Below are 57,299 nucleotides of genomic sequence, written 5' to 3'. Positions count from 1 at the left end.
TGTCGTTGGTACCTATGTGGACCATGACTTGGGGCTGCTCCCCCTCCCCCTTAAGGATCCCGAAAACACGATCTAGACATCGCGGACCCTGGCACCTGGGAGGCAACACACCAACCGCGAGTTGTTTGCAAGTAAACTGGGTTTTGTAAGGTAATATGTCTATATTTCCACATTGTTGTTTACCCACAGCACAAGAAACACCTGGAGATCCATGTAAAATGAAACTTGTATAGCGTTCATGTGATTTGGGTTCTCACATTTATCCAGTGCAGAATCCTATGGGAACAGGTATGGAATTAATTCCTGTTTATTTTGTCTAGGTTCTCTTTTCAAATCTTCTTTCCTACCAATATTCATGTCTGTGTAATTCCCAGGGATGACTGAAATCAGGAATCTTAAAATATGTTAGTGGATAACTAAAATTGTACATGACACTATACAAGTTTTTACAAAAAACCTTTTCTTAAGCTTGTTCCTGCTTATAAATTGCTACAAAACACCCATAAATTTCAAGCCACAAGTGTAGACTACTCTGTCAACCTTGCATCATCGTGAAGTTCAAAGTATACTCGGTTCATTTTTTCCAAAATATTTTTGTTCAAAAATTAATAAGGTGCTGATAGAAGGCTGCATGATGTGCAAAAAGCATTTCTATTCAGTACACTTTATTAGCCTTATGGAAATTTGCTGAGAGTACAATTAATTATGCATAACTAACAAAGGCAGACAAAGAGTTACATAGCAATAGAACAACCAATGTTGCTACACTGCAGCACCAATATCACAGCTAAAGAAAGAAAATTGGTCTTCATGCTCCCTCCCCAACCAAACCAGACCACCCCAACTTGACTGACCGCTATACTGGGACTCCATTCTCCCTTCCTTATCAAAATACAGCCTTCTTTCAAACTGCCATCATCTTGTTGGTAGCTATATCTGTCGGGAAAGCTAACAGGCTTTAAGCTACAACCATTTTCGACAATAGAACAAATACAGTCCAATGCAAAAGTAAGACTGACACTTGAGTTTCTTATCTAGTTTTGGTTTCCATGGATGTTGAAAATGTTAGCACTGCTGCCTCAGTGCCAGGGACCTGGATTTGATTCAGTAATTGAGTGAGGATGTGGAGCTTATACATCACCCCATGTCTGCATGGGTTTCCTCCGGGTGCTCTGGTTTCCTCCCACAGTTCAAAGATGGTGCAGGTTAGATGGATTAGCTATGCTAAAATTGCCCCATAATGTCCAAAAGATCAGGTGGGGGGGGGGGGGGGGGGTGTTATAGGGATAGGAGGCCCTTTTGTAGGTTCGGTACAGACTAGATGGGCTGAATGGCCTCCTGCACTGCAGGATTCTATGAAAACATGTTTGAGTAAGAACTGTTATGGTCCTTTCAGTTGTGAACATTTGGGGTCAAAATTTTGGGAAAAGTGTTAGAAGGTGGAAAGAAAGGCTGTATTTAAAAAATCTGTTTTATATTCAGTTTCTATTTTTTTTCCCCAAAAATCCTCCATCAACACCGTTGGAACATAAACTGTGAATCTCAAATGGGCCTGCCATCCTTGCCTCAAGGCTAGCATCAGTTTTATTTGTGAAGGGATCTACTTAACCTTGTGTCATTTTAGAGATAAGCATATCCACAAAAAAATTTGCAGGTGCTAGAACAAATAAAAACCAAAAATGCTGGAAATTCTTGGCACATCATCCATGAAGAGAAACAGCCACAGTTTCATCAAAACTGACAAATGTTACAGGTTTTAAGTACAGAAGCAGGAAAAGTGGGAAGGGGAGGAAAGAACAACAGAAAAGTGGTGGGAAGCATAAGAGATCCAAATGACAAAAGTGATGATAGTGCAAGAGAAGAGGGCGATAATGGGACAAGTGGGGAACAAAAATCTTTCTAGAAGAGCTGTAAATTCAAGCCACAAAAGTGTCAGACAATGACCATCTGCAAAAAGAGAGAACCTCCCCAGACATTCAATATTACCACAAATTCCCTCATCATTGACATTCTGGGGGGGGCGGAAATCATTCAGCCATTGACCACAAACTGAACTAGACCAGCCATATAAATACTATGGCCACAGAAGCAGTCGAGAGACTGGAAATTCTGCAGTAAGTAACTCACCTCCTGACTTCCCAAAGCCTGTTCGTCATCTATAAAGCGCAAGTCAGTAATATGATTGTATACTCTCTTTTGTGAGGGCCACGAAGAATCCAGCATGAGTTTTCAGGATACAAAGAAATAACATTTATTTACAATAACATATATATACAACAGCAGCAGCAACTTCCCTTGCTGCTCACTCCTCTCTCTCTGCTGGTTCCAAACTGGCCAGCTCTATTTATGCAGGGAGTCTGCTAATGATTTCTCCGCCCCCCCCCCCCCCCCTCATTGGGGAACCTCATACTCCCATAGGATTCTGGGATTGTCATTAGTCACCAGCCAGTGGTAAGCAGGCAGGTTATAACATCCCTGCCCCCCAAAGTCCAAGGAATCCACCGAAGACCCTGGCGAAGGAGGGCGTCGGACTCGTTTTGCCGTAGGCCGGACACCATTTGCATGAGGCGCTGGATCGGGTGGCGTGTAACGATGGAGACCGGCGCTTCAGTGATGAACGGTGTAATAGTTGTACATCCACTGCCCGTGGGCCCGAGGATTCCCCCTCGAAGGTGTCTTGTGAATCCATCTCGGAGTCAGAGTCTGCTGCCTCAGTCATCTCGGCGTCTTTATCTCCACGCGGTTCTGTCATGACCTGCGGAGGCTTTGAATGAGGCACCAGAGGAAGATTATGAGGAATACTTTCCATTGTGTCTGGTCTCTGTGGCTGTAGAAATGAGCTCCTGGGGCGGGGAATCTTTGGAAGGGATAGTCTCCTGGACCGAACGTGGTCTACATGTTTGCGCTGGAGATGACTCTGGGCTTGCACCTGGTAAGAGATAGGGCCCGTTTGGCGAAAGATTATGCCAGGGACCCACTGGGCACCCCCACCAAAATTCCGAACGAACACTGGGTCACCGGGTGCAAACTGCCGAATTTCCGATGCCGAGAAAAATCATGTTCCTGCCGTTCTTGTGTGCGGCGTACCTTTGCGCCAACGTCCGGGAAGACCATGCTAAGGTGGGTGCGAAGTCTCCGGCCCATTAGGAGTTCTGCGGGAGCTACCCCAGTCACCGCATGGGGGGGGTGGTCCTATATGAAAACAAAAAACGAGCCAGTCTAGTGTCCATCGACCCGGAAAACTGCTTCTTTAGGCCTCGTATGAATGTCTGCACTGCGTGCTCCGCCAACCCATTTGAAGCCAGGTGGTAAGGGGCAGTGCGGATATAGCGTATGCCGTTCGTCTTCATGAACCTTGCAAACTCCTCACTTGTGAACAGAGTGCTGTTGTCCGTGACTGTTGTCCGCGACCAGCACCTCGGGGAGGCCATGTGTACTGAAAGACAAACGCATCTTCTCAATTGTTGCGCAGGACGTTGTGCCTACCAGCTTATGCACCTCGAGCCATTTAGACTGGGCGACAATTAATAGAAGGAACATGGATCCTTGAAAAGGGCCGGCGAAATCCGCATACAAGTGCGCCCAAGGCCGCCCTGGCCATTCCCAGTGATGTAGGGGACCGGCCGGCGGAAGCTTCTGATGCTCCTGGCAAATGGAGCAGTTTTGAGCCACCTTCTCAATTTCGGTGTCGAGGCCTGGCCACCAGACATAACTCCGGGCCAACATTTTCATTTTGGTCACACCTGGATGCCCATTGTGCAAGTCTCTCAGTATCAGCTCCTGTCCTTTTTCCGGGACAATCACACGCGTCCCCCACAAAAGAATGCTGTCTTCCACGCTGAATTCGGACAGCTTTGAGGAAAATGCCCGCAACTCGCCTGGGAGCTGTCTATGCTGCCCACCATACGGGACTATGTGCCAAACCTTTGACAGGACTGGCTCCGCCTGGGACCACTCACGGATCTATGATGCCGTGACAGGCAAGGTGTCCGTAAAATTTAGGGTTGCAACCACCTCACCGGTCGTGGGGGTCGACATGAGGCCGGTCGATAAAGGCAATCGGCTCAGTGCGTCGGCATTCCCTACCTGGGTTCCTGGTTTGTACTCCAGAGAATACTCGTATGCAGCGAGCAACAAAGCCCAGCGCTGGATCCGTGCGGAAGCAATGCGCGGCATTGGCTTATCCACTCTGAAAAGTCCCAGCAGAGGCTGATGATCAGTCATGATAGTGAAGTGGCAGCCATACACGTATTGGTGGAAACGTTTCACCGCAAAGACTACTGCCAGGCCCTTCTTCTCGATCTGCACATACTTTTTTTCCGCTGCAGTCAATGTGCGGGAAGCGAAAGCTATTGGCCGCTCGGCCCCATTCTCCATCTTGTGGGACAGGACGGCCCCAATACCATACGGGGATGTATCACATGTGACGAGCAAAGGCTTTCCAGGATCATAGTGGGTTAGTAACCCAGACGACGACAATTGTTGTTTTACCAGCCGGGAAGTGGTTTCTTGCGGCTGACCCCAAACCCAGGGTGTGATTCTTCTTTGGCAGAAGGTGCAATGGGGCCAGCGTAGTTGCCAGATGGGGGAGGAACTTTCCGTAATAGTTTCCGAGGCCGAGAAACGAACGAAGATGCGAAGTGTCAGTCGGGGCGGGGGCCCGTCGCGCGCCCCTTCTCTGCGACGGGGTACAAACCTTCGCGGTCCACCCGATAACCAGGTAGACTACTTCCTTCGCCTGAAAAACGCACTTTGTGCGACGTAAACGGACTCCAGCCTCTGAAAAGCGTCTAAGGACAGCCTCCAAATTTTCCAAATGTTCCCACTCCGACGTCCCCTGTGATCAAAACGGCATCTAAGTAGACATCAACACATGGTAAACCTCTCAAAATGCCCTCCATAACGCGTTGAAAAATAGCACAGGCAGAGGATACTCCAAAGGGCAAACGTGTGTATGCCCCGGTGTGTATTAATCGTTACATATGGCCGGGAGGGAGGGTCCAGCTCCAACTGTAGGTAGGCGTGACTCATATCTAATTTTGTGAACGAGAGTCCGCCTGCAAGCTTCGCGTAGAGATCCTCTATGCGAGGCATTGGGTATCGGTCGAGTCGGGAAACCATATTCACCGAGTTTATAGTGGCCGCACAAGCAAACTGTGGCATCTGGCTTCCTTACAGGTACAATTGGTGCTGCCCAGTCAGCGAAACGGACGGGCCTGATGATACCCAAAGTCTCCAAACGAGTGAGCTCCCCTTCTACCTTCTCGAGCAAGGCGTAAGGCACCGGGCGTGCCCGTAAATACCGCAGCGTGGCTCCTGGTTCGACTTGGATACGGGCTACAGCCCCTTTTATTTTCTCCAAACCGGGCTGGAATAGATCTGGGTATCTTCCTAGCACCTCAATCAACCCTCCAGAAACTGTTTGGAGGATGTGCTGCCACTGCAGCCGCAAATGGCGCAACCAGTCCCGACCTAACAGGCTGGTCCCACGATAAACGGCGTCCATAAACAACAGGTGTCATCGTAGTTCCTGCAACGTCCAATGGTTTCCCCGTATAGGTGGCCAACCTGGCCTGTGTGTTGGTTAATGTAAGGGTCTGTATACCCTGCTTGATACGGTCGAATGTCCTCTGGCCGATCACGGAGACCGCTGCGCCAGTGTCCAACTCCATCTCAAGCGGGTGACCATTGACCCGTACTGTCACTTTAATGGGGGCCACACGGGGAGCTGCCACACAATGCAGCTGCAGGCAGTCGTCCTCCATCTCCACGTCCTCGGGAGTATTCGCCGCAGGTTCATCCAAATGAAAGGTACGGCCCCTGGGCTGGCCCCAGTTTCGGGCGGAACGACGGTGCCTCTGGCACCCCCAGGACCGGTGTCCGCGACGGGGTAGGCGCCTAGAAGTCTGACAGGAACATGGCTCCTCACCCATTGGTTCTGGAGAAGGCTCCCTTCGGGGAGGAATGTATGACGGCCACTGGCATCAATCCGGACATCGCCTCGCCCAAGGTACTGCAGGGGGACGCTTTCGGACGGAAGGGGTTGCGCCCCAAGGCATGCACCTCCATTCCCTGTAGCTCCTGCACTCCTCATTCTGCGCTCTCTCGGGACAATACTATTTGAATGGCCTGTTGAAAAGTCAATGTTGGCTCGGCTAACAACTTTCTCTGGGTGGCCGCATTAATACCGCAAACCAAACGGTCGCGTAACATTTCTGATAAGATCTCACCGTAGTCATAGTACTCCGCAATCCTGCGTAGCCTGGATAGAAAGTCAGCAAGGGATTCTCCTGGGGTCCTCTCAGCTGTATTAAACCGGTAACGTTGGACTATCGTGGATGGGGTTGGATTAAAATGTTGTCCCACTAAGTTCACAAGTTTATCAAAAGTTTTGGTGTCCGACGCATCTGGGTACGCAAGGCTCCTAATCACCCCAAATGTATGCGGGCCACAGGCGTGAGCAATATGACTACCTGCCGCTCGTTTTCGGTGATGTTGTTTGCCCGGATATAGTAACGCATCCGTTGTGCGTACTGGTTCCAGCTTTCCAGCGCAGCATCAAAAACATCCAAACGTCCATACAGAGGCATGGTGTAATAGAAAACAACTTCCAACCTGTGTCCAACAAAAATCCAGGGAGGCGGCTTCAGCAGTGGAGAAAAGCTATTCACTTTAACCCTTGTCGCCAGTTTTGTGAGGGCCACGAAGAATCCAGCACGAGTTTTCAGGATACAAAGAAATAACATTTATTTACAATATATATATAAACACACACACACACAACAGCAGCTTCCCTTGCTGCTCACTCCTCTCTCTCTGCTGGTTCCAAACTGGTCAGCTCTATTTATGCAGGGAGTCTGCTAATGATTTCTCCACCCCCCTCATTGGGGAACCTCATACTCCCATAGGATTGTGGGATTGTCATTAGTCCCCAGCCAGTGGTAAGCAGGCAGGTTATAACACACTCTATTTGCCCAGATTAATGAAGTTCCACACCATCCAGGCCAAAGCAGCCTGGTTGATTGGTACCTAATCTACCATTTTAAACCTTTGTTTTCTCCACCACTGGTGCACAGTTGCAGTTGTTTATACCATATACAAAATGCAGTGCAGCAACTCGTCAAACCAGTGACAGCAGCATCCAAACCCACAACCTCTACCACCCAGGTGGACGAATGGAAACATCAGCACCTGCAAGTTCCTCTCCAAGTCACACGCCATCCTCACTTGGAAGCATATCAGTGATCCTTCACTGTCATTGGGTCAAAACCCGAGAACCCCTTTCCTAATAACACTGTGGATGTAACTACACAAGATGGACAGCAGCAGTTCAAGGCAGTTGCTCACCACCTTTAGGATAATTAAAGATGGACAAAAGGTGGCTTGGCAGCAGAACTCCCATCCCAAAGAATAATAATAGCTATGATCTGAAATTTTTGAACTTAATGTTGAATTAAAAGTCCCTGACTGAAAGAGTTCCTATTGAGCTTCCTTGCAATATTGTAGGAAGTTAGGATGGTATCGAGAAGTAAAATGGTAAGCAATTGGCGTGGCCATGGTGGCACAGTGGTTAGCACTTCTGCCTACAGCGCTGAGGACCCAGGTTCGGTCCCGGGTCACTGTCTGCACGGAGTTTGCACATTCTCCCCGTGTCTGTGTGGGTTTCATCCCCACTACCCAAAGATGTGCAGGTTATGTAGATTGGCCTCACTAAATTGGCCCTTAATTGGAAAAATTAATTATTGGGTACTCTGGATTAAAAAATAAAAATAAATGGCAAGCAATCTGTTGTTTTCATCCCATGTCTAACCTGATTCAATACTGCTTTGCCTCGTAGTCCGAGCTAACCACCCACTCCCCATCTCATCTAACTGACACCAACTGCATCCGGCAGATCACCATTTTCTGGGACGTTGAGCTAATAAAGCATTACTATTAAAATGAAGATTTTTGATAGCAGTTTAAATGAGGCAGATATAATATACCAAAATGTAAGAATCCAGAATACACAATTCCATTCATTTCGAACAAACTGGCATCAAACTCCAGAAAAAATAGATTTTGATTGACATATTAAAGCTTGCTTAGAAAGTCCTCAGAAATCCTTTTAAAATAATTTACATTTATCACTGATTCAACTTTGTTGTTTAATGCTACAGACAACGATACAAGTAAATATACTTTTCAGTAGCTCTCTCAAAGACTGTTGTTTTCAAACTGAGATATATCGGCCCTTTGGAAATTTGTGACCGATTTCCTAGAATTCTGCACAGGAAGCAGTGAAGGAAGACAACATCCAAGAAGTACCTTTGAGATGGTAGCACAAAATGCTTTGACCTACACTTTACTGTTCAGTCCACATGTAACCATTCAACAATTATCTATAAGTTTAGGTCCTGGGAGGATGCCTTTGGTTTATCATAGGTGTCCCTCAGCTGCAGATCTAAACCGTTCCTTTGTGATGTGCCCATCAGACACAATACAGTAACTTGAACTTCAGATGACAAATAAATATATAATTATGGACTGGTCCTGTTTAGCTTGAAAAGATGTGAACAGAAAAAATACACTTTTGGTATCTTCATCATTGGCAGGAAGGGGGACTGTGGTGTACTTGAACAAATCAACATTGAGAGGGAGAAGGTATCAATGGTTTTAGCAGACTTTAAAAAATGGATAAATCCCCAGGCCCAGATGAGATGTATCCCTGCTTTCTGTGGGAGGTAAGAGAGGAGATTGCAGAGCCACTGACAATAATTTTGAAATATTCTTTGGTCACAAGAGGTGCCAGGTAATATGGTATTATTCAAGAAGAGAAGTGGGCAAGTAGAGAAAACACAGGAAATTAGAGGCCAGTGAGTCTAACGTCTGTGGTAAGGAAACTATTGGAAAAAAATCGGAGTCAGAATTCATCTCTTGGAGAGGCAAGAATTAAGGATAGTCAGCATGGCTTTGTCAAAGGGAGATGAGTCTTACAAATTTGACTGAATTTTGAAAGGAGGTGACTAGGTATGGAGATGAGGGTAGTGCTGTTGATGTCGTCTACATGGATTTCAGTAAGGCTTTTGACAAGGTCTCGCATGGGAGAGTGGTCAAAAAGGTAAGAGCCCATGGGATCCAGGGCAATTTGACAAATTGGATCTAAAATTGGCTTAGTGGCAGGAGGCAGAGGGTGATTGTTGAACTTGTGACTGGAAGCCTGTGTCCAGTGGTGTTTCACAGGGATTGGTGCTGGGTTCCTTGCTGTTTGCAATGTACTGTAAGGATTTGGATGCGGAAGTATGCAGAGGACACAAAAATTGGTGATGCGGTAAATAGTGAGGAGGAAAGCCTTCGATTACAGGACGATTTAGATAGAATCATAGTATTTACAGTGCAGAAGGAGGCCATTTGGCCCATCAAGTCTGTATCAGCCCTTGGAAAGAGCCCCCTACCTAAGCCCATACCTCCACCCTAACGCCATACCTCCACTCTATCCCCGTAATCCCATCTAACCTTTTTTGGACACGAAGGGCAATTTAGCATAGTCAATCCACCTAACCTGCATATCTTTGGACTTTGGGAGGGAACCGGAGCCCCCACGCAGACGCGGGGAGAACGTGCAGACTGCACAGACAATAACCCAAGCCAGGAATCGATCCTGGGACCCTAGAGCTGCGAAGCAACTGTTCTAACCACTGTGCTGCCCAGATGGGCTGGTTAGATGGACGGAACAGTGTCAAATGGAATTCAATCCTGAAAAGTGTGAGGTAATGTATTTTCGGAGGACTAACAAGGCAAGGGAATACCCCTTGAATGGTAAGACCCTAGAAAGTACTTAGAGAACTTCCCTAAGATGATCAGAGGCACCTTGGTGTGCATGTTCATAGATCCCTGAAGTCAGCAGGACAGGTAGATAAGGTGTTTAGAGGGCATATGGGATACTTGCCTTTATTAACCAAAGCATAGAGTATAAGGGCAGGAAGGTTATGATGGAGCTGTATAAAACATTGGTTAGGCCATAGCTGGAATACTGTGTGCAGTTCTGGTCACCACACTGAGGAAGGAAGTGATTACACTACAGAGGATGCAGAGGAGATTCACCAGGATGTTGTCTGGGCTGGAGCGTATCAGCTGTCAAGAGAAACTGGATAGGCTGGGATTGTTTTCTTTGGAGCAGAGAAGGCCGAGGGGAGAACTAATTGGGGTGTATAAAATTGAGGGGCATAATGTCCAAAGATGTGCGGGTTAGGTGGATTGGCCATGCTAAATTGCCCATAGTGTAAGGTTAATGGGGGGATTGTTGGGTTACGGGTATACGGGTTACGTGGGTTTAAGTAGGGTGATCATTGCTCGGCACAACATCGAGGGCCGAAGGGCCTGTTCTGTGCTGTACTGTTCTATGTTCTATAAGTAGGGTAGATAAGAAGGAACCTTTCCCCTTAGTGGAGGGGCCAGTAAACAAGGGACATAGATTTAAGGGCAGAAAGTTTATAGGAGATGTGACAAAAAACCTTTTCACCCAGAGCTGGTGGAAATCTGGAACTCACTGCCTGAAAGGTAGAAATGGGAACACTCACAACATTTAAGTATTTAGATGAGCATTTGAAATGCCATAGCATACAAGGCTATGGGCCAAGTGGTGGGAAGTGGGACCAGAGTAAATAGGTGCTTGATGGCCAGCACCAACACGATGGGCTATAGGGCTTCTTTCTGTGCTGGAACAATTGACTATTACACAAATTTCAGTTCAGCTTTTTACATAAGCATGTTCTTAATATGAAAGTCACTCAGGGAAGCAACAAATGTGCCTGCTGATTTTTTATGAATGTTTAACAACTTATGGTTAAGATATTGCAGCAATTTTAGAATTTCTGTAGATAAATAAGAGGAGGAAAAGATAAAATACATTACAACAGATGTCAGGGCACAATTTACATCACATCTTTCTGGGTTTATGAGGAAGGGTGTAGGGGTGAATACTAGGGATCCTCCACATTGTAAATCACTATTTTTAAGGTTCTTAAAGGAGAGCTATACTATTTAAGCTACAGCAGCATGGTATTGACTTTGCAAAATACATTTAGAAACATTCTCTATATACACATTTAAAAATCAAAACTTTCTCACATATTGTACATTTGAATCGAATAACGATAGGAAGCCACAGGTGAGATGTTTCCAAATTCAAACCGATCTGCACCCAGCTGCCAGGTTCTCCAGAAAGATAGAACTCTGTTAAGAGTTGCAAGCCAGGTGCTTTGATTTATATAAAACACAATAAAGTAAAAAAAAGTCCCAAAACCTTGAGTTTAGCATAAAAGATTTAAAAAAAAAGGAATAAACAGATGGCACGGTAGGATCAAGTGGATGAAATGAAAAAATGAAATGAAAATCGCTTATTATCACAAGTAGACTTCAATTAAGTTACTATGAAAAGCCCCTAGTCGCCACATTCCGGCGCCTGTTCGGATGAAAGTACTCTTGCTGTTTTGCTAAAAATAAGGATGTCCCCCCGCAAAAGGTGCTTCTATTACATCGGCTCACATCTTCTTTACTGTCAATGTTTGACCAAGTAAAATGGTTCGAAGTTAAAATCCTTTCTTGGACGAGAGGCAGAATCAGAGATGTCAGTCTCTTGTGAGATGAAGTTACAGGGGGTTTCTCGCTCATGGGGTCCCTGGAGGTGTGACAAATCCAGAGTTCTCACTGTCGCTGGTGGATGGTGATCGTGGAGCACTCTCAATTGGGCTCTTCGTATTGCGGAATTTATTCAGCAATGTTGTATTAAAAGCAGATGCAGGAGAGCTCATTTCCCCCTCCTTTCCTCGGTGGCTCTTAGGGATTTTTGACGGAGTTCCACCTGGAGATCTACAGAGAAGCAAATTATTCTTCAGAACAAATAGCAGACTTTTGACAACTAATAAATTAAAAAAGTCATTTAAATATCATGAGATGAATAGTACATAGGCTACAGAGCTGGGCCTAGCTTTCAAGTTGAATCTGGCAAAGCTGGTGGAGGAAATGAAGGAGGACTTTACCAGGTGTGATATGTTGCCTTTGTTATTGGCCGGAAGGGTCCCGAGGGTAAAGACAACAGTGTTGCTGAAGTTTTTGGGTGTGTTTCAGAATCTCCCGATTTTCGTGCCCAGATCTGTCTTTAGTTGGGTCAATAAGATGATCTGGGGTTTGTGTGGGTGACCAGGAGTGTGTTTTTGGAAAGGGATTGGGGGGGGGGGGGGGCGCTGCCAAAATATGTTTGGGTAGCGAACATGACTATGGGTCGGAAGTGGGCAGTAGTGGTTTGTGTGAGGACGGATGAAGGAGGCTTCGGGTAAAGGGACCAGTTTGAGGGCACTATTGTTAGCACCTCTTCCATTTTCATCAGCCAGCTACTCCATGAGACTGGTGATGGTATCAGCATTGTGGGTGTGGAACCAATTGTTGGCAGCACTGTAGGGTGGAAGGCATGTTCCTGTGGGCACCCATTTGTGGCATACATAGGTTTGTCCTGGAGGGTGGGTGCGAGGTATCTGTGATGGGGGCAGTTGGGGATAAAGTATTTCTGGGATCTGTTCGTGGGGGGTAAGTTTGCAGAATTGAAAGAGCTTGAGGTGGAGTACCTGCTGCAGAAGGGGAATGTCTTCAGGTACCCGCAGTGAAGGACTTTGGGAGGAAGGAATTGGGTTTGTTCCCGCAGCTGCTACCTCCAGTGCTACAGGATAAGCTGTATGAGAATGAGATAGGCGATGGCAAGGTGTCAGATATATATGAAGGAGGAGCTGGGAGATGTGATACAAGCTGGGGGTGTGGAGTGAGGCTGTGTGGAGGATAAACCCGGCTTAGTCATGTGCAAGACTGAGCCTCATACAGTTTAGGGTGGTGCATAGGCTCACATGACGGGGTCCAGGATGAGCTTTTTTTTTTCCAGGGCTGGAATATCTGTGGGTATTGTGTAGGGGGATCGGCAAACCATGTCCATATGCTTTGGGCATGTCCGAGGTTGGAGGGTTCTGGAAAGTTTACCAACGTAATGTCGAAGATTGTGGGAGTGGAGGTGGTGCCAAACCTGTGCATGGCAGCATTTGGGACGTCGGAGGATCTGGGAGTGCAGGCTGATGTGATAGCCTGGAGGCGGATCATGCTGTGCTGGCAGATCTCGGAGCTGCCGGAAGTGGGGCATGGGTGAGCGACTTAGCAGAGTTCCTCCGTCTAGAAAAAAATCAAGTTCTCCATAAGAGGGGTGGAGGACGGGTTCTCCACAAGGTGGAGGCTGTTCATTGATTTCTTTAAGAGCTCTAACACGTCGGTGGTGGTGGGGTTATTTGTGTTTTGTTTGGGTTTTGGGGGTATACAAAGTGTGGTATGTGGGCTAGTGTTAATTATGTATTGTTTACTGGTGCTGCTGTTGCTTGCTCGTTTCTTTTCTGTATATATTTGAAAGTACCACCAATAAAACATTTTTTAAAAAAGTACATAAACAGAGTAAACAGGCATCTAATTAATTTATTGTCCAACACGTAACAAAATTACTTTATTGCTGGAGTATTTTAGACGATAAATGCAGAGCTTTGATGGTATATTGTTGCTGTGATGCAGTAGGAATTGAAGCAGTTTGAGGTGATTAATTTGAGAGTATCACAGATTGAAGAGTATTCCACATTAAAGCAAACTGGTTGAAGTGTGTTTTTTATCCATGAACCACTAAGACCAACGTTAAGCAATCCTCACAATACGATTTTTTTTAAAATCTGAAAATTAACCATTAATTTTAGATTGTGTCTCAAAGCCACACACTGCGACAATTAACCAAAACCAGTTTCAAGTTTTGTCAAAAATAATTAACGATCACAATGCGCGTTGAACAGGAAACCACTCCAAAGACTTGGAACGATCCAGCAACTGTGTGTGTGGTTTAGTTAGGTAAACAGATCAGCCATGATCTGATCAAATGGTGGAGCAGACTTAAGGTGCTGAATGGTTTCCTTCTTCTCCTATTTTGTATGTAAAAATGCACTTTTATTTCATCCAACTCCACTCATTTTCGACGTAAATAGTCAATTTTTGACTTTCCCTATCAATTCAGCTTTATTTGTCGCTCTCTAATCACACAATTGTTAATGCAGGCGGAGGCCATTTGGCCCATCATGCTTACACAGGCTCTCTGAATGAGCATTTCATAGAGTGCCTTCTCCCGTAATGCTACACTTTGATTCTTATTCAAATAATTTTTTTTTTCTTTTTAAATTTAAGAGTACCCAATTAATTTTTTCCAATTAAGCAGTAATTTAGCATGGCCAATCCACCTAGCCTGCACATCTTTGGATTGTGGGGGCGAAACCCACGCAAACACGGGAAGAATGTGCCAACGCCACACGGACAGTGACCCAGAGCAGGGATCGAACCTGGGACCTCTGCGCCGTGAGGCAACAGGGCTAACCCGCTGCACCACCGTGCTGCCCTCTTATTCAAATAATTAACTTATTTCCTTGAATACTTGCAGTGACCTTGCCTCAGCCGCAATTCTAGTGACCTCCGACTTCAGAAATGAACTCTTTCAGTTCATCTCACAAACTAAGAAAACTCTGAAATTAGCTGGAAGGTGGACACAGACAGCATGGAGATCTGTAAGGAACTTGGTCCCTTTTACATAGAAGCTCACCGAGGTAGAAGCAGCAAATATTGGGACACCAGGAATGCTCAGACTTGTTCCATATAAAATCTCCAGGGCTCTGTGTACACTGAGTAATTATTTGTTAAGCCATCAATTAAAAAGACATGGAATCGCAGAGGCAGATGTTTAAAGCCTTTGCCTCGTTGATCGCCCGAAGGCGGATCCTGTTAGGCGTGGCGCGGGGACCTGCTGGAATTCTTAATGCTTGAAAAGGTCAAATTTGAACTGAGAGGAAGGATGGAGGGGTTCTACAATTCACGTGCATTATTCACGATGCACTTTCGAGAATTGGATCACATCGAACATTCGGGGGGGGGGGGGGGGGGGAGAGAGGAGAGGGATTGTATATGTTAATGGTGACTATGGGTGACTCCCGATTCCTTTTTGTCATTTGTTTACGTTAACATGCGGGCTAGTGTCTAGTGGGAGGATGGGATTGTTATTATTGATATAGGGATTGACATTACATTCATTACTGATTATTGTTGGGTGTAAATTTGGGAGAAAATGTGAAAAAGGAGGAGAATAATAAATATTTAAAAAAAGACTTGAATGGTCAGATCTGTTTTACAGTAGACATTTAAACAGAAGCTCAGCTTTTCACATACCGGTGGATGCCTGTCGAACGCAGCCTCTTAAAATGGTTTGCAGCCAGGAGCTCAGAGTGGATACTTTGGACAGGTTGCATGTCGTGGTCTCTTTCAGGAACTCTCAGATCCCCAATACTAGAAGCAGAACATTTAGAATCAAATACATAAAGTGACTATAAACACACAGTAGTCAATTAAATTAGTATGGTATTTACAATCTAGATTGAGATCTTCTGTTTTGTGGGGGAGAGGGACCTTTCCCATTTTAGCAGCAAATATTTCCAGCTTAAGATGACACAGAATAAGGCTCCTGTATCAGCCCCAACTACCAATGGAAACATAGAAAATAGGAGCAGGAATAGGCCATTCGGCTCTGCTCCGCTAGTCAATAAGATCATGGCTGCTCATCCAACTTAATAACCTGTTCCTGCTTTCTCTCCATATCCTTAGATTGCTTTAGCCCAATAACTATATCCAATTCCTTCTTAAAAACATAGAAAGCAGTTGAGGCCAACGTGGTAGAGAATTCCACTGGCTCACGACTCTCTTGGTGAATCTCAGTCCTAAATGGTCTATCCCATATCCTCAGACTGTGACCCCTGGTTCTGGACTTCACCATCGGGAATATCCTTTCTGCATCTACTCTGTCTAGTCCTGTTAGAATTTTATAGATTTCTATCAGAGTCACTCTCACTCTTCTAAACTCCAATGGATCGACTCAATCTCTCCTCATATGTCAGTCCTGTCATCCCAGGAAACTGTTTGGTAAACCTTTGCTGCACTGCCTCCATAGCAAGAACTTATTTCCTCAGATAAGCAGACCAAAACGGCACACAATATTTCAGCTGTGGTCTCACCAAAGCCCTGTATAACTTCAGCAAGATATACAGCTCCTGTACTCAAATCCTGTCCGAGACCAACATACCATTTGCCTTCTTCACCGCCTGCTGTAACAACATGCTTACTTCCAGTGAGTGGTGTACAAGGACACCCCAGGTCTCGTTGCACATTCCCCTCTCTCAATTGCCATTCAGATGATAATTTGCCTTCCTGATTTTTGCTACCAAAGTGGATAACCTCACATTTATCCACATTTTCCTCCATTTATCATGCACTAACCCACTCACTCAACTTGTCCAAATCACACTGAAGCATCTCTGCATCCTCCTCACAGCTCACCCTAATCACTAATATACATTGTGGATAGCTGGGTTCCTTGCACAGATATCTGCGGTACCCCACTAGTCACTGCTTGCCACTGGAAAAAGATCAATTGATTCCTATCCCTCGTTCCCTTTCTGTCAATCAGTTTTCTATCCATCTCAATATTAGGGCAACACGGCAGCTCAGTTGCTTCACAGCTCCAGGGTCCCAGGTGCAATTCCCGGCTTGGGTCACTGTGCGGAATCTGCACATTCTCCTGTGTCTGCGTGGGTTTCGTCCAGGTGCTCCGGTTTCCTCCCACAGTCCAAAGATGTGCAGGTTAGGTGGATTGGCCATGCTAAATTGCCCTTAATATCCAAAAATGTTAGGTGGGGTTACTGGGATAAGTTGGAAGTATGGGCTTAAATGGGGTGCTCTTTCCAAGGGCTAGTTGAGACTCGATGGGCCAAATGGCCTCCCTTCTGCACTGTAAATTCTATGATTCAATACATCACACCCAGTCCCATGCACTTTCATTTTACACCTTAATCTCTTATGTGGGACCGTGTTGAAAGCCTTCTAAAAGTCCAAATAAACCACTGGCTTCCCCTCATCAACTCTACTAATTACATCCTTGAAGAATTCCAGATTTATCAAGCATGATTTCCTTTTCGTGAATCCATGCAGAGATGTCCGATCCTGCTACTATTTTCCAAGTACTCTGCTATTAAATATTTTATAATGGATTCTAGCATTTTCCCCACTACCGCCGTCAAGCTGACAGGCCTATAATTCAGTTTTCGCGCTGGTTTCCTTTTTAAATAGCGGAGTTACATTAGCTACGCTTCCATCTAGGGGCTGGTTTAGCACAGGGTTAAATAGCTGGCTTTCAATCTAGTTGTGCAAGGCTCCTTGGGGATGAGCGATCAAAATTATGACAGTCAAGATGGAGGGTGACGTATATGATTCTGAGACTAGAGTTCAAAATCTAAATAAAGGAAACTTGATGGCATGGGGCACAAGTTGGCTATGGATTGGGGAACGTTACTTAAAAGAATGACAGTGGATAGGCAATGGCAAACATTCAAAGAGTGCATGGGTGAACAGCAACAACTGTTCATTCCTATCTGGCACAAAAATAAAACTGGAAAGTTGGCCAAACCATGATTTACAAGGGAAATAAGAGGTAGTAAGCTTACAAATTGGCCAGAAAAAACTGCAGGTCCGAGGATTGGGAGTAGTTTAGAATTCAGCAAAGCAGGACAAAGGTACTGATTAACATGCAGGGAACATGAAAACTGACTGTAAAAGCTTCTATAGGTATGTGAAGAGAAGAGAAATCAATGAAGACAAATGTAAGTCCGTTCTAGTCAGACACAGGGGAATTTATAATGGGGAACAAAGAAATGGCAGACCAACTAAATATAGGCTTTATTTCTGTCTTCACAAGGAGGACACAAATAACATCCCAGAAATGTTGGGGATGTAAATGAGAGGCAGGAACTGAAGGAAATCAATATTAGTAGGAAATGGTGTTAGGGAAATTGATGGGATTGAAGGCCGATAAATCCCCAGGGCCTGATAATCAACATCAGGGTACTTAAGGAAGTGGCCCTAGAAACAATGGATGCATTGGTGGTTATCTTCCAAGATTCTATAGATTCTGGAAAAGATGAAAAATGAAATGAAAATTGCTTATTGTCACAAGCAGGCTTCAAATGAAGTTACTGTGAAAAGCCCCTAGTCGCCACATTCCAGCGCCTGTTCGGGGAGGCTGGCACGGGAATTGAACCGTGCTGCTGGCATGCCTGGGTGTGCTTTAAAAGTCAGCTATTTAGCCCAGTGTGCTCAACCAGCCTCTTGCCAAACCAGACTCTTTGCTAAACCAGCCTCTGCCTTGAGTTCTCAGCATTGACTCTGGGTCCTGTGAAATGTTATGGCATCAGGTAAAACATGGGCAAGGAAACCTCCTACTGATTATCACCTACTGGTGCCAATGGTAATCAGAGGGAAGACTCCATTGGGTGGCTATCAGCAAGAGCTCCAGAGTGTTTGAGATTCCTGGTTTTGGGGCTTGACTCTGCACACAATACTCCAAATGTGGTCTCACCAGGGTTATGTACAGTTGCAGCAAAACCCCGCGGCTCTTAAACTCAAGCCCCCTATTAATAAACGCTAACACACTATAGGCCTTCTTCACGGCTCTATCCACTTGAATGGCAACCTTCAGAGATCTGTGGACATGGACCCCAAGATCTCTCTATTCCTCCACATTCCTCAGAACCCTGCCGTTGACCCTGTAATCCGCATTCAAATTTTTTCTACCAAAATGAATCACCTCGCACTTATCAGGGTTAAACTCCATCTGCCATTTTTCGGCCCAGCTCTGCATCCTATCAATGTCTCTTTGCGATGGACTTCTGGTGGCGGCAATGCGGAGCTAAGCCGCACGTTCGGCAGCTCCCGCGAATAACGGACTTTGGGGCTCTTTTCAGGGCCCCCAACGGAACTTCGTCGACGAATCGCGACGTGGGAAGGGGACTGGAGTCGATCCCTACGGTCCTATGGTCCGGACCAGGAGTGGGGTAAGAAGAAAAACGGTGGAAGCACCCCTGGAAAAGCGGGGGAAGAAAAACAAAATGGCGGCCAGCAGAGGCCCGGAGGAGTGGAGGCAGTGGGTGCAGGAGCAGCAGGAGACTCTGCGACGCTGCTTCCAGGAGCTTAAGGTGGAGTTGCTGGAGTCGCTGAAGGCTACCACCAGAGAACTGATGGAGACTCAGACAGCCCAGGGGGCCGCAATCCGGGAGCTGCAGAAGCAGGCCTCCGAAAGGGAGAATCAGGCCATGGCCGTCGCGGGGAAGGTGGAGATGCACGAGGCGCTCCATAAAAGGTGGCAGGAGCTGGTCAACCGATCGAGGCGGAATAATTTGCGGATCCTGGGCCTCATGGAGGGGCTAGAGGGGTCGGACCTGGCGGCTTATGTGGTCGTTATGCCGAACTCGCTGATGGGAGCTGGGTCCTTCCAGGGGCCCCTGGAGTTGGAGGGGGCCCACAGAATTCTGGCTAGGAGGCCCAAGCCGAACGAGCCGCCGCGGGAGGTGTTGGTGCGGTTTCACTGGTTCGTGGATCGTGAGTGCGTGCTCCGGTGGGCCAAGAAGGAGCGGAGCAGCAAGTGGGAGAACACGGAGGTGCGGATCTTCCAGGACTGGAGTGCGGAGGTGACGAGGCGGAGGGCTGGGTTCAACCGGACGAAGGTGGCACTCCACAGACGGAGCGTGTAGTTTGGCATGTTGCAGCCGGCGCGTCTGTGGGTCATAAGGACCGGCACCATTATTTTGAGTCCCCGGAGGAGGTGTGGGCCTTTGTGCAGGCCGAGAAACTGGACTCAAACTGAGGGTCTAAGTTGGGGGATTTTGTATAATAATGTACTTGTGTTTGCTCTGTTTAATGCAAGATGTGGGTCGGCCTTAGGGTGGGTGGGGTGATGTCGTTATGTCTTTTTTGTATGGGTCTGGTGGATGGGCTCGGGCAGGGGGGTAAACGGGGAGGGCGGGGAGCTGGTGGGGGGGGACTGGCAATGGGAGTTGCCCTAGAGGAGGCGGGGCTGGGCAGGGCGAAAGCGCGGGCTTTTCTCTGGTTTCCCGCGCTGTGAGATGGTGGTGGCGGAGTCGGGGCTGAGAAGCGTGGGCCGTTGCTGGCTGTTTGTTTTTCACCGCGCAAGAGCGGGTGGGGGGGGGGGGGGGGGGGAGAGGACCTGCTGATGGGCACGAAGGAGGAGGGGTAGTCCCACAGTAGGGCGGGAGTCGCCGGGGTCAGCAGAAGTTAGCTGGCTCACGGGAGTGCTATGGAGGGACGGGCGTGGCTAGGAGGGGTCCTAACCTGGGGGGTACCGGGTTGCTGCTGAAACGGTCAGGAAGGAGCTGGAGGATGCAGGGGGTGCTCGGGGGGGGGGGGGGGGGGGGGGGGGAATTGGCAGAGCGGGAGACGCTGGCCAGTGGTGGGCAGGGGATCGGTTATGGCTAATCAGCAGGGGAGGGGGGCAGGGAGCCCTCTGATCCGACTGATAACCTGGAATGTGAGGGGGCTGAATGGGCCGGTCAAACGGGCCCGGGTGTTTGCGCACTTGAAGGGGCTGAAGGCGGATGTGGCCATGCTCCAAGAGACACACCTGAAAGTGGCGGACCAGGTTCGGCTGAGGAAGAGATGGGTGGGCCAAGTATTTCACTCAGGGCTGGATGAGAAGAGTCGGGAGGGGGGGGGGGGGGGGGGGGGGGGGATCCTGGTGGGAAGAAAGTGATGTTTGAGGCGTTAAATGTGGTGGCTGACAGTGGCGGGAGGTATGTGATGGTGAGTGGTAAGCTGCAGGGGGAGCGGGTGGTGTTGGTGAATGTTTACTCCCCAAATTGGGACGATGCGGGGTTTATGCGACGTATGTTGGGTCGCATTCCGGACCTGGAGGCCGGGGGGCCTGATCATTGGGGGGGGGGACTTCAACACGGTACTGGATTCCCCATTGGATCGATCCAAATCCCGGACGGGTAGGAGGCCGGCGCCGGCTAAGGAGTTGAGGGGATTTATGGACCAGATTGGGGGGGGGGGGGGGGGGGGAGGTTTGCGAGGCCAACCTCGTTTTTCTCGAGTACTCGTTTTTCTCCCACGTGCATAAGGCCTATTTGAGGATTGATTTTCTTTGTCCTGAGCAGGGGGCTAGTTTCAAGGGTGGAGGATGTTGAATACTCTACCATTGCCATTTCAGATCATGCCCCGCACTGGGTGGACCTCGGGCTGGGGGAGGAGAGGGACCAACGTCCGCTCTGACGCTTGGGGAGGTGGGACTGCTGGCAGATGAGGAGGTGGCTGAGAGGGTTCGTGGGTGTATTTGGAGGTAGCTTGAGGCCAACGACAACGGGGAGGTCCGAGTGGGGACGGTCTGGGAGGCATTGAAGGCGGTGACTAGAGGGGAGTTGATTTCCATCCAAACCCATAGGGAGAGGGGGGAGCAGAGGGAGAGGGAGAGACTGATCGGGGAGATGGTGGGGGTGGATAGGAGATATGCGGAGGCTCTGGAAGAGGGATTGCTGGGGGAGAGGGGTAGCCTTCAGGCCAGGTTCGACCTATTGACTACCAGAAAGGCGGAAGCTCAGTGGAGGAAAGCACAGGGGGCGGTGTATGAATAGGGGGAGAAGGCGAGCAGGGTGCTGGCACACCAGCTCCGAAAGCGGGACGCGGCAAGGGAGATTGGGGGAGTGACGGATAGAGTTGGGAAGGTGGTGCGGGGGGGGGGGGGGGGGGGGGGGGGGTAGATGTTAATAGGGTCTTCAGGGACTTCTATGGGGAACTGTACCAGTCTGAACCCCCGGTGGAGGGGGGTGGATGGGGCGCTTCTTGGACAAGCTGCGATTTCCGAGGGTGGAGATGGGGCAGGTGGAGGGACTGGGGGCGCCGATCGAGCTGGGGGAGTGGGTAAAGGGATAGGGAGCATGCTGTCGGCGAAGGCGCCGGGGCCGGATGGGTTTCCGGCGGAATTTTATAAAAGGTATGCGGACCTGTTGGGCCCCCTGTTGGTCCGGACCTTTAACAAGGCAAGGGAGGAGGGGGGCTTTGCCCCCAACTATGTCATGGGCGCTGATTTCCTTGATCCTGAAGCGGGACAAGGACCCTCTGCAGTGTGGGTCATATAGGCCGATCTCGCTGCTAAATGTAGACGCCAAGCTGCTGGCAAAGATCCTAGACACAAGAATAGAGGATTGTGTGCCGGGGGTCATTCATGAGGACCAGACGGGGTTTGTGAAGGGAAGGCAGTGGAATACAAATGTACGAAGGCTCCTCAACGTTATGATGATGCCGGCTGTGGAAGGGGAAGTGGAGACAGTGGTGGCATTAGATGCGGAGAAGGCCTTTGATAGGGTTGAATGGGAGTATCTGTGGGAGGTGTTGGAGAGGTTTGGGTTTGGGGAGGGGTTTGTCCTTTGGGTGAGGTTGCTCTATGAGGCCCCGATGGAGAGTGTAGCCACGAATAAGTGGAGGGCGGAGTACTTTCGGCTGTACCGGGGGATGGGACAGGGGTGTACCCTGTCCCCCTTGCTCTTTGCGTTGGCAATTGAGCCCCTGGCCATGGCGTTGAGGAAGTCAGGGAACTGGAGGCGCCTGGTGCAGGGTGGGGAGGAGCATCGAGTGTCGCTATATGCGGACGACCTGTTGCTGTATGTGGCGGACCCGGTGGGGGGGATGCCGGAGGTGATGAGGATTCTTAGTGAATTCAGGGGCTTCTCTGGGTATAAGCTGAACCTGGGCAAGAGCGAGTTGTTCGTGGTGCACCCGGGGGATCAGGAGGAGGGGATTGGTAGGCTCCCACTGAAGCAGGCAGGGAAGAGCTTCAGGTACCGAGGAGTCCAGGTGGCTGGGAGGCCCTGCACAAGCTCAACCTCACAAGGTTGGTGGAGCAGATGGAGGAGGAGTTCAAAAGGTGGGATATGTTACCGCTGTCACTGGCGGGGAGGGTGCAATCCGTTAAGATGACGGTGCTCCTGAGGTTTTTGTTCCTGTTCCAGTGCCTCCCCATGCTTATCCCGAAGGCCTTTTTTTAGGAGGGTCAACAGGAGTATTACAGGATTTGTGTGGGCGCATGGGACTCAGAGGGTGAGAAGAGTGTTCCTGGAACGGGGCAGGGATGGGGGGGGGGCTGGCGTTGCCCAACCTCTGTGGGTACTATTGGGCTGCCAACGCAGCGATGGTGCGTAAGTGGGTAATGGACGGGGAAGGGGCAGCATGGAAGAGGATGGAGGTGGCGTCCTGTGTGGGCACGAGCCTGGAGGCGCTGGTAACAGCGCCGTTGCCGCTCTCTCCAACGAGGTATACCACGAGCCGGGTGGTGGCGGCGACCCTCAAAATTTTGGGGCAATGGAAATGGCATAGGGGAGAAGTGGGGTCTCGATGGAGGCCCCTATAGGGGGAACCATCGGTTTGTCCCAGGGAGCATTGATGGCGGATTTCTGGGCTGGCACAGGGTCGGGGTTAGGAGGTTGAGGGACCTGTTTGTGGAGGGGAGGTTCGCGAGCTTGGGGGAGTTAGAGGGGAAGTTTGGGCTCCCCCCGGGGAACATGTTTAGGTACATGCTGGTTAGGGCGTTTGCCAGGCGGCAGGTGGAGGGGTTCCCCTTGCTGCCCCCACGTGGGGTACGGGACAGGGTGCTCTCGGGGGTGTGGGTTGGAGGAGGGAGGATTTCGGACACATACCGTGTAATGCAGGAGGTAGACAAGGCATCAGTGGAGGGGATACTGAAGGGGAAATGGGAAGATGAGCTGGGTGAGGAGATTGAGGGGGGGGACGTGCGTGGATGCCCCGGAGAGAGTGAATTCCTCCTCTTCCTGTGCGAGGCTTAGCCTTATACAGTTCAAGGTGCTGCATAGGGCCCACATGACTGGGACGAGGATGAGTAGGTTTTTCGGGGGCGAAGACAGGTGTGCTAGGTGCTCGGGGAGCCCAGCGAATCACGCCAATATGTTTTGGGCGTGCCCAGCGCTGGGGGAGTTTTGGACGGGGGTAGCAAGGACGGTGTCGAGGGTGGTGGGATCCAGGGTCAAGCCAGGCTGGGGACTTGCATTTTTTGGGGTTGCAGTGGAGCCAGGAGTGCAGGAGGCTGAAGAGGCCGGTGTTCTGGCCTTTGCGTCCCTAGTAGCCCGGCGGAGGATCTTGCTTCAATGGAAGGATGCGAGGCTCCCAAGCGTGGAGACCTGGATCAATGATATGGCGGGGTTCATTAAATTGGAGAAGGTGAAATTTGCCCTGAGGGGATCTGTACAAGGGTTCTTTAGGCGGTGGCAGCCTTTCCTGGACTTCCTGGCGGAACGGTAGGGAAATAGGCCGGCAGCAGCAGCAACCCGGGCGGGGGGGGGTTTGGTTCGGTGGGAGGGAAAGCTGTGTCCATGGGTTTATGGAATGTGGCGGGTGTTATCTCTTTCCCTTTTGTTGTTTGGGTGGTTTTTTTTGTTTGTTTGTTTCTTTTGTTTGCAGTTGCTTTGGAAGTTGGGTGGGTGTTGTTCTTGGGTTTGTACCGCGGTTGTTTTGTTAATATTGTGTTTATATTTTGTGAAAATCTTAATAAAAATTATTTTAAAAAAAAATCAATGTCTCTTTGCAGCAGTTTCATGTCATGAACATTTGGACTCAATACTGAGTTTTTAAAAAGATATTCCTTACTGCTGATTTATCTATCACAATTTGCCTATTTAGCAACAATGGACTCGATTCAACTAACTGGAAACAAAGTCCCATAGCGAGCGCGTTTAGCCACGTGTTGCCTGGTGCTCGAGTGCCGAGAAACATATGGCTACAACTACACGACTCGCATTGTATAAGGGGAATCAGCAGGGAACGGGTGGCCGAGGTCGCATATAGCCCCGTTTTGTACATTGGGGAGTTCCGCCCACCTGAACACCACAGTTTAGCACGAGATTGGGATGCCACGATCTGAGGCCCTCAAAACGACCCCCAACCCGCCCCCCCAGCCTGAATGCTGTTAGAGGCCTCCCCCACACAGGGCATCTCGCCCCAATCGCACACGTGCAAATAAATGCCAGCTTGGCGAGCTGCTTTTCAGGCGCAGTGTGACCACTGGATCGTGCCCAATCTGTTCAGGTACATTTTGCAGTCAATATCATCCTTTAAAATGGTAATGTTATTTTATTTTATGTATAATATATTGCAATGATGGTGTTACCTACATCTTCCTTATTTGTCCATTTGAAATATTTCTACAAATTGATTATGGGGCGGCACTGCTGACTCACTGTGCCGAGGATCTGGGTTCAATCCTGGCCCTGGGTCACCATCAGTGTGGAATTTATACATTCTTCCCGTGTCTGCGTGGGTCTCACCTCCACAACCCAAAGACGTGCAGGTTAGGTGGACTGGCCACGTTAAATTACCCCTTAATAAAAAAAAGAAAATAAATTTGTGCTGCATAACGTTGCCCAGTAATGAACCTTTGTGCAGTACTTTGACAATCTGCTCAGTCAAGGCAATTACACTCATCCTCACCATGTGAACTTACAGCTCACATATGGAAATTTCAATGGTGGCACGGACAGAACCCAGTTCCTTGGCGCCGTGAGGCAGCAGTGCTAACCACTGCGCAACCATGCTGCCCATTCTCCCAGTGTCTGCATGGGTCTCACCCCCACAACCCAAAAAGATGTGCAGGGTGGGTGGATTGGCCACGCTAAATTGCCCCTTAATAGGAAAAAAAAGAATTGGGTACTCTAATTTTTTTTAAAAAAGGAATAAAAATTTCAGTCTTTCTGTACAGCAGAATGCAACGTGATAAGTTCCTCAATTCTATTTATTAAGAAATTCTAATGAAAATTTATCACCTCACCAATAAAAAACAAGAAGCAGATTTCTGAACCTTTAAAAATAACAAAGTTAATTTCACATGGTGGCCTAGTGTCCAACTTTGAGCAATAATGGAGTAATACTGATAATGTACAGTAACTGGGTGCATAGGAACAAGAGGAACATTCAGCCCCTCGTGCCTGTCCCGTCATTCAATTAAATCATGGCTGATCTATGGCCTAATGCTCCATATACCCGCTTTGACCCATATCCCTTAATATCGTTGCGTGAAAAAAAAATCTCAGATTTAAAATTAACTGGCCTAACTTCAACTGCTGTTTGTGGACAGAGAGTTCCAAACCTCTACAATCCTTTGCGTGAAGAAGTGCTCCCTAGGGCAGCATGGTAGCACAGTTGCTTCACAGCTCCAAGGTTCCAGGTTCAATTCCCGGCTTGGGTCACTGTCTGTGTGGAGTCTGCACGTTCTCTCCGTGTCTGCGTGGGTTTCCTCCGGGTACTCCGGTTTCCTCCCACAGTCCAAAGATGTGCAGGTTGGGTGGATTGGACATGAAAAATTGCCCTTAGTGTCCAAAATTCTATGATTAACCTAGGACAAAACTTCAGCGCAACATTGTGGGCTGAAGGGCCTGTTCGGTGCTGTATTATTCTATTTCATCCAAGTCATTAACGACTGAATAACTGAGGCCCCAACAGATCCCGGTGGTACACCACTGGTTACATTCTGCCAATTAGAGTACTTACCCATGATCCCCACTCTTGTCGCCTGCCACTCAATCAATTTCCTAACCATGTCAATAATTTGCCCTCAACTCTGTGGGCTTCCACCTTAGTTAACAGTTGCTTATGTGGAACTTTATCAAATGCCTTCTGGAAGTCCATATAAATAACAAGCATAGAAATTTCCCTGTCCGCTATCTTAGTTATCTCTTCAAAAAGTGGTATACCTTTTTTTGGCAAATGTAATACAGTACATTGTTTTTATATACTTGACATCTCAATTTTCCTCCATTTTCCTTTAAAGAAAAAAAGCTAGGACACATGATGTCAACAGTTGGCATGCACATAGGTAAGTATATTCATGGAGTTTCTTCAAGGAGTTTTGTCCTTTCCTTTTCGAGGAATATTTTTTCAGAGTGTCCATAATACTTAACAAAAATTACGGAACTGAAAGAGAATTAAAATCTAATTTTTTTTCTATAATCTTCTGTAAAGCCTTTCACTGACACACAACCGCACTTATTGGTGGATGAACTCGAAATCAGAGCTCCAAGTTTTCATATTATTGGAAACTTGTGATATATGAAAAAATGCGGTGACCTTAAAATCTACACCTATACTTAAAGGCTGGATGGAACATGCTCACAAACGAAAAAAACTGAAATACCTAGTTGCTACACTATCACTGGAATGGAGCTTTCAGTCACGAGTGCTATGATGCAACAAACATCTTACCATAAGGCAGACAGAAAAAGATTGTTAGAAAGGCTAGCAAAACATACGATTAAATTCCAACTTTTAAAAAGCCTGCTTTAAATGAAATGCACCACCCTCTCACCTTTTACAACGTCGATTCAACCTGGCCAGTCCATAACTCTCCAGCAGATCTGGGGTCGCCACTGCTTCTCTCTGCAACACAGGGAATTGGTTTCAAATTTGCTATGCTCAAATTAGCTGCTGCATTTTTTTACAATAACTACACTTCAAAAGTATTTGGTTGTAAAGTGCCTCCAAAGGTTTTGAAAGATGCTACATAAATACAAGGCTTTTCTTTCAAAAGTCAAAAACACAGGGTTTCCTTGCTGCTACTGGCTATGTGTACTATCCTTCCTACTGCTTTCTGTTTGGTCATATCCTCCTTCACCACTCCCAACCCATCCCCATAAAAGCAGGCATCAAACTCATCACTCCATCCACGCCCAGTGAATTGTCTTTTGAGGCCGATCATGCTCCCATTATGTTTGCTTCATTGAGACTGATTACTTACTGCGTGAAGGTTGGACTTGTCTTTCAGAGGGGTTTTAAGCACCAGATTACTGGAAGATGGAAGGGGTGGTGGTGGTGGTGGTGGTGGAGGTGGAGGAGGAGGAGGAGGAGGGATGGTAGCAGCTGAAGATAGTGAGGAACTTGCACTGGTAGAAGCCTCCACCTGCTCCTTCTGCCTCTTTTCAGCCAGTCGCTTGGAGGTCCTTTGTGCATTACTTTTAGACTCTAGAAAGCATAAATATCACAAAGAATACTTGATATTAAACCAATGCACAAAGCAATTAACACAACTTTTGAATTTTGCATAATTTTAATGAACGTATGCAGAGATTTGAAGATGGGAATTGAGAATCCTTCTGCTGCAGATTCTTTCTAGATCATTCCATATTCATTCAGTGACTCGCCAATCGACTTGTTAATCATACCAGGGCTTGCATTCTCCGCCTTTGCGATGTGGCCGAAGACACCATTATCAGATCTTAAAATAAATAGTGAACATAATGGGATTTGAGAGCGGAGAGCCTGGGCTGAATCAACTGATTCTCATCAGCTCCACCAAGTGGCCTGTCTGGCTTTAGTGCACACCTTCAATGTCTGCAGAGTAACTTTTTTTCAAAACCCAACTGTAAGACACTCATTCCCCAAATGTTGAAAATCCCAAAATGTTAAGGAGTTCTTAAGTGCAAGATTGAGATGGCAAAATAATCTGCCACAAATCTTACAGGTGGTGAGAAGGCCAGGGTTTAGAAAGGTTTGGAAAAGTATACAGGAATGAACATTGGATTTGTTTGTCACGTGTACCGAGGTACAGTGAAAAGTATTTTTCTGCGAGCAGCTCAACAGATCATTAAGTACAATAAAATAAAAGAAAATACGTAATTGGGTAACACAAGGCCCACAATGTAACTGCATAACACCAGCATCGGATGAAGCATACAGGGGTGTAGTGTTAATGAGGTCAGTCCATAAGAGGATTGTTTAGGAGTTTGGCAACAGCAGGGAAGATGTTGTTTTTGAGTCTATTCGTGCGTGTTCTCAGACTTTTGTATCTCCTGCCCGATGGAAGAAGTTGGAAGAGTGAGTAAGCTGGGTGGGAGGTGTCTTTGATTATGCTGTCCACTTTCTCCAGGCAGTGGGAGGTGTAGATGGAGTCAACGGAGGGAGGCAGGTTCGTGTGATGGATGATATGTTGGGGGATTATCCACTGGTGGGTTTATGGACAAGGATATAGATTTTGAATTTAATGTGGTTGGAGGATAGCCAGCCAGGATAAGACACTGAGGGTGCGTAGAAGGGACAGAAGCAGACAAATTGGCGTAGTTGTTGCAGTTTCCCTAATTTAACGGGAAGTGAACCCCGAAACGAATCTCTAAACAGGACTCTCTCAGCTGAAAGGGACAGAGCCATTGCGCGATCCCAGCTGAAAGGGGGAGTCTGCGGCTCGGCAGCCTTAATTACTGGCCAGTGACTCATGCTAGGAGAGTTATCTTAATTAATAAACTACTGATAGCTGCATGAGAAGAGACTGAAAAAAACCCAAACTGAACAATCAGCAGGCTTCGAGATTCGCAAAATGACTAACACCGGTGTGCTCTCCTTGTAATATTTGTTAATAATTTCCCGAATAAAAGTAATTGAATATGAATAAGTTTTTAGATTACGTGAAAAAATGTAAATGGAATGTAAATGTAAACCTCACAGCCCATTTTTGGATAACCTCTGTATTTGAGAGATAGTTCTGGGTATCAGGGTTTGTAGAAAAACATGCGGATGATTTTGCCAGGATGGACCCACATGCCACTGTGACTGCAAGGAGAGAACAAGTACTAGAAAAGGTCTAAAGTAATAATGACCCAGATTTTAGGGTCAGTGGCAAGTTAACGGTCTTCACCACAGACCTCAAAAGAAAGCCAACCAGAAAGGTATAGTTATGTCTATGGTGTGGTTTGCCTTTTCCCAGTGGCATTTTCAACCTGGTGCCAAGTGAAGGCGATCTTTTAGCGTATGGCAGCCGCCTGTCAGCGAACACTGAAGGATTCTTGCACAGCAAACTAGGAACATAAATAACACCAGTAACATTTTATTTAAATTGTCAGATAGTGAAGTCATCATGACTGGAACAAGCTCGAAGTTAAAGTAAGGATAAACAAACTTCAAAAAGCATATTCAGTTAAAAATGTGCATTTTTTCTGTTATGGAGGAATGTGAATTTTCACAAATATAAAGTTAGCTTAATTATGACGTTGGTATACTGTTAAAAACCCAGTCACAATGCATTCAACAAGATGTAACATTTTCAAAACTTTTACAGCAAACCTGAAAGCATAGTGCAGAAGTTACAGCCAATTCATAAGATCTGCCATTGATCAGTCTATGGCGCGTGCTAACAGTGCACCCTCTGCCCTCTGAAGAAGCGTGCAGAAACAGCAACTTGTGAAATTTAATGGTATTCTGCACGTGTGGACTCCAGAAGTGCAGTCAGTTTCAGAGGAATGGTGATAGAGAACACCGGCAGTTCTGCCATCATTATCACTGAAAACTCTGTGCCAACATGCCAAGAGGTACATGCCAATAATCACACCATCTTATCAGCAGTGGTGCAATCTCACACTACTGCAAACCCTAAACACGAGTAGCAAGAATATTCACCTGTTGGCACAAACATTGTCACAACAATGATGCTGGGGTGTTCCAGTGTAAGGTCCATGGGGCAACGTTTAGGGGAGATGTACGAGGCAGATTTTATTTTATACACAGTAGGTGGGGAGTGCCTGGAACACGTTGCCAGGGGAGGTTGTGGAGGCAGATACATTAACGGTGTTCAAAAGCATCTCAACAAATGCATTGATAGGATGGAATGGGTATAGAGTCCCGGAGTTGGCAGAGGGTAGGAATTTGAAGGACGGGGGATCTATGTATAGATGGGAGCTTTCCCAGCTTGAAAGCTATGGAGGATAAATTTAAATTGCCAGCAGGGAATGGTTTTAGGTATTTCCAGGTGCGCGACTTCCTGAGAAAAGAGGTGCTGGCCTTTCCCACAGCTGCCGCCACGGGGGATACAGGATAGAGTACTTTCCAGTACCTGGGAGGGAGAGGGGAAGGTATTGGATATTTACCAGCAGCTTTCGGAGGCGGAGGAAATTCCGGTGGAGGAGCTTAAGGGCAAGTGGGAGGATGAGCTAGAAGAAGAGAGAGAGAGGCCGGTCTATGGGCGGATGCCCTAAGCAGGGTTAATACATCCTCATCATGTGCCAGGCTTAGCCTGATACAATTTAAGTTAGTCCACCGGGCACATATGACAATGGCTAGGATGAGCAAGTTTTTCGGGGTAAAGGGTAGGTGTGCGAGATGTGCGGGAAGCTCAGCAAATCATGTCCACATGTTTTGGGCATGCCCGAAGCTTAGAGGGTTTTGGCAGGGTTTTGCTGAGGCAATGTCCACGGTGCTAAAAAACACGGGTGGTGCCGAGTCTGGAGGTAGCGATCTTTGGAGTGTCGGAAGATCTGGGAGTGGAGGGGGCGAAAGAGGCCGACGTCCTGGCTTTTGCCTCCCTCGTAGCCAGGAGACGGATCTTATTATTGTGGAGGGACTCGAAGCCCCCGAGTGTAGAGACCTGGGTTAGTGACATGGTTGGGTTTCTCAGTCTTGAGAAAATAAAGTTTGCCTTAAGAGGGTCAATGTTAGGGTTCTCCTGGAGGTGGCAGCCGTTCGTCGACTTTCTCGGGGAAAATTAAAAATGTCAGCAGATGCAGTATTCCAAGGGGGGGGATTGTTGTGGTATGGTTGAGGTGTGCAAAGGTTGGGGGGGGAATGTTTATTTTACCATATTGATGTCATTGTTTATGTTACTGTTATAAAAATTTTCAAATACCGTAACAAAATATTATTTAAAAAAAGGATGTGTATAGAGGGATACGGCACTAGGAAGTGCTGACGGTTTTGACCAAGGATGGCATCATGACTGGTATTGGCTTGAAGGGCCGGTCCATCTGATCTGCACCGACCCTCCAAAAGAGCACCCCAATTAGACACAATCCCCCGATAATGCCGGCGAACTGTTGGACACTTGGGGGCAATTTAGCATGGCCAAACCTGCGCATCTTTGGACAATATAAGGCTCATCTCAAAACATTGCTAAATGTTTGGTACTGTAAGACTATCTACCATTTTGTCCTGTGTCAGACACAAGTGTAGAAAGTTATCCCCATCTCTTTTAGACGAAGATGCCATGCACACATAAGCACCACAGAAAAAAAAACAAGCATGGCAAGCAAAGCAATGAACAGCTTATTTCTGAGTGGAGACCATAACAACTCAACTTGTCAGTATTTATGGTAAGAAGTCTTATAACACCAGGTTAAAGTCCAACAGGTTTGTTGCAAACACTAGCTTTTGGAGCACTGCTCCTTCCTCAGGTCAATGGTGCTGGAGTCAGAGCAGTGCTCCGAAAGCTAGTGTTTGAAACAAACCTGTTGGACTTTAACCTGGTGTTGTAAGACTTCTTACTGTGCTCACCCCAGTCCAACGCCGGCATCTCCCCGTCATCAATATTTATAGATTCACTTCTCTATACTCAGCAATTAGTCAAAACTAATTTGTTCCACTCATTAATTATAGCTTGGGATGTTTTTAGTATACTCAAAACATGTTTGTTCCTTAGTGATTTTGGAGGTACTGAAACAAATTCCTTTTAAAAACTATAAACTACTATGAGAATTCAGATTCTGAAGACAAATCAGATTCTGACACCAATCCACTCCCTCGTACAATGCACCCACAACTTAGAGATTCATCGACAATTTTGCATCTAAAATTGTACCTGAATTTTAAGCTCTGGTACAAAGTCCAGACTCCAGCCACTTAAAAGTGATCCTTTGAGAGAACAATTCTTGTTTACAGTATCCATCCAGCCAAGTGGCTATGTTTCAAAATATGTGCTAAAGTGCAATCAAATCTATACTGGCAGCATTTTATATCAGAAAATAAGCCATTTTATTTACTAATTAATTAGCTGCTCTAGACCTATATTGTCCTTGTTAGTGTCCCAATGACATGAAATGTTTCAAGTCATCAACTCTTAAGCCAAAGTGGCAGCAGATAACTGCAATTTGTAATATGGATATTGCATGCTTGAAAAATCCCTATTTTGGAAACATGGAACAAACTAGGAACAAATAGTTTGGGTTACCAGATTTGCATAGGGTTCAAAATTATTGTTTCAGGGGGACGGCATGGTGGCACATTGGTTACCAGGCTGGGATCAAATCTGGGATCTCGGAGCCATGAGGCAGCAGTGCTAACCACCATTGTGCTGCTGTAGCATTTCAAACTTGAGTTAAACTCAAACAAAGCAACATGGCTGAACATTGGACATAGATTTCAAAGCAACTTTAACACCATAACATCCAGCTAAAAGCTAAATAAAGCATGTTCCAGCCTACTACAACTCTGCGAGATAAGTTTCTAGCCTTCCAAATTCCAGGTGCAACCAAAGATCAGGATATTCCATGTCTATTGTGTCCTAGATAGTAATTAAGTTCACAACACTTGCCCTGATTTGGAAATGTGTTTTCCTCTTGTTAGATTTTGAGTTTGACAGGGATGACAAAACAAAAATACAGTATGGCTATTTTACCTTTGTATTTTCCCACTGCTACGCCATGAAACTACACTGCGCCGTCTGACCCGAGTGATGTCACATCTGAATGTCAGAAACTGGGTCAGTATTCATACAATAGAAATATAGGGTGAAATATCCCTACAGTAACACCCGGTAAAGCCAAGTAAGGATTAACCATCTGAAGTGCATTGTTGACTGAAGATCAGCAAGCAAAAGCTACAAAAGCGAAGCACATTTTGTTATATTTGTCTGCATGCATCAATACTACCATACCTGCATCTTTCCAATTGGTCAGTTAGATATTAAAAGCAATGCATGCTGCTCATTTGATTCCAGCCCTTGCATGCTGATCCCAATCAAAGTCCCGAGTGGAGATGGAGTTTAAATTTCCCTTAGCAGCAATTAATCTTTGTGCATTAGAACTTTCCAGAATTCCGCCACGGACTTCCAAAACAATAAATCTAAGCATCAGTTTTGTCGGAACTAACCAGGGCAAGAAGGTGAAGCAGAAGAAATTAAGTCTGAGCACTCAGATATCTTGGTGAAATCGGTTAAGTGGGAGAAGCTACAAGTTTTGCTGCTCATTAGTGGTAGAGAACAGCTGTTATCACCTCAGCCCACCAACACCAAATAACCAGACGTGGGCGTATTACACTTGTAATAATCATAACCTATTGGACACTTCAGTTTCCAGTTCAAAATCCACATTAGCAATCATTTCGCACCAATTTCAAACTGGTTTGTGTCCTGTCTGGCATGCACCCAGGTGGTCATTGTCGCTGTGAATGTGTGTAGGAATGTGTATCTCATGAACACTCAGCAATTTATCTGGATGGTCTCTATACCTGAGAAAATCTATTATTGCTTATGTTTCATAGAATCACTACAGTGCAGGAGGCTGCCATTCGGCCCATCAAGTCTGCACCAACGGTCTGATAGAGCACTCTTCATAGACCAGCTCCCCTCCCCAATCCCCATCTAACCTGCACATCGTGAGACACTAAGGGACAATTTAGCATGGCCAATCCACCTAACCTGCCATCTTTAGACTATGGAATGAAACCAGAGCATCTGGAGGAAGCCCACACACACACGGGGAGAATGTGAAAACTCCACACAGCTACCCAAGGTCAGAATTGAACCTGGGTACCTGGCAGTGTGAGGCAGCAGTGCTAACCACTGTCCTACCTTGGTGGCAAAATGTAAAACGTGGTCACTGGTCTGTCAATTTTCTCAGCTACAATTAACTGGGTATGTAGCTCTGGTCATGCAAAAGGAATCTCAGGGAAGCATCATCATCATGTGATGATGATCATGGGCAGCACAGTAGCCATGTGGATAGCACAATTGCTTCACAGCTCCAGGGTCCCAGGTTCTATTCCAGCTTGGGTCACTGTCTGTGTGGAGTCTGCACATCCTCCCCGTGTGTGTGTGGGTTTCCACCGGGTGCTCCGGTTTCCTCCCACAGTCCAAAGATGTGCAGGTTAGGTGGATTGGCCATGATAAATTGCCCTTAATGTTGGGTGGGGTTACTGGGTTATGGGGACAAGGTGGAGGTGTTGACCTTGGGTAGGGTGCTCTTTCCAAGAGCTAGTGCAGACTCGATGGGCCGAATGGCCTCCTTCTGCACCGCAAATTCTATGATAATTCTATGATGTCATTGTTGAGTGGGCGGCACGGTGGCACAGTGGTTAGCACTGCTGCCTATGGCACTGAAGACCCAGGTTCGATCCTGGCTCCGGGTTACTGTCTGTGTGATGTTTGCACATTGTCTCTGTGTCTGTTTCACCCCCACAACCCAAAGATGTGCAAATTAGGTGGACTGGCCACATTAAATTGCACCAAAAAAAATTGGGTACTGTAAATTTATAAAAAGAAAAAAAACTCATCGCTGAGTATGAGATGCAACTGTAGCTCATCAAAACCACATGAACTCCACTCAAAACAACAAGCTGCACAATGTACTAAAACCAAGACTAAAAATTCATGATTGAATCCTCCAGCTTCAGGCACATCCGGTTATACAGAGGTCAGACTAGATAGACCTCACGGGTTTTTAAGTTGAGAAAAACATGTCTGTAAGGTGCATAGTTGTGTTAACTAATTATGACAAAATGATTACTGAAAAGAATTAGTATATCCAACAAACAGCTTTTAGCTCTCAGCGTGTATTTTTCAAACTGGTTTCTGTCACGATGATCTGACCTGTGCGCAAGTGAAATCAATCTGCAATTTCATCGGCTTATGGAACCTATACTGAACTGTTTGAAAAGGACATTTTTAAAGCAAGAAAATAATCTTTATTATTGTCACAAGTATGCTTACATTAACACTACAATGATGTTACTAGTCGCTACAGTGATCTGGACATACATCTGCATTTACACCAGGGTCTGCAGCACAGATGTAACAGCCACAGCATCACTAGAGGGCAGCATCAGAGACGGGTATAAAGAGTCGAGCCCAAGGCAGGATCTGCTGCTTTTAGAAGCACAGGGCTAGTAAGCAGCAGCAGACAGAGACAGCTCAGCATAAGCAGTTTACCTTAGCTTCACTGGTCATACCTCTTGACTGTATTATATCTAGTTAAGCTCTGGAAACAGAACAAACCCATTGAATAAAGTATTTGTGTTAACTGGAAGTCTACAATCTTTATTCAGACTTAGACAATAACATATGGCACCACGAGTGATTTCAGAAAGCTAGCTAGACACCAGCAGGAGAAGAAAAACTTGAACCGGATATTCGATTTGGAAGACTTCGCAGCAAATGGATCCTCGACGACTAACTGATTCGATGGAACTTGTTGGAACTCCATGGCGTCTGGAAACAACCGGTAATTTAAGTTATAACTGGAAAATGTTTGAACAGCTGTTCCAAATATTTATCACAGCTAATGATTTAAGCATTGCCTCTGATGCAATGAAAATAGCCCTACTACTCTCAACAGGAGGTCATGAAACTAGAGAAATATATAATTGCTTTAATTACTTAGAAGGTGAAGACAACACCAAAGTAGACGGTATACTCAAAAAAATTGCTAAACGCTGTAACAGTCAGGCTGGTGCGATGCTGGAAAGATTTAACTCTTAGAACATAGAACACTACAGCGCAGTACGGGCCCTTCGGCCCTCGATGTTGCGCCGACCTGTGAAACCATCTGAAGCCTATCTGACCTACACTATTCCATTTTAATCCATATGTCTATCCAGTGACCACTTAAATGCCCTCTTGTCAGAGAAACGGAGGGCCCATCTCTGATTTTATTACAAATCTCAAGTTAATACCACCAGGTTGTGATTATGCTGATTTCAGAGACAGTGTGATAATGCATCAATTAATTTCTGGACTATCTGATAAAAATTTGAGGGAAGAACTATCACAAAATAAGCATCTAACTCTAGAAATTGCGATAAAAAAATGCCTTGCTTATGAACAAAAACAAAACTGTCAGTCTTTACAAACACAGAATCAGTGTCTAGAAAAGAAAATCGGAAAAAACGGCACCAAAACTTACCACGAGGAAGAGGCAGAATTGAAGGAAGTTCTGAGTGGCAGCCATCTTGGGAAAGGAGCCGCACCTGCTCAGTTGCAAAAAGAGGGCACAGTACAGGAAACCCGGTGTGCGCATGGGCAATCGAGTCCTACTGCATGACGTCACAAGCGTCATGACGTCAGGACCAGGTCCACGCCCACTTAAAAGGGAAATGCACGAAAATGAACAAAAATAAATTTAAAGCTGCAAAACCCAATTTTCTTGCCTCAAAAAACAGAACAATGCTCGAACTTACACCAGCAGTTGAAAATAACTTTCACAACACCCTGGAACAAGTAGTTAGCACCATCCTAGAAGATGATATGATCCTTGTAGACTAGGACTCAGACGAAGATTTCATCTTGGGTGATGGCTACCCCAGTACCAAATCCGAACCGCAACTAGAGGTGTTGTACCGTGAAGACCCTGACGATGAGTTCTTCAGAATGGGGAATCTTCAGCCCAGCATATATGACATCCCGACTCGGGAGTGCAGGATTATGCTGCGGCCTGATGCCAAGAGACAGAGAGTGGTCCATGCACCATGAAGGGTCCCAGCGTCCACACAAGATGATTTGTTCATTGAACATGAAGAGAACAATCACAACTCCGAAACAGAAAGCGATGATTTGTCCACCGAACAATACACACAATACTGCTCAGACATGGCCGAGTTATTCGGAGATCCTGATCACAGCATCAGCAACACGGTTGAAAAGCTCAATACGACTCTTCTCATGGTAGATGAATCCAATACCATAGTGTCAAGGCAGATCATCGGTACATTGGATGACAGCAATACACAAGACGAAGACAGCGCCACACAGCGAGAGCACAGAACGACTCCATTGAGAGAGCACAGAACGACTCCATTGAGAGAGCACAGAACGACTCCATTGAGAGAGCACAGAACGACTCCATTGAGAGAGCACAGAACGACTCCATTGAGAGAGCACAGAACGACTCCATTGAGAGAGCACAGAACGACTCCATTGAGAGAGCACAGAACGACTCCATTGAGAGAGCACAGAACGACTCCATTGAGAGAGCACAGAACGACTCCATTGAGAGAGCACAGAACGACTCCATTGAGAGAGCACAGAACGACTCCATTGAGAGAGCACAGAACGACTCCATTGAGAGAGCACAGAACGACTCCATTGAGAGAGCACAGAACGACTCCATTGAGAGAGCACAGAACGACTCCATTGAGAGAGCACAGAACGACTCCATTGAGAGAGCACAGAACGACTCCATTGAGAGAGCACAGAACGACTCCATTGAGAGAGAACAGAACGACTCCATTGAGAGAGCACAGAACGACTCCATTGAGAGAGCACAGAACGACCCCATTGAGAGAGCACAGAACGACTCCATTGAGAGAGCACAGAACGACTCCACTGAGAGAGCACAGAACGACTCCACAGAGAGAGCGATGAGGGACTCCACAGAGAGAGCGATGAGGGACTCCACAGAGAGAGCGATGAGGGACTCCACAGAGAGAGCGATGAGGGACTCCACAGAGAGAGCGATGAGGGACTCCACAGAGAGAGCGATGAGGGACTCCACAGAGAGAGCGATGAGGGACTCCACAGAGAGAGCGATGAGGGACTCCACAGAGAGAGCGATGAGGGACTCCACAGAGAGAGCGATGAGGGACTCCACAGAGAGAACGATGAGGGACTCCACAGAGAGAACGATGAGGGACTCCACAGAGAGAGCGATGAGGGACTCCACAGAGAGAGCGATGAGGGACTCCACAGAGAGAGCGATGAGGGACTCCACAGAGAGAGCGATGAGGGACTCCACAGAGAGAGCGATGAGGGACTCCACAGAGAGAGCGATGAGGGACTCCACAGAGAGAGCGATGAGGGACTCCACAGAGAGAGCGATGAGGGACTCCACAGAGAGAGCGATGAGGGACTCCACAGAGAGAGCGATGAGGGACTCCACAGAGAGAGCGATGAGGGACTCCACAGAGAGAGCGATGAGGGACTCCACAGAGAGAGCGATGAGGGACTCCACAGAGAGAGCGATGAGGGACTCCACAGAGAGAGCGATGAGGGACTCCACAGAGAGAGCGATGAGGGACTCCACAGAGAGAGCGATGAGGGACTCCACAGAGAGAGCGATGAGGGACTCCACAGAGAGAGCGATGAGGGACTCCACAGAGAGAGCGATGAGGGACTCCACAGAGAGAGCGATGAGGGACTCCACAGAGAGAGCGATGAGGGACTCCACAGAGAGAGCGATGAGGGACTCCACAGAGAGAGCGATGAGGGACTCCACAGAGAGAGCGATGAGGGACTCCACAGAGAGAGCGATGAGGGACTCCACAGAGAGAGCGATGAGGGACTCCACAGAGAGAGCGATGAGGGACTCCACAGAGAGAGCGATGAGGGACTCCACAGAGAGAGCGATGAGGGACTCCACAGAGAGAGCGATGAGGGACTCCACAGAGAGAGCGATGAGGGACTCCACAGAGAGAGCGATGAGGGACTCCACAGAGAGAGCGATGAGGGACTCCACAGAGAGAGCGATGAGGGACTCCACAGAGAGAGCGATGAGGGACTCCACAGAGAGAGCGATGAGGGACTCCACAGAGAGAGCGATGAGGGACTCCACAGAGAGAGCGATGATGGACTCCACAGAGAGAGCGATGAGGGACTCCAGAGAGAGCGACGCAAGCCTCCACAAAGAGAGTGACGCAAGCCTCCACAGACAGCTCGGTGACAAACTCAAAAATGGAAGCAAACACTCCATAGCGAACGCCATGCATGTACAAGACTATGAAGATCTATCAAGCTTATTTGAGCCACCAGAAGGCGACACTGAATGTCTACCCATCTATTAGAGATTCGGCCTACAACGCCATTATTTCCCACACTGAACTTGACCAAGTCCATTTGTCCACAGGACGTTCCTCGCCACACAACGCCAGACAGTACTCTTGATGACATCAAACCATCATCCCAACTACCACCGTTAAGACGCTCCAGCAGAAGCCGTGAGGGACCCGACCGATAGATTTGTAACAACATTGCAACACACCCACAAGATGAATATGAACATTTCTCACGATGGACTCATAACACTGTTAATTGTTTCTATATTACTTTATCATTTTCGCAGTGTGCAGATTTGCTTATTCTCACCACTTGTTATGTAGTTTTCTTGCGGCCAATCTAGAAAACATATCAAATCAAAAGGGGGGAGGGGGGGGGGGGGGAAATGTAGTGATCTGTACATACTTCTGCACATATACCAGGGTCTGCAGCACAGATGTAACAGCCACAGCATCACTAGAGGGCAGCATCAGAGACGGGTATAAAGGGTCGAGCCCAAGGCAGGATCCGCCTCTTTTAGAAGCACAGGGGTCGTGAGCGGCAGCAGACAGAGACAGCTCAGCATAGGCAGTTTACCTTAGCTTCACTGGTCATACCTCTTGACTGTATTATATCTAGTTAAGCCCTGGAAACAGAACGAACCCATTGAATAAAGTATTTGTGTTAACTGGAAGTCTACAATCTTTATTCAGACTTATACAATAACATAGTCGCCACACTCCGGCACCTGTTCGGGTACATAGAGGGAGAACTCAGAACGTCCATCCAATTTACCCAACTTGTGGGAGGTAACCAGAGCACCTGGAGGAAACCCCTGGAGACACGGGGAGAACGTGCTGACAACACACGTTCCCCGGGGAAAGGGCAAGTATAACACAATTCGGCATGAGCTAGGGAATGTAGATTGGGAGCAACTGTTTAAGGGTAAATCCACATTTGAAATGTGGGAGTCTTTTAAGGAAAGGTTGATTAGAGTGCAGGACAGACATGTCCCTGTGAAAATGAGGGATAGAAATGGCAAGATTAGGGAACCATGTATGACAGGTGGAATTGTGAGACTAGCTAAGGTGAAAAAGGAAGCATACATAAGATCTAGGAGACTTAAAACTGATGAAGCTTTGGAGGAATATCGGGAAAGTAGGACAAATCGCAAACGCGCAATAAAGAGGGCTAAAAGGTGTCATGAAATATCCTTGGCTAAAAGGGTTAAGGAAAATCCCAAAGCCTTTTATTCGTATATAAGGAGCAAGAAAGTAACTAGAGAAAGGATTGGCCCACTCAAAGACAAGAGGGAATTTATGCGTAGAGCCAGAGGAAATGGGCGAGATTCTTAATGAGTACTTTGCATCGGTATTCACCAAGGAGAAGGACATGACGGATGTTGAGGCTAGGGATGGATGTTTAAATACTCTAGGTCAAGTCGTCATAAGGAAGAGGGAAGCTTTGGGTGTTCTAAAAGGCATTAAGGTGGACAAGACCCAGGTCCGGATGGGATCTATCCCAGGTTACTGAGGGAAGCGAGGGACGAAATAGCTGGGGCCTTAACAGATATCTTTGCAGCATCCTTGAGCACGGGTGTGGTCCCGGAGGACTGGAGAATTGCTAATGTTGTCCCTTTGTTTAAGAAGGGGAGCAGGGATAATCCAGGGAATTATAGACCTGTGAGCTTGACGTCAGTGGTAGGCAAACTGTTGGAGAAGATACTGAGGGATAGGATCTATTCACATTTGGAAGAAAATAGACTTATCAGTGATAGGCAGCATGGTTTTGCGCAGGGAAGGTCATGTCTTACAAACCTAATAGAATTCTTTGAGGAAGTGACAAAGTTAATTGATGACGGAAGGGCTGTAGATGTCATATACATGGACTTCAGTAAGGCATTTGATAAAGTTTCCCATGGCAGGTTGATGGAAAAAGTGAAGTTGTATGGGGTTCAGGGTGTACTAGCTAGATGGATAAAAAAACTGGCTTGGCAACAGGAGACAGAGAATAGTGGTGGAAGGGAGTGTCTCAAAATGGAGAAAGGCGACTAGTGGTGTTCCACAGGGATCCGTGCTTGGACCACTGTTGTTTGTGATATGCATAAATGATCTGGACGAAGGTATAGGTGGTCTGATTAGCAAGTTTGCAGATGATACTAAGATTGGTGGAGTTGCAGATAGCGAGGAGGACTGGCAGAGAATACAGCAAAATATAGATAGATTGGAGAGTTGGGCAGAGAAATGGCAGATGGAGTTCAATCCAGGCAAATGCGAGGTGATGCATTTTGGAAGATCTAATTCAAGAGCGGACTATACGGTCAATGGAAGAGTCCTGGGGAAAATTGATGTACAGAGAGATCTGGGATTTCAGGTCCATTGTACCCTGAAGGTGGCAAGAATGCATACAGCATGCTTGCCTTCACTGGACAGGGTATTGAGTGCAAGAGTCAGCAAGTCATGTTACAGTTGTATAGGACTTTGGCTAGGCCACATTTGGAATACTGTGTAGTTCTGGTCACCACATTACCAGAAGATGTGGATGCTTTAGAGAGGGTGCAGAGGAGGTTCACCAGGATGTTGCCTGTTATGGAGGGTGCTAGCTATGAAGAAAGGTTGAGTAGATTAGGATTGTTTTCGTTGGAAAGACGGAGGTTGAGGGGGGACCTGATTGAGGTCTACAAAATTATGAGAGGTATGGACAGGGTGGATAGCAACAAGCTTTTTCCAAGAGTGCGGGTGCCAATTACAAGGGGTCACGATTTCAAGGTGAGAGGGGGAAAGTTTAAGGGAGATGTACGTGGAAAGTTTTTTTTTTACGCAGAGGGTGGTGGTGCCTGGAACGCTTTGCCAGCGGAGGTGGTAGAGGCGGGCACGATAGCATCATTTAAGATGCATCTAGACAGATATATGAACGGGCACGTAACAGAGGGAAGTAGATCCTTGGAAAATAGGCGACAGGTTTAGATAAAGGATCTGGATCGGCATAGGCTGGGAGGGCCTAAGGGCCTGTTCCTGTGCTGTAATTTTCTTTGTTCTTTGTTTGACGCACAGACAGTGACCCAGCAGGGAATTGAACCTGGTACTCTGCCGCCCGCAAAGACACGGACTTCAGACAGCTGTTCCAAGCCACCTGATATTGCAAGTTGACCAGTTTCTGGAAAGTTTCAATCTGAGTTACAATTCAGACGTGTCACGACATCCTTCTATGAAATTTCACACCTATTGATGTTAAGAACCTCAAAAGATTTACTGAAACTGCACCGAAACTCACATTTGCACGACAAAATGGCGGAGACAGCAAATCCACTAGCTAACTACATGGAAAGTTGATCTTTGATTTAGACTTATAGTCATGTGTACTGAGGTACTCTGGAAAAATATTGTTCTGTGTGCAGTCCGGGGAGATCATTCCATACATGCAAAACATAGGACATACGATAAATACACAATGTAAATATAAAGACACAAGGTGAAGCATACGCCATTATCACCTGGCAAAGCGTTCCAGGCACCCACCACCCTCTCCATAAAAAACGTTCCACGCACATCTCCCTTAAACTTTCCCCCTCTCACCTTGAAATCGTGACCCCTTGTAATTGGCACCCCCACTCTTGGAAAAAGCTTGTTGCTCTCCACCCTGTCCATACCTCTCAATTTTGTAGATCTCAATCAGGTCCCCCCTCAACCTCCATATGCTTCACAGTCATGTGTGTATAGGGAGTATAGTAGGAGGCTAAATATGCAGCCTTGCAGGGCCCCAGTATTGAGGACTATCATGGAGGTGTTGTTGTTAACCTTACTAATTGTGGTCTACGGGTCAGGAAGTTGAGGATTCAGTTGCAGAGGGAGGAGCCAAGCCTCTAGGTTTTGGAGATTTGATACAAGCTTTTCTGGGATTATGGTGTTGAAGGCGGAGCTGTAGTCAATAAATGGGAGTCTGACATAACAGTCCTTGTTGTTGAGATGCTCCAGGGATGAGTGTAGGGAGATGGCACCTGTTATGGCGGTATGTAAATTGCAGTGGATCAAGACAGTCTGAAGTATGCAATTGATGTGTCCCATGACCAACCTCTCAAAGCACTTCATAATGATAAATGTCAGGGCCACTGCACGGTAGTCATTGAGGCACGTTGCCTGGTTGCTCTTTGGCACCTGTATGATGGTGGTCCTCTTGAAGCAGGTGGGAACTTCTGAACGGAATTGGGAGAGGTTGAAGATGTCCGTGAACGCACCCACCAGTTGGTCTGCGCAGGATCTGTGTGCTCCATCAGGACCTGTTGCTTTCCGTTGGTTCTCTTTCAAGAAGGCGGTTACGACTTTGGAGGCTGTGACGGTAGATATGGGTGTGTCCGAGGGTATTGGGGCAGTTGACAACGGCTTGTTGGTTTCCTGCTCAAAACAAATATAGAATGCATTGAGTTCATCGGGGAGGGGTGCTTCATTGTCAGAGATTCTATTTGGCTTTGCTTGTAGCCTGTTATATTGTTTAAGACTTGCCACAACCGATGAGAGTCCGTGTCATTACTCTGTGACTCTAGCTTAATCTGGTATTGTCTCTTGGCATACCTGATGGTTTTGCGGAGATTGTACATAGATTTTGTGTATAGGTCAAGGTCACCTGAAATGAAAATCGCTTATTGTCACAAGTAGGCTTCAAATGAAGTTACCGTGAAAAGCCCCTAGTCGCTACATTCCGGCACCTGTTCGGGGAGGCTGTTACGGGAATTGAACCGTGCTGCTGGCCTGCCTTGATCTGCTTTCACTGCAGCGATTTAGCCCTGTGCTAAACAGCCTCTGTCTTGAACGCCTCAGATCTCGCGTTCAGTAGAGTGACCCTCTCAGTTAAACAATGGTTTCCGGTTGGGGAACGCACAAACTATCTTCTTTGGCGCGCAATCTTCCATGCGCTTACTGATGAAATTTGTGACGGTGGTGGCATACTACTTTAGGTTGGCTGCTCGTTTCTCGAATATGGACCATCCACTGACTCCAAGCAGTCGCGTAGGATCTCTGGCGTTGCCTCGGACCAGCATTGCACAAACTTCTTAACCTGATTCTCCTGCATAAGTTTCTGCTTATATGCCGGGAGAAGGAGCACCGACTTATGGTCTGATTTTCCAAGGTGCGGTGGGGGATGGATCAGTGGGTGCACTTGATGTTTGTGTAGCAGTGGTCAAGGATGTTGTGGCCCCATGTGGGACAGATTTGTTTGTGGAATTTTGGCAGTACACTTGAGGTTGGCCTTGTTGAAGTCTCTGGCCACGATGAAAAAGGCCTTCATGCATTCGGTTTCGTTGTTATTTATAGCGGTATACAATTCATCAAGTGCCTTCTTCACTTCCACCTGGGGAGGGATGTCGACCGCCATGATGATGGCAGATGAACGCCTGTGGAAGGTAGTACGGGTGGCACTGCAGTCAGGCATTCCAGGTCTGGGGAGCAGTAGATCGGCATGGTCGCCACCTTTGAGCACAAGGAAGAGTTGATGAGGAGGCAAACCACTCCATCCGGTGATTTGCCCGATGACACTGTGCAGTCCATTCGGTATTTTGAGAAGTTGTCAGGCTGTATCGCATAGTCCGGTGAGGCAGGAGTGAGCCATGTCTCTGTGCAGCAGAGCACACAGCAGTCTCTTACTTGCCTCTGAGAGGCAAGTCTAGCGTTAAGCTCGGCCAGCTTGTTTTCGATCACATGGATGTTTGCCAGGTGTATGCTGGTGATAGGAGACTTGAAACGCATTGTTCTAGTCTCACCTACAGACCGGCACGCTTCCCTCGCTTCTTAGGTCGGCGGCTGGTTCTGGATGGCCCTGGGATCCGATGGGAGAAGTCTAGCCTTGTGGAAGGTAAGGGATTGCATCTGGCAGGGTCCCGGGCGCTGGTTTTGATTTCGGGGTCGCCGGGGGGGGGGGGGGGGGGGGGGGAAGAGTGGAGAGATTCATGATCCGGGGTTCCTCGAGAAAGAGTCCAACTTCTGGTGTGTTAGGGTCCTTGCGTGTCTATCTCATCAAGATGGATAATGGATTTTGAGGGGTTAAGGGCGAGAACTACAAAATCTAATTCTTCGGCGATCATTCGACAACGAACATGATTGTCCACCCAAGAAATTCCATGTTACTGGTCATGGGTTCTGCAAATTCTTGTGTGGCCGATGAGCCCGATTCTGGAGCCGCATCTCTGACCACACACTTGGCAGATGCTACCAAGAGGTGGGATAGGTCCTTGGCCTCTAAATCGCTGAGATTTTACAAAGCCCTGAACACAATGACTAACCCAGATAATGTTGGGAAAGTTGAAATCACCCTATTGTTATTTTTACACACTTCTGCAAATTGCATACATATTTGCTCCTCAATTTCCAGCTGACTACTTGGCGGGTCCATAATAAACACCTAACAATGTGGCTATCCCTTTTTTATTCCTGAACTCTACCCACAAATCTTTATTTAACACCACCCCCAAGATATCATCTCTCCTTACTGCAGTAATTTTCTCCTTAACTAATAGTGCTATGCCTCCCCCTCCCCTGTCCCTCCTGAAGATTCTGTATCCCAGGATGTTAAGCTGTCAATCCTGCCCCTCCCTCACCTACATCTTAGTGATGGCTACTATATCATAATCCGCGTGCCAACCCTTGCCCTTAACTGTAATTTTAACGTGCCATTTTATCTGTAATACCCTGGGCATTAAAGTAGAGGCCATTCAGCATTGTCTTACGCTCCTGAAACTGACTACGCTGAGTTATAAGGAGAGGCTGGATAGGCTTGGACTTTTTCCCCTGGAGTGTAGGAGGCTTAACGGCGATCTTATAGATGTATAATGAGCAGAGATAAGGTAGATAGTCAACATCTTTTCCCAAAGGTAGAAGAGTCTAGAACTAGAGGTTTAAGGTGAGAGGGGAGAGATACAAACGAGATCAGAGGGGACATTTTTTCACAGAGGGTGGTGAGCATCTGGAACGAGCTGCCAGAGGCAGTGGTGGAGGCGGGTACAATTTCTTCCTTTAAAAAACAGTTAGACAGTTACATGGGCAGGGTGGATATAGAGGGATATGCGTCAAAAGCAGGCAAGTGGGACGTGCTTAGTGATAGAAACTGGGTGGCATGGACAAGCTGGGCTGAAGCGCCTGTTTCCATCTATGACTCTTATGTAATCCCTCTGACTTAATTGCTTTTCTGTGCTATGCTGTGTCTCTATTCTGCTAACAGTCTGCACCCCCTCCACCTGTTGAGTTAGTTTAAACTCATCCCAACAGCACTAGCAAACCCACTAGCAAGGATGTTAGTCCCACTCTGGTTCAGATGTAGACAGTCCCACTTGTACAACTCCCACCTTCCCCAGAAACAGTCCCAGAGGTCCAGGAATCTAAAACCCTCCCTCCTGCACCAACTCTTTTTTTTTTTATTATAAATTTAGAGTACCCAATTATTTTTTCCAATTAAGGGGCAATTTAACATGGCCAATCCACCTATCCTGCACATCTTTTGGGTTGTGGGGGTGAAACCCACGCAGACACGGGGAGAATGTGCAAACTCCTCATGGACAGTGACCCAGGGCCGGGATTCGAACCCGGGTCCTCAGCGCCATAGGCAGCAATGCTAACCACTGTGCCACCGTGCTGCCCCTGCACCAACTCTTAAGCCACAGGTTCATGTGCGCTATTCTCCTATTTCTATACTCGCTAGCACGTGGCACTGGGAGTAATTCGGAGATTACAACCCGAGAGGTCCTGCTTTTTAGTCTACTGCCTAGCTCCCTGAATTCCTGATGCAAGACCTCATCTCTCTTTCTACCAATGCCATTGGTGCCAATATGTTCCACGACCTCTGTATTTTCACCCTCCCCCTTCAGGATGCCCTGCAGCCGTTCAGTGACATCCCGGATCCTGACACCAGGGAGACAACACACCATCCTAGAGTCACATTGACATCCACAGTAGCACCTATCTGTTCCCCTAACAATTGAACCCCCTACCACTATAGCCCTGCCATTCTTCCCCCTCCCCCATTGTGCAGCAGATCCACCCATGGTGCTATTAAGTTAGCTGCAACACTTTTCCTCTGTACAGTCATCCCCACCAACAGCATCCAAAATGGTTATCTGTAGAAAACAAGATTAATCATATGCCAAGAAAAATTGCAGCGTGCTATCTCAGCTCTGCTTGAATATTCACACATCCCTCATTACCATATAGTTGATTCATGAAATCAGTATAATAATAATCTTTATTAGTGTCACAAGTAGGCTTACATTAACACTTCAAAGAAGTTACTGTGAAAATCCCCTGGACTCCACACTCCGGTGCCTGTTCGGGTACACTGAGGGAGAATTCAGAATGTCCAAATTACCTAACAGTACATCTTTCAGGACTTGAGGGAGGAAACCGGAGCACCCGGAGGAAACCCACGTAGACACGAGGTGATCATGCAGACTCCGTACAGACAGTGACCCAAACCGGGAATCGAACCTGGGACTCTGCCACTGTGAAGCAGTGCTAACCACTGCTACCGTGCCGCCCACCCAGTATTTGTTGATTCAAAGTAAGTAATAGGTTCCAATTACCAACGTGAGGGAAACCACTCTCACTCAATCCAATCATTGCCTCACAATTGCCTGCCATCTCCTCATTCAACGAGCATGGGTTGAAAATCTGACCATGTTTTAAGGATGGTGGTCTTACCACAAGCATATGTCTGAACTTTTCTCATCTCCTCCTTCAAGTGCTGGAGTCTTTCTTGTAATTCTTCCATTTCAACAGCATTGCAGCGGTTCATCCGACCATCCACGGCTGAGAAAAATTTAGCCTGCAAAAACCAAAAAACACTCACATGTACTTGTCTTTGACCTGGTGTCACCCACAGTCAGTTCTCGAAAGACAATAGCTTGGCTTTTAGCTTTGGGAAACCAATAATAATCTTTATTAGTATCACAAGTAGGCTTACATTAACACGGCAATGAAGTTACTGTGAAAATCCCCTAGTCGCAACACGACAGTGCCTGTTCGGGTACACTGAGGGAGTATTCAGAATGTCCAGTTCACCCAACAAGCACGTCTTTCAAGCTTGTGGGAGGAAACCAGAGCACCCGGAGGAAACCCAAGCAGACCTGCACAGATAGTGACACAAGCCGGGATTCGAACCATGGGCCCTAGCGCTGTGAAGCAACTGTGCTAACCACTGTGCTACTGTGCCGCCCGCACACAAAGGGAGCAGGTAAGTTTGACACTCAACCCTCCAGGCAAACCTGGGTTTTGCAACATCTAGTTCAGAGTCCTTGTTCTTAAAATTTTCTTTCTATTACATTTGTTCATGCAACCGTCCCATTGTATTAGCTGCTGCTCCTGACGAGAGCGCCATCTAACAGTGAATAGCATAAATTGCAAGACTCAAGTGTAGAAAAGGCAGCCAAGTTTTTTCCATTTTTAGCAATTCATCACACTTCTGATGCAACCAACCCCGTTTCTACTGATCTGTGATGTTCACAGTACCTTAATAAAGGATTTCAACCCAGCCTTCTCCAGTTCAGCCTGTTTGCGTTTCCTCACCACCTTCTCACACAGTAATGGATTCTGGTCCAAAGCGTGAAATAAGTCCCGCAGTGCCTTTTCCGTGTAGGTCAGTGCTTCACAATCAAATTCTTCTTTGGTCATGCGCTTACAGAACATCTTGCTCAGTGGGTATTCTTGATCAAATTCCTCTAGAGTTTCCATCTCAGCTCTGGGTTTGGAAAAGAAAGATGAGGTATTTTATTGATCAATTCATTTCATACATGCTCAGAGACATTTTCCCCATCAGGCTCCTAAATTGCATCATGTGGGCATACGATAAAATACTGAATCATATAAAGACATTATGATTCCCACATACTGCAGGAAAACCGTCATACGGATTGAAAGGGAAAAACATTTTTGATTGTTTGCTAATAAAAAGGAAGTCTCAGAGCACTTACAAAATGGGATAGGGGCTTCTATATAATCAGTAAAGGAATAAAGGAACTTTTATTCAAGAAGTAAAGGAATTCCACAAGGTTTCCAAAGGCAGAAAGATATTATTTTGGAAGAAAATTTGAAACTGAGCATGGTAGCTGAAAGATCAGTCTCCAACAGTGGGGTGAAGTGGTAAAGGCCAAGAAGCAACTTCCAAAAGAATTGTACATTTCAACATGTGAACAGAGAAGAGCCTACAAGAAATTAAAAAGTTCCATCAGGTTTGAAGGGTGATTTGCTTCAGGAAGTTTGCAGATGTAAGCAGGTCTTTATGTGGGAAAGGACTTGGGCATCAGATTCTTGATCAGTTGGTATTTGTGACCTGCAGAGGAGGGACAGAGCGATACCGGAAAATTTGATTCAAGGTAAAGACAATATGGAAGGGTGAAGGAATGCAGTAGTGGAGAGCGTGGGCAGTCTGTATGATGTACTCTTTATGTTAATCTAATAGGTTTACAAAGTGACATGGCAATAGACGTTTGTGCCAGACTGCACAATTTGATTTACCACTGCCAAGATTAATGTCATAGATGGAATTCTCCTTGGCTTGGAACTTAGGTGAAGTTTCAGACCAAATTAAGCAAGACTGAACAATGCATGTTTGGGTGCTCACCAGCCTACTGACCATAAATCAAGGCATTAGGATAGTAGCTTTGACTTCCTACGAAAGGAGACAAGGACGTACCCACAACCGCCACGACAGACACTACTGGAAGACCTACTGGACGCAAGATTGCTAGAGAAAGGGAACTGTAGCGACATGTATGACCGACTGGTAGAAAGGGACGACACCGTACTGGACGCAACAAGAAGGAAATGGGAGGACGACTTGGGGATGGAGATAGGGTGGGGACTCTGGAGCGAAGCACTGCATAGGGTCAACTCCACCTCCACGTGCGCAAGGCTCAGCCTGACGCAACTAAAAGTGGTACATAGAGCCCACTTAACGAGAAACCGTATGAGTAGGTTCTTCCCGGAGGTGGAGGACAGATGTGAACGGTGCCAAAGAGGCCCGGCCAACCACGCCCACATGTTCTGGTCTTGCCCCAGACTTGTGGAGTACTGGACAGCCTTCTTCGAGGCTATGTCCAAAGTGGTGGGGGTGAGGGTGGAGCCATGCCCGATAGTGGCGGTCTTCGGGGTTTCAGACCAGCCAGATCTATTCCTGGGGAGGAGGGCGGACGCCCTTGCCTTTGCCTCCCTGATCGCCCGCCGTAGAATCCTGTTTGGCTGGCGGTCAGCAGCACCGCCCAGAGCTGCAGACTGGCTGTCCGACCTCTCGGATTCTCTCCAAATGGAGAAAATCAAATTCGCCATCCGAGGGTCGGATGACGGCTTCCACAGAACGTGGAAGCCATTCATGCAACTGTTCCGGGACCTGTTTGTGGCCAACGTACAAGAGGAAGAATAGTCGGGGGAAGGTAGCCGGGGGGGGGGGGGGGGGGGGGGGGGGTGGTACGGGTTTGTTACGGGGGTTTGATGGCTAGCTAAGGCCCAAAACCAAACTAAATAAATGCCAATAAACATGTTGGGGAATGTAAAATATGTATGCCGGCTAAAGGGGGGAGGCCACAGTTATTACTACGAAGATGCTTACCTGTAAATATATATGTTAATTTTTGCGTGTTCTTTTTTTTTCTCTCTCTCTAACAATTTGTAATTTGTTCAATATAAAACATGAAAACTGAATAAAAACATTTATAAAAAAAAGGATAGTAGCTTTGCAAGATGAAAAATAATGCAGCATTTTACAAAGGCGCATCAAGATTTAGATTTGTCACGTGTACAGAGGTACAGTGAAAAGTATTGTTCTGCGTACAGTCCAGGCAGATCATTCCATACATGAAAACCATAGGACGTGATAAATATACAATGCAAATACATAGACCTAGGGTGAAGCATACGGAGTGTAGTGCTACAACAGTAGAGAAGATACATCGATAGATCAGTCCATCAGAGGGCCATTCAGAAGGCTGGTAACAGTGGGGAAGAAACTGGTTTTGAATCTGTTAGCACGCATTCTCAGACTATTGTATCTTCTGCCTGCTGGAAGAGGTTGGAACAGGGAATAAACTGGGAGGGAGGGGTCTTTGATAATGCTGCCCGCTTTCCCAAGGCAACAGGAGATAGAGTCAATGGATGGGAGGCGGGTTCACGTGATGGACTGGGCTGTGTTCAGGACTCTGTAGTTTCTTACGGTTTTGGGCCAAGCAGTTGCCATATCAAGCTGTGATGCAACCAAATAGGATGCTTTTTATGGTCTATCTGTAAAAATTGGTAGGAGTCAATGTGGACATGCTGAATTTCGTTAGTTTCCTGAGAAAGTATAGGCGTTGTTGTGCTTTCTTAGTCATAGCATTTATGGGCAGCACAAGTGGATAGCACTGTGGCTTCACAGCACCAGGGTCCCAGGTTCAATTCCCCGCTGGGTCACTGTCTGTGCAGAGTCTGCACCTTCTCCCCGTGTCTGCGTGATTTTCCTCCGGGTGCTCCAGTTTCCTCCCACAGTCCAAAGATTGGCCATGTTAAATTGCCCTTAGTGTCCAAAAAAAGTTAGGAGGGGTTATTGGGTCACGGGATAAGGTGGAAGTGAGGGCTTAAGTGGGTCGGTGCAGACTCAATGGGCCAAATGGCCTCTTTCTGCACTGTATGTTCTATGTTCATTGACATACATAAATTCATGAAGTTGCAAGGTTTAATTTCAACAGAGTATGTAAAAAACAAAGATTGGATTTTAAATGCTTATTGAAGCGATAAGTATAAAAGTTTTGAAAGAATAAAAAATAATATTCTCTTGGGATAGATAACCCGGAACTGTCCTATTTATCTTGTAATGTATTTAATGATGTTTCGGTGATTAGCAGATATTTAATATTTGGCAAAGTAGCAGAATTGTAATGTCTCCAACAGAATATAGAGCACTGCAAAACTGATTTGATCCCTGATATAAATTGTAGCACAATGACAATTTTTTGTTTTCAATATAGTTTTTCCAACTATTGGAGATATTCTAGAATCTCAAAAGATCACCTTGATTTGCGCAACAGCCACAAAAATTAAAGTACCTGGTAAACAGTCGCTGACAGGGGTGACCTCTGGAGGCTGACTGTTTGGAGACATTGGAAGAATTGAGCAGAAATGTAAGGTTCAGCTGGCTGAGTGTAAACAGAGGCCAATTAATCCTGCATTTTCTCAGTCCACGTTTTTTGTCTGCAGCATATTCAGCAGAGGGGAGTCGCTGGCGCAGTGGTACTGTCATTAGACCAGTAACCCAGAGTAATAGGTTTGAATCCCACCACAGGAGATGGAGATTCAGTAAAAATTTGAACTTAAAAGCCCAAACAGACCATGAAACCATTGTTGATTGCCATTTTAAAAAATCATCTGGTTCATTAATGTCCTCCAAGGAAGGAAATCTGCCGTCCTTACCCAGTCTGATCTACAAGATGTAGGTTTGTCTCTTAAAGGCCCTTTACAAGCCACAGTTCACGAAAAAGAATAAAAAGAATCGACCACCACCAGACTCATTATCAAGTGAATCATCACTCATCTTGCTACCAATTCAGATTTCCCTTTAACGAGGAAGACAGAGGGGAAAAAGATTAATTGAAAATCCTCCAGTGTAATTTATATCCTGGATAAGGGATCAAATCAGTTTTGCAGCGCTCCATATTCTGTTGGAGACATTACAATGATGCTACGCTGCCAAATATTAAATATCTGATAATCACCGAGATTAAACATATTACAAGATGAATAGCAGTTCCGGGTTATCTATCCCTAGAGAATATTCTTTTGACCAGTTTTCTGGAGCATTTCCTCTAGGTATCGGGAATCCTGCTTTTCTCTCTTCTGCTGAAAACAACCCGCAACCGGTTCCCATCACAGCCGGACCGCTCAATGAAGCGAAGGGGCAGCAGCTTTACCCTGGCCCGGGAGACAACCGATTATCACCTCAGTAGAGAGCAGCGCTGCTTTGGGCTCTCTCTCGGACAGGCCCCGGGCTCGCTCGCTCTCTTTCTCGGACAGGCCTCGAGCTCGCTCTCGCCCCTCGATCAGGCCCCGGGCTCGGTCTTGCGGCTCGCTCTCGCCCCTCGGTCAGGCCCCGGGCTCGCTCTTGCCCCGGGCTCGCTCTCTCAGTCCCTTAAGTTGTATTTCCTTCAAACCACCAAAATCAAATTTCCCTCCTTCCACAATGAACCAATTGAATCCTACCGGAAATCCTACAAACCAACCATACGTCTACAGATGCAACGGCCAATCAGAGTAAGTTTTGTTGTGGTGTCCCTGCTGCAGTTCTCGTGGGCCATACGGCAGCCATCTTGGTAAGGGCAAGGTGGGGCAAAGCAGCTGACTGGCCTTCCTCCCACCTGTTCTCCAATCTGACATGAACCACGGGATAAATACAGGCTGGATGCTGGAAACCTGAAATAAATACTGGACAATTTCAGCAGGTCTTACAGCATCTGTGGCGAGAGAGAAGGGAGCTAATGTTTCGAGTCAGGATGACTCTTTGTCAAAGCTGGAGAGAACTGGAAATGGGGTCAGATTTATATATTGGGGGGGGGGGGGGGGTCAGATTTATATATTGGGGGGGGGTCAGATTTATATATTGGGGGGGGGGTCAGATTTATATATTGGGGGGGGGGGGTCAGATTTATATAATGGGGGGGGGTCAGATTTATATATTGGGGGGGGGTCAGATTTATATATGGGGGGGGGGGTCAGATTTATATATGGGGGGGGTCAGATTTATATATTGGGGGGGGGGGGTCAGATTTATATATTGGGGGGGGGGTCAGATTTATATATTGGGGGGGGTCAGATTTATATATGGGGGGGGTCAGATTTATATATTGGGGGGGGGTCAGATTTATATATTGGGGGGGGTCAGATTTATATATTGGGGGGGGTCAGATTTATATATTGGGGGGGGGGTCAGATTTATATATTGGGGGGGGTCAGATTTATATATGGGGGGGGTCAGATTTATATATTGGGGGGGGTCAGATTTATATATGGGGGGGGTCAGATTTATATATTGGGGGGGGTCAGATTTATATATTGGGGGGGGTCAGATTTATATATTGGGGGGGTCAGATTTATATATGGGGGGGTCAGATTTATATATTGGGGCGGGGGTCAGATTTATATATGGGGGGGTCAGATTTATATATGGGGGGGTCAGATTTATATATGGGGGGGTCAGATTTATATATGGGGGGGGTCAGATTTATATATGGGGGGGGGTCAGATTTATATATGGGGGGGGTCAGATTTATATATGGGGGGGGTCAGATTTGTATATGGGGGGGGTCAGATTTATATATGGGGGGGTCAGATTATATATGGGGGATCAGATTTATATATGGGGGGTCAGATTTATATGGGGGGGTCAGATTTATATGGGGGGGTCAGATTTATATGGGGGGGTCAGATTTATATGGGGGGGTCAGATTTATATGGGGGAGTCAGATTTATATGGGGGGTCAGATTTATATGGGGGGGGGGTCAGATTTATATGTGGGGGGGTCAGATTTATATGTGCGGGCGGGGTCAGATTTATATGGGGGGGTCAGATTTATATGGGTGGGGGGGGTCAGATTTATATGGGTGGGGGGGTCAGATTTATATGGGGGGGGGGTCAGATTTATAGGGGGGGTCAGATTTATATGGGGGGGTCAGATTTACATAGGGGGGGTCAGATTTATAGGGGGGGTCAGATTTATATGGGGGGGTCAGATTTATATGGGGGGTCAGATTTATATGGGGGGGTCAGATTATATGGGGGGTCAGATTTATATGGGGATGGGGCAGCAGGGTAGCATGGTGGTTAGCATAAATGCTTCACAGCTCCAGGGTCCCAGGTTCGATTCCCGGCTGGGTCACTGTCTGTGTGGAGTCTGCACGTCCTCCCCCTGTGTGCGTGGTTTCCTCCGGGTGCTCCGGTTTCCTCCCACAGTCCAAAGATGTGCGGGTTAGGTGGATTGGCCATGTTAAATTGCCCGTAGTGTCCTAATAAAAAGTAAGTTTAAGGGGGGGGGGTTGTTGGTTTACGGGTATAGGGTGGATATGTGGGTTTGAGTAGGGTGATCATGGCTCGGCACAACATTGAGGGCCGAAGGGCCTGTTCTGTGCTGTACTGTTCTATGTTCTATGTCAGATTTATATGGGGATGGGTCAGATTTATATGGGGATGGGGGGGGGTGGGGGGGGGGGTCAGATTTATATGGGGATGGGGGGGGTCAGATTTATATGGGGATGGGGTGGGGTCAGATTTATATGGGGATGGGGGGGGGGGGGAGTCAGATTTATATGGGGATGGGGGGGTCAGATTTATATGGGGATGGGGGGGTCAGATTTATATGGGGATGGGGGGTCAGATTTATATGGGGATGGGGGGTCAGATTTATATGGGGGGTGGGGTCAGATTTATATGGGGATGGGGGTGGGGTCAGATTTATATGGGGGTGGGGTCAGATTTATATGGGGGTGGGGTCAGATTTATATGGGGGTGGGGTCAGATTTATATGGGGATGGGGGTGGGGTCAGATTTATATGGGGATGGGGGGGGTCAGATTTACATGGGGATGGGGGGGTCAGATTTATATGGGGATGGGGGGTCAGATTTATATGGGGATGGGGGGGTCAGATTTATATGGGGAGGGGGGGGTCAGATTTATATGGGGATGGGGAGTCAGATTTATATGGGGATGGGGGCGGGTCAGATTTATATGGGGATGGGGGTCAGATTTATATGGGGATGGGGGGGTCAGATTTATATGGGGATGGGGGGGTCAGATTTATATGGGGATGGGGGGGTCAGATTTATATGGGGATGGGGGGGGGTCAGATTTATATGGGATGGGGGGGGTCAGATTTATATGGGGATGGGGGGTGGGGGTCAGATTATATGGGTATGGGGGTGGGGTCAGATTTATATGGGGAGGGTCAGATTTATATGGGGATGGGGGGTCAGATTTATATGGGGATGGGGGGTCAGATTTATATGGGGATGGGGGGGGTCAGATTTATATGGGGATGGGGGGGGGTCAGATTTTATGGGGGGGGTCAGATTTATATGGGGATGGGGGGGTCAGATTTATATGGGATGGGGGGGTCAGATTTAAATGGGGAGGGGGGGGGTCAGATTTAAATGGGGAGGGTCGGGTCAGATTTATATGGGGAGGGGGGGTCAGATTTATATGGGGATGGGGGGGGGGGGGGAGTCAGATTTATATGGGGAGGGGGGTCAGATTTATATGGGGATGGGGGGTCAGATTTATATGGGGATGGGGGGGTCAGATTTATATGGGGATGGGGTGGGGTCAGATTTATATGGGGATGGGGGGGGGGTCAGATTTATATGGGGATGGGGGGGTCATATTTATATGGGGACGGGGGGGGGGTCAGATTTATATGGGGAGGGTGGGGTCAGATTTATATGGGGATGGGGGTGGGGTCAGATTTATATGGGGGTGGGGTCAGATTTATATGGGGGTGGGGTCAGATTGATATGGGGATGGGGGTGGGGTCAGATTTATATGGGGATGGGGGGGGTCAGATTTATATGGGGATGGGGGGGTCAGATTTATATGGGGATGGGGGTC

At 47.1% G+C, this 57,299-nt stretch overlaps 1 protein-coding gene across 2 annotated transcripts; it reads right to left on the bottom strand.

The window, feature by feature from the left end:
- Positions 1 to 10,787: 10,787 nt before the first annotated feature.
- On the bottom strand, positions 10,788 to 54,036 carry LOC119963484 (mitochondrial fission regulator 1-like). 2 transcript variants are annotated; one of them, XM_038792683.1, is made up of 7 exons: positions 53,905 to 54,036; positions 49,192 to 49,420; positions 48,385 to 48,508; positions 27,725 to 27,948; positions 27,296 to 27,366; positions 15,262 to 15,378; positions 10,788 to 11,850 (listed from the first exon to the last, which is right to left on the bottom strand). In XM_038792683.1, the coding sequence occupies exons 2-7, from the start codon at positions 49,411 to 49,413 to the stop codon at positions 11,649 to 11,651; spliced, it is 960 nt and encodes a 319-aa protein (XP_038648611.1). In that variant the 5' UTR covers positions 49,414 to 49,420; positions 53,905 to 54,036; the 3' UTR covers positions 10,788 to 11,648. The 2 variants fall into 2 exon arrangements, with proteins under 2 accessions (XP_038648611.1, XP_038648602.1); XM_038792674.1 differs by lacking the exon at positions 53,905 to 54,036 and adding an exon at positions 53,644 to 53,879.
- Between the last annotated feature and the right edge of the window lie 3,263 nt (positions 54,037 to 57,299).

This window comes from Scyliorhinus canicula, chromosome 1 (genome assembly GCF_902713615.1).
Source record: "Scyliorhinus canicula chromosome 1, sScyCan1.1, whole genome shotgun sequence".
Lineage (NCBI taxonomy): Eukaryota > Metazoa > Chordata > Chondrichthyes > Carcharhiniformes > Scyliorhinidae > Scyliorhinus > Scyliorhinus canicula.
Note: the sequence above shows the minus strand (reverse complement) of the source record. Positions and strands in the feature narration are given on the sequence as shown.

Bases quoted from the DNA above. Each gene is read 5' to 3' on its own strand.
- LOC119963484 (XM_038792683.1), bottom strand. From the start codon at position 49,413: ATGGAAACTCTAGAGGAATTTGATCAAGAATACCCACTGAGCAAGATG. The intron at 48,509-49,191 runs GTACTGTGAACA...TGGTTTTTGCAG, and splicing joins GGTTGAAATCCTTTATTAAG to GCTAAATTTTTCTCAGCCGT. The intron at 27,949-48,384 runs GTAAGACCACCA...TATGCTTTCTAG, and splicing joins AGTTCAGACATATGCTTGTG to AGTCTAAAAGTAATGCACAA.